General features: G+C 38.8%; 2 protein-coding genes across 2 annotated transcripts; one reads left to right on the top strand and one right to left on the bottom strand.

The window, feature by feature from the left end:
- Positions 1 to 19,223: 19,223 nt before the first annotated feature.
- On the bottom strand, positions 19,224 to 21,264 carry LOC120443284. Its single transcript, XM_039621611.1, has 2 exons — positions 21,169 to 21,264; positions 19,224 to 20,512 (listed from the first exon to the last, which is right to left on the bottom strand). The coding sequence occupies exon 2, from the start codon at positions 20,259 to 20,261 to the stop codon at positions 19,224 to 19,226; it is 1,038 nt and encodes a 345-aa protein (XP_039477545.1). The 5' UTR covers positions 20,262 to 20,512; positions 21,169 to 21,264.
- A 13,681-nt stretch (positions 21,265 to 34,945) lies between these two features.
- LOC120443436 lies at positions 34,946 to 38,087 on the top strand. The gene is made up of 10 exons (XM_039622137.1): positions 34,946 to 35,109; positions 35,306 to 35,626; positions 35,812 to 36,111; positions 36,254 to 36,383; positions 36,497 to 36,591; positions 36,715 to 36,749; positions 36,866 to 36,922; positions 37,045 to 37,095; positions 37,609 to 37,677; positions 37,864 to 38,087. Exons 1-10 carry the CDS (start codon positions 35,037 to 35,039, stop codon positions 37,906 to 37,908), a joined length of 1,176 nt encoding a protein of 391 aa, XP_039478071.1. The 5' UTR covers positions 34,946 to 35,036; the 3' UTR covers positions 37,909 to 38,087.
- Positions 38,088 to 72,089: the final 34,002 nt, after the last annotated feature.

The following is a 72,089-nucleotide window of genomic DNA, read 5'->3' as shown; positions in this document are numbered from 1 at the left end:
AACTGGAAGAACACTTTCTAATCTTTTTGCGAGAATTTTACAGATAATTTTAGTGTCTGTGTTAATTAAGCTTATAGGACGCATATTTTCACACTTGTTATTTAGTTTTCCAGGTTTAGGAAGCAATATTATCAGGGACTCCCTTAATGAGTCAGTAAGATTACCAGTATTAAAACATTCTATATACATATCTAAGAGGGGCTGTGCTAATTTATCTTTGAAGTATTTATAAAGGTCGATTGGCAATCCATCTGGACCAGCTGTTTTACCAGCATTTAAAGAATTTATAACATCAATAATTTCATCTATACTAATTTGCCTGTCAACATTTTCTTTGTCTTTGTCTGAAATTTTGGTATATCAAGTTTATCTAGAAATAAAGATTGAATGCTAGCTGCATTATTGGATTCAGAGTTATATAACGTTTCATAAAACACTTTAAATGCATTATTTATCTCTAATGGGTCTACTATAATATTTCCATTTGAAGTTTCAAGTTTTGTAATTGCCTTTTCAGATTCCTGCTGTTTTATACGCCAAGCCAGGAGTTTGCTGGGTTTTTCACCTTGGTCATAGAATTGTTGCTTTAATCTCAATAAATTTACAGCTGCTTTTTCACTTGTCATTTCATTATATTGCGTTCTCAATAGTAATAATTCTTTTACATTATACTCATTATTTTGGCCTGATTGAAAACTGATCTCTTCTAACAGTAGCGGTTTTAGATACGGGCGACACGGGCAGTTGCCCGGGGCGGCATCGTGGTGGGGGCGGCATCACGGGCATCGGCAAAAAAAAATTTGAAAAATGCTCGTACTCATGCTGCCCCGACGTCAACCAGCGCATATAGGGAATGGCATAGGCACCGATCGGTTTTCTATCGCCCATTTGCTGGGAGTAAGGGCGCCTCCGTTTGCAGCGCCTGCTGCTTGCAGCACAGGGAGGAGAGGGCGGCATCTAATAACCAACCCGCAAGATAAAACAAAATAAAAACAAACCAACAAACTCAAAAAACACCAGACATTATGATACAGACTTATAATTTGCACTGATGTTTTTTCGAAATTCTATATGGGAAAAGTGAGCGCGAGAGCCCTCGGTGCGCCTGCTGCTGAAGTCAAAGTAAACTTTATTGTCATCTCCGCTACATACAGTCCAGTATATAGAGGCGAGGCGAGCGAGGCTCCAGTTACAGCAGTGCAAGTAAACAAACAATATATATAAGAAGAGTAAGAAAATAAATATACACTTTAGGACTCGGGGTAAAGGGATCAATAACAATTTAAAATTTAAAATTTACAGTTTGATGATTTAAAGTCTCAGACACAACACGTCGAAAGAGGAGGGGGGCCGCTGCTTCCAAATAGAGCACATTTCATTCATAATGTTGTAAATCCAATCGCCCGGGGCGCCAAACAGGCTAGGACTGCCACTGTGTGCACATAAGCCAGCTTCAGTCTTGGTTGTTATGTGTATGTCTGGAGGAATGCAGATAGATAAGAACTGTTAGTTACTTTGTAACCTTGTTTCTCTGAGTGAGAGACTATCTTTCCACTCCGTTACATATTCCATGTGGAGTAACTCTTTAAGACACTCCGCGAAGAGACGGCACAACCAAAACCCCAAAGTGTTGAAAACAAACTATTTACAAATATACATAAGTACACGCTGGCCTGGTCAAGGCCCTGCCGCAAGCAAAGGCCGAGCCAGGGGGGCAGCAGGGTTCAGCCTGCCAGACTCAGGACTGGCCGGAGAAAGTCCTGCAAAAGCAAGGACTGCCATGGAGTAGGCTGCTATGGTCGATGGGCCTGGCCTCAAAGCAGATGGTGGAGTGGATCCCACCCGAGGGCCCGGACACTGCGCCATTCACATTCAAATGATTTTCATCACATTTCCACTTAATGCTCAACAGCTTTCCTGTTGGCCGATTATCATCAAGTTGGAACAACAACAGGAAGGGGAAAACACAGGGCTTAAATACACAAGGGAGTAACGAGGGAATGAGACACAGCAGGAGAGCAAAGCTGGGAGTGATCAGACATAACGAGGCGGGGAGGAAGCAAAACTGAAAACATTAACAAAGGACGCGAGACTGTCAAAGTAAAACAGGAAATACAAGACAGGCACGGAGACGCAGACTTAACAAGGGGACACGGCTGACAGGGAAGACAACGAACATGGAGCACAGATACAAGAGTAACTAACAGAGACAGGGACACATGACTAACTGGGGGATACACGAACATAGACAAGAAAACATAACTGATTTGATGTGGCACATAGAACAAACGGGAGGCACAATACAAAACGTAAGATCTAAAAATCACTAAACCAGAAACTAACAGAAACAAACAGTATTACAGTTTTTTCTGAATAGCTAAAACACATTTCCAAAAATCTCATCTCTTTGTCTCAAAACACTAAACACAAACTGTAAAATTAAAGCTACACACACAAAACTTTCGACTTGTCTTGCAAAACCAAACATTTGACCCAAAACTATTTTAACTTTTCTCAAAATCAACCACTACTTTCAAAAACCACACAAAACGAGCCAATGTGCAAACACAACTTAGCAACGATTACACACTACAGAAATAAATACAAAACACTGTGAGACAGCGGGAAAAAAATATTATAGATAGATAGATAGATAGATAGATAGATAGATAGATAGATAGATAGATAGATAGATAGATAGATAGATAGATAGATAGATAGATAGATAGATAGATAGATGATAGATAGATAGATAGATAGATAGATAGATAGATAGATAGACGCCATATATTTGTATATATACAAATTATATATTTTTACAGCATAGTCAGATAATTTATTCGGCCTCAGCATCACACCTCTGTGCTGGGTCAGGCCACAGGACTTCATCCACATCACATGTTATGGTCTCCCTTGCAAGGCAATGAGGAAAGAATCGTTTAGCATGCCGAATCCAGCCCTAGCAAGATTCCAGTCCTATCTCACCACATGCTCCATTCATTGCTTGAAGTAGATTTTCCTGTGTGTAAGGGTTTCGGTCGTATACTTTCCATCTTCATGCTAAGAAAAACTCCTCGATAGGATTCAAAAAGGGAGAGTATGGTGGAAGAAATACATTGACAAAATGCTGCTCATTGTGAAACCAGTTTCCATATTCTTGGACCACAATGAAAGCTCACATTGTCCCAAATGATATGGGATGCTCTGCCTACTCGCGATCTCTCTAATCAAGCAAAGCATCCTGTAGACCATCCAGGAATGTTGCTAGAAGTTCGGTGTTTTATGGCCCAACAGTAACATGACTATGGAGAACCCCATAGCTGCTGATGGCAGCACAGATACTTACATTTCCACCACGCTGGCCAGGCAGTTCAATAATGGCACGTTGACCTATGACATTGCAACCTTTTCTTCTCCTTTTTGCTAGATTCAGAATGTATGTTGTCTTTTATATTCTATATTCATGCAGTCGAATTGCATTATTCTGACAGACCATATCCACAATAAGTGTCTCCTGGTGTTGTGAGCAGATGCGTGTTCTTCCACCCTCGTGTGGCCGTCTTTCAGTTCTAAACAAAATACCATTTAGTTATAAGTATACCTGTATACATAGCACATGTATACATCATACTATTTCATTTAGAGAACTAAAATTAGTTTGTTGTGTACAGAGAATCTTTGAGCTTGACTCAGTGGTTAGGCCTCATGAATACATCTTCGTGGGTGAAGCTGTATTCAATCTAGCAAAAAGCAAAAGAAGAGGTTGCAACATGTGTTTTCAATTTTGAGTGGTAGTGTGTTAATGATGAAAGCAGTGTGTTAGTTGTGTTTCACTTCTGTAGCCTGTGTGTACCGTTGTGGGTACAAGTGCACCACACTGCTAAATGTGTTTTGTGTTTGAGAATGTGTTTAGAGTTTTGGTAAATGGGAGATTCAGAGTTGCAAATGGTGTCCTAACCAGATGAATAGTGTTTAAGATTTTGGCAACTGTGGGATTGATTTGATGAAAGAGTTTTCATAGTTGACAGTTTAGTTTTTACAATGGGATTTAGTGTTTTAGCAATTCAGAAAAACTGTAAGATAATTTATTCGGCCTCAGCCTCATGCCTCTGTGCTGGTTCAGGCCACAGGACTTCATCCACATCACATGCTATGGTCTTCCTTGCAAGGCAACGAGGAAAGAACCGTTTAGCATGCCGAATCCAGCCCTGGCAAGATTCCACTCCTATCTCACCACATGCTCCATTCACTGCTTGAAGTAGATTTTCCTGTGTGTAAGGGTTTCGGTCATATACTTTCCATCTCCATGCTGAGAAAAACTCCTCGATAGGATTAAAAAAGGGAGAGTATGGTGGAAGAAACACACGGATAAAATGCTGCTCATTGTGAAACCAATTACGTATTCTTGGACCACCATGGAAGCTCACATTGTCCCAAATGATATGGGATGCTCTGCCTGCTCGCGATCTCTCTAATCAAGCAAAGCATCCTGTAGACCATCCAGGAATGTTACTACAGTGGAACCCCGGCCTACGAAGACCCCATTTAACGAAAAAATTCAAGTTACAAAGGCACTTAACGGCAATATTTCTGCCCGTGGTATGGCAAAATGCCCGTGTAACGAAATCCGCTGGCTCTGATTGGCTGAGCCCACAATGCCCACAATGCCTTCCGAATCATGTGATAACCCCTTGGCTTTCGTACTTGCGTTTCGCTGTTCCACGTGAAAGAAGTATTGTTGTTGCAGTTATCAATTAGCCTATTCTTCATTCATAATGGGGTCGAAAAAACTTTCAGCAAGTGATTTGAGTGAAAAGAAGAAGCGTATGTACACGTACGAATGTATGCATGCGTACATATACTTTCTTCAGCCTCCACCACATCCGCCACCTCCTCCTCCACCAAGAACTTCATCTTCAGCCAGCATCGCCTCACTCAAAAGGCAATGTAAAAAGGTGCTTCGACTTATGAAAATTTTGACTTACAAAAGACCCTCTGGAACAAATTAATTTCGTAAGTCGGGGTTCAACTGTATAAGTTTGTTGTTGTATGGGCCAACACTAACATGACTGTGGAGGACCAACAGTAATGCTGATGGCAGCACAGATAGTTACATTTCCACCACGCTGACCAGGCAGTTCAATAATGGCACGCTGACCTATGACATTGCGACCTTTTCTTCTCCTTTTTGCTAGATTCAAAATGTATGTTGTCTTCTATAATTCACTGCTGTATTTCATGCAGTCGAATTGCATTATTCTGACAGACCATATCCACAATAAGTGTCTCCTGGTGTTGTGAGCGCATGAATGTTCTTCCAGTATCATGTGGCCATGCTTCAATTCTAAACAAAATGCCATTTAGTTACAAGTATACTTGTATAGATAGTACATCTATGTATACATCATGTATACATATATGTATACATCATACTATTTCATTTAGAGAACTAAAATTAGTTTGTTGTGTACAGAGAATCTTTGAGCTTGACTCAGTGGTTAGGCCTCATGAATACATCTTCGTGGGTGAAGCTGTATTCAATCTAGCAAAAAGCAAAAGAAGAGGTTGCAACATGTGTTTTCAATTTTGAGTGGTAGTGTGTTAATGATGAAAGCAGTGTGTTAGTTGTGTTTCACTTCTGTAGCCTGTGTGTACCGTTGTGGGTACAAGTGCACCACACTGCTAAATGTGTTTTGTGTTTGAGAATGTGTTTAGAGTTTTGGTAAATGGGAGATTCAGAGTTGCAAATGGTGTCCTAACCAGATGAATAGTGTTTAAGATTTTGGCAACTGTGGGATTGATTTGATGAAAGAGTTTTCATAGTTGACAGTTTAGTTTTTAGTAATAATCAAAAAACAAACACTGAGTCACCAGACAGAACCATGACAATTATACAGTCCTGTGCTTCTCTTACAGTGACAGGTGAAACTCTTTATACTATTTTAAATGCACTCAAATGCACTTAATGAGCTCTTCCCTTTGGTGACACACAGATGAAAATAGATTCCCACATTTACAGTTTTTTCTGATGGCTCAAGCACATTTTTTGTAACTACTGGCTATTTTTGCAAAACTCTACACACAAATAAGAAAACCCTTCACCAAATCAGCAAAACATTGTAGTTTTCTTGCAAAAGCTAATAAACCTTGCTTAACTCCCCAAACCTTCGTAAAAATGGTATTTTCGTATCAAACAGTTAACACAAGCCATCACAATAATAAGAACACAATGCACCAACTACACACTGATGGTATGAATAAAAAACACATCTGGCTTTTGCTTTCTCTGTGCACAAGGTAGGCCATGTCAGATTGAGGTCATACTTGTCGTTACTAAAACCGTGATTTTTTGTGAGAATGTCTCATGACAGTGACGTAAGCGAGTGCGACGTTCGTGACAACAGCTGTGTGCAGATCAACAATGGATAATATATCGAGTGCGGGAGAGAGTATGAGCATGCAGCGTTTACAGTTTTTTCTGAATGCTTAAACCCTAACTGTGATTTCCATAGCACAATTTCTAAAACTATTAATACTTATAGCAAAACCACTCACTGAGTTTGCAAAACTAAAAGCACAAACACTGCTTTGCACTCAGTTTGCCATTTTGTAACACACACTTTGCAAAACTGTAGACACAACTCACTGCTTACACTCAATTACCAAATTTCCAACACACTCCTAGCAAAATTATACACATGTATGGCTATCATTAACACTATTTTGCCAACTGTCTGGCACACTTTCACATGTGAAAACTGTCTTAGATAATTAGTCCACTTTGCAATCAGCCTAAGCACTATAAACAGGCCACAGGTAAGCTGTCTATGTGGAGTACAATGGAAGGAGCAGCAAGAGTGAGAAGAGTGAGAATCAGAGGAGGCCGAGGGAGAGGACGTGGAGGTGAAGAAGTTGGAGGAAGAGGACGTGGAGGTGAAGAAGTTGGAGGAAGAGGACGTGGAGGTGAAGAAGTTGGAGGAAGAGGATGTGGAGGAGCAAGAAGAGGACAAGGAGGGGAAAGAGGAAGGGTAAGAAGAGTAAGAAACAGAATAACTGATGACATCAGAGCTACAATAGTGGACCATGTCATCAACCATGGGATGACCCTGAGGGAAGCTGGCCAACGGGTTCAGCCTAAACTGAGCCGCTACACTGTGGCAGGCATCATTAGGACATTTCGAAATGAGAATCGGTAAGTACTTTGTAGCACTGCCATACTCTAATGAGAAACACAACAGTACCATACATGCAAAAATACTGAAATTGTTACTTCACAGAATTGCTAGACATCCAGCTGTTGGGGGCAGAGGCAGAATGTTCACTACAGAGCAAGAGACCCATATAGTGAACATGGTGATTGCCAATAATGCAATAAGACTGCGCAAAATACAGCAGCGCGTAATTGATAATGACACCATCTTTCAAAATATACACAGTGCAAGCATTTCTGCACTAAGTCGTGTACTTGCGCGCCACAGAATAAGAATGAAGCAAATTTACAGAGTTCCTTTCAAGAGAAACACAGAACGTGTAAAGCAACTGCGATATGACTATGTGCAGGTAAGCTAGTGTCATTGGTTCTGAATTTGGAAGTGCATACTGTAGTGCTGTGCATGGGCCTGATGTGTTGCATTTGTTTTGTCTTGTCCAGAGAGTGATGGAACTAGAAGCAGATGCAATGGGACATGAGCTACTTTTTGTGGATGAGGCCGGTTTTAACCTCAGTAAAACCAGGAGACGTGGCAGGAACATTATTGGACACCGTGCCATCATCAATGTCCCAGGACAACGTGGTGGTAACATAACCATGTGTGCAGCTATAAGCCAAAATGGTGTTGTTCACCATCATGCAACCCTGGGCCCATACAACACTGCACACATTATTGCATTCCTGGACACCTTGCATGACATGCTCACTGTTCAGAGACCAGAGCAGACCCGATATGTCATCATATGGGACAATGTTAGTTTCCATAGGGCTGCTTTGGTCCGCAACTGGTTTACAGACCACCCATCCTTCATGGCACTCAACCTCCCTCCATACTCTCCATTCTTAAATCCCATCGAGGAGTTCTTCTCTGCCTGGCGCTGGAAAGTGTACGACCGTCATCCTCATCAACAGGTAGCCCTTTTACAGGCAATGGAGGAGACATGTGGAGATATTGACCAGGCATCATGTCAGGCCTGGATACGGCATTCAAGGAGATATTTTCCCCGGTGCCTTGGACTGGAGGATATCGCATGCGATGTGGACGAAATTTTGTGGCCGGACCCAGAAAGATGACATGATGTAGGCTGATTGTCTTTTTTTTCCTTTTTTTGTGAAATTCCTATTCTGTGTTCTGACTTTGTCTTGGTTTTGATGAGTGTGAATAAACACCAATACTTGAAGTTTGGATCCTTGTATGTTTACATGACACTATGACAAAAGTGTGACCTCAAATTGACATCTGTACACAGAGAAAGCAAAAGCCAGATGTGTTTTGTATTCATACCATCAGTGTGCAGGTGGCACATTGTGTGCTTAGTAGATGATGGCTTGTGTGTACTGTTTGATACGAAAACACCATTTTTACGAAGGTGTGAAGAGTTAATCTAGCTGTGTTCGCTTTTGCAAGAGAACTACAATGTTTTGATAATTGGGTGACAGGTTTTCTTATTTGTGTGTAGAGTTTTGCAAAAATAGCCAATAGTTACAAAAAATGTGCTTAAGCAATCAGAAAAAACTGTAAAGCGTGGAAGTACTGACCTTATTTTGAGTTTGATTCCATAAAAAGTGACAAAAACATTAGTGTCCGTTGTGCGTGGGAAGAAAACTTCTTTTTACAGCGCCAAGCAAGCACCGAGTGCGCTACGACTGTAATGGGAAATTCACAGAGAAACTCGCGGAGTCTTCAACTGACCGCTGCGGCACACCTGCACCAGGGTAAATCTCTGCCTACCCCGGTCTTGCTTTACAGGTGAAAATAGAGCAACTAGTCTTTGACTTTATTTATTTTCTGCTGTGTTTTACTTGCATCTATTTGAAAGAGTGAGTGTAAACACAGAAAAAATATTTTATTTTATGTGCTGGAATGTGCAGAAAATAGGTTTAAATGTAAAACAAATTTCTTCCAGTCAGAGAATGTTGCATATAATTTAATTTTTGCTTGATGCATAAAGTTAAAAGATTAAAACAAGTTTTAAAAAGAGACTTTTCCATTTGATTACATTTTGTATGATGGATTATGCAGAAAAAGTAGAATTGGGCTGAAAGATCTGTCGCTTTATCACCTATTCAGGTTGTAAATTGTGTTTTTAAAAAGTAACTAAGTAACTAAGTAATTAATTACTTTTGAAAATAAGTAATCAGTAAAGTAACGGGATTACTTTTTGGGGGAAGTAATCAGTAATTAGTTACTGATTACTTTTTTCAAGTAACTTGACCAACACTGGTCATGAGCAGTTTTTTGTGGATGAGGCTGGTTTTCACCTCACTAAGACAAGGAGACGTGGCAGGAACATTATTGGACACCGTACCATAATCAATGTCCCAGGACAACGTGGTGGTAACATAACCATGTGTGCAGCTATAAGTCAAAATGGTGTTGTTCACCATCATGCAACCCTGGGCCCATATAACACTGCACACATTATTACATTCCTGGACACCTTACATGACATGCTCACTAATGTTCAGAGACCAGAGCAGACCAGATATGTCATCATATGGGACAATGTTAGTTTCCATAGGGCTGCTTTGGTCCACAACTGGTTTACAGATCACCCACTCTTCACTGTACTCAACCTCCCCCCATACTCTCCATTCTTGAATCCAATTGAAGAGTTCTTCTCTGCCTGGCGCTGGAAGGTCTATGACCGTCATCCCCATCAACGCATAGCCCTTTTACAGGCAATGGAGGAGGCATGTGGGGATATTGACCAGGCATCATGTCAGGCCTGGATATGCCATTCCAGAAGATATTTTCCCCGGTGCCTTGGACTAGAGGACATTGCATGTGATGTAGACGAAATTTTGTGGCCGGACCCAGAGAGATGACACGATGTAGACTGATTTCTTTTTTTTCCTCAGTGAAACTACTATTTTGTTTTGACTTGGAAATAAACACTTGTGTTTGTTTTGATGTATGTGAATAAACACCAGTACTTGAAGTTTGGATCCCTCTATGTTTACGGACCTATGACAAAAGTATGACCTCAAACTGACATAGCCTACCTTGTGCACAGAGAAAGCAAAAGCCAGATGTGTTTTTTATTCATACCATCAGTGTGTAGTTGGTGCATTGTGTTCTTATTATTGTGATGGCTTGTGTTAACTGTTTGATACGAAAATACCATTTTTACGAAGGTTTGGGGAGTTAAGCAAGGTTTATTAGCTTTTGCAAGAAAACTACAATGTTTTGCTGATTTGGTGAAGGGTTTTCTTATTTGTGTGTAGAGATTTGCAAAAATAGCCAACAGTTACAAAAAATGTGCTTAAGCCATCAGAAAAAACTGTAATTATTTATAATCCGACATCCCTTGCAGTTGCTGTACATAACACAGAAAACATTTAAGCACGTGAAGTTTTATTTTTGCATAAACTGAATTTGATCAATTCTTCCAAAAACAATGGGCCAAAATTCCACCAGTGTGATGGAAAAGAGCACTTGCTGTTTATCATAACTGCTTGATTGCAAATGTTGCAGCCAAGGGTGGCACAACCAGTTATTAGGTTTTTCTGACAATTACCTTTCACAAAGGGCCAAGCAGGTTTGGATAGCTCTCTGTACATTCTCAGTCATCCAGGTCATGGTAGTCTAAGAAGCTTGTAAAGAAAGAGACTGGACTGTAATGTCTTTAAAGCATTTATAGAGCCACTTCCTTAGAAGATCAGTTAAACCTGTCCACAGAAGGCCACAGTTCACTAAATAATGCAGAGAAAGACAAAAAATATCTGAGCTGTGTTTTCCCTTTTGAAGTATACTTTCTCCAATAAAAGTGTGGCTAGTATCTACAATAAAAAAGAAATATGGCAGTAATTACTATTGTGAAAGAATGTATCCTAATCTCTCTCTTAGGGTGGCTCCTTATTGTGGTATATTTATGCGGCTAGTAAAAGGTTGATGGTTCAATTACATCTGGAAACACAAATCTTCTTTGAAGTTGTATCAAAGAGGAGATTCAGCATGAAACTCTGTTGAATCAAACATGTGGCGCCATCTGCTGTGGTGACCCGTAGTGACAGATATAAAGCTGAAAGTATCTTCGTTCTCTCTTCTGGGGCTAAAATTTACTAATGTTTGGAAGTTAAAAATAAATCTGGCATAGAATTCAATTTAAATGTTGAATAATGCTTACTGTGTTTTAATATAGATGAACTCCACAATTTAAAAAAATCAACACTCTCAGCAAGATGATGAGGCTCTTTAGGTCTGCATCAGGCACTTTGATAACACTTAATTTAGTTTAGATCAGTGTGTAATAGGATACGTAAAAGGTCTTTTTTTTAGGACAGATACCCTTTAGAAGAACAGTTCTAGCACTGAATACAGCATGTAAATACAAAACATATCTGACCTGTGTTCATTTTCCAGTGTTGTAACTGTTTCAACAACACTATTTTATTTTATTTTATTTTTTTGTTGCAGCTGTTCATGATTTTCCTAGTTGCAGTCAAAGGAAGAGTTACAAAATACTGTTCGTATTGTACAGTAAATGTGATATAAATAACAGCAAATCAATTATATCCCAGTTTTGTGAATGAAATCAACCTAAGTATACATAAACACAAAAGGCTTCTAAAAAGCATTTATCTTACATCTCATCCATATTGTGCATATAAGTCAGCGAGTGTCAGTAAGGACTTGAAAAGGTTAATGTGGTTTAAAACGAGTGCTGATATAACAGCTTTGAGATGCATTCGTAGATATTATTACATGTTACTGTCTTTATGGTGCTAGCTTAAAGTTACTGTGCAAAACTTAGCATATATTGTACTAAACTGGTTACTATTTAAACAATGCTATGACACAGATATTAGCTTATCTCATGGCTAATTGTAATTAAGTTACTAGTTCACTGAAATTATTATTTTCAGCTACATATTCTCAGTAAATATCCTTATGTCATATGCTTCATTTAAACTGTACTCTTATTGAACCAGGGTCAATGTAAAATAAATTCTACCCGTCTGAACAAAGTCTGGCTCCTTTAATCCTGCATGAGAAACCTCAGGATGCAGGTTTTTTGACCCCTCTTTTCTACTGGCACACCTGTTACACGTGAGAGTAAGCTGGACACTTACAGTAACATTTACATCATGCAAAGACTGCCAGACTGGGGAACAGTATAAAATAAAAATAGTATGAACTTTCTTTCTGTGGGTCTGTGCTGATTTATATATTATCAGGTTTAGAGTCAGGCTGTTAGTCAATTGTAAATACCAGTATTTATTCAGGTGTGGGGAAAAATACTTATAAATACACACCCCAGAACCATTAAAATGAAGGTGGTAAGGAGATGTACTGGATGAATCCCCAGACAAAGCTATCGCACTTACAACCAGCCACATCAGCCTTTTGTGAGGTCTGTTTTAAGAGGACTCACTAAAATTTACCCTATGTACTGTAAGCACAGAAACCCATAGTCATGCATAGAGTTGTAGCAATAGATTTGTTACCCTAACTCTCTTAGCTCTGAGACAAACAGATGACCCGTCCAGAGTGTACTCTGCCTATGTCTGCTGGAACAGGCTCTAGCCCCTCCCCCTCCCCCTGTGACCCTCAATTGAATACACAGAAGAGTGAAGAAAAGAAAGAAAATTGTTTGATTTTTTTGTTTTTTAATGTTCAAGAAATCTAAGCTGTCAGTGTGTACTTGGATTTTGTGGCATTACAGAATCCAAGTACAAGTGAAAAGCTAAAACACATTTCCTAAAATCTCATCTCTTTGTGTCAAAACACTAAACACAAACCGTAAAATTAAAGCTACACTCACATAACCTTTAACCCTCCTGAATAGGGTTCAAACAGGGAGAGTATGGTGGAAGAAACATGTAACACACCCCAAGCAAGAGGGTGGTTGACAGATTATGTCTGGTTCTGAAAAGAACAGATAAATCATGAGATGGACGACAGGTAGTGTGTTTCCTCTCTCGCTTCTGCCAGATCTTTATTTAAACACATTCATGTGTTCACACCAGGTTGCAAAAACTTCCTAACATCTCTGTCTCACATTCCCAAAGCCCAAAATCAGAATAAACTAAAATAGTATAAACAAAAATCTAACAGTCATCTCTGTTGTTTGTTACTAAGAGCTATAAATCACACTCTTTTTTCACACATAGTTTGATAAAGCAAACATTCCAATACTTTACCATATACTAATGGCATATCTGTATAGTGGAAATCTCCACATCAACATTGCAGAGCGATCAGAATCATTACTACTTTATTATTACCTTAGACAATAACAGTGACAACACATCAAACTGTCTCTGTGAACACATTAACTCAAATATACAGGAGCCGTGGTGTACTTTCGTTACACGAGGGTGCCTTAAGTTTAGAAAACAACAAAGCCAACGTATACTCCAGCCTGCGGCGAGCTAAGCTAGCTCCTACTCTCGATCGTAACACATTTCAATGAGCAAAACAAACAAATACAGATCTCAGCATAACAAACTGCTGGTTGGGTTTTACCCTTATTTGTCGGGTAAATTATGTGGGCCACATGTGTGGTCTTATTACTTACTAACCTGAAAAGAACAGATAAATCATGAGATGGACGACAGGTAGTGTGTTTCTCTCTCGCTTCTGCCAGATCTGAAGACAAGCAGTAGCGTCACACTAAACCATCTCACTAGGGCGGAAGTGCCCTCCTGTGGCGTAACTAGGGATCACACCACATGTTGGCTCTCCAACAAAATCACAAGATTAAGGCCCTGCCTTAACAAAACTACACCTAAAACTTATACAATATACAAAAATTAAATCACATAATGTGACTACACATTACAGTGTGTCACACGCTCCCTGACAAAATAAGAATGGCTCCTGGCATTCAAACCTCAATTTTTCTCAAAACATTGACACATACACTTATTCAATATAGCAAAGGTGTGTGTATGTAAGGTGTGTAAGCATATGGAAGGTGAGGTGCAAAGCCTGTGGGTGTTGGAATATGATAAGGAACTGTCCATGGTGGCATGTAGGGTGAGGAGAGCGTTGCAACTGTAGGATGAGGCTGGTACGATGGTTCACCCAGTGTTTGGTATGTCAGCATTTGCCTTGGTTTCCTCTCCCTAGTCGACCTTCTCATGTCGCTAGTGGAACATAGTGGAGGGGTGCGTGCAGACAGTTCATCCTCATTTGGAATTGACAGTTCATCATCTGCACTTTCTGATGGGACTGGGTCATGTAGTGAAAGCACCTCTGGAAGGTTGTCTCCTAGACTGACTTGATCTTGGCTGACTGGCCGGCCAATATAGCTTTCCTCTCCTGACAGATACCTTCGCATGACTGTTTCCTTCAGCGGAGGCTGGGTCAGGCTGTTCTGCAGTAGGTATCCTATGGTAAGTCTTTCCTTTGATGGGCTCTCTTTCTTTTACAGGAAGCCTCAACCAGAATTTTCCATTGCTCTCTTCAGAATCTGAGTCACTTGTTTCAGTCTGTTGCCTTCTCCTGCCTCTGTCCCCTGGCAGGTTGTTTGATTTTGTTTGTCTCTTTGGTGTAGGTTCGGGAATCTGCTGTGGAGCCTCAACTGGCAAGTCATTCACAAGTAGTAACAAGTTACGGTGAAGCACTCTGGTCTTATCCTTATCTCCTGCTTCTCGGTAGAGCGACATACACGGGGTTGTCGGCTACTTGTGCTTTGACTACGTAGATACTCTTTTCCCAGTATGACTTGAGTTTTCCAGGCCCACCTCTTTCACCAAGATTTCTAACGAGGACCCTGTCCCCAGGATGCAAGACGACACCCCTGAGTTTTTTGTCATAGTAAGATTTTCCCCGTGCGCTGGACAGTTTACTATTGTCACTGGCTATCTTGTACGCCTCAGTCATCTTTTCTGCCCACTTCTCGGCATAATGTTTGTGAGAGACAGTTTTTTTTCTCCCCAACCAGGCCAAACAGCAAGTCTATTGGGAGACGGGGTGATGCCCATACAACAGAAAGTAAGGGAATACCCGTTGACTCATGCCGCATACAATTGTGGCGTGCACTGTTTGCTGAAGGTGATCTTCCAGCATTGCTTTTCTTTGTCACTGAGTGTCCTAAGCATCTGCAAGAGAGTCCGATTAAATCTCTCGGCGGGATTACATTGGGGTGATACGGTGTGGTCCTTGAGTGTCCAATCCCAGCTTTCTCTCTTAAAGTCCTAAAGAGCTTGTTTTCAAACTCACGACCCTGATCGTGATGCAGCCTGCCGGGATATCCAAAAGCGCTGGATGAAATCACCAAAGATGCGCTCAGCTGCTGTCTTGCCTGACTTATTTTTGGTTGGGTATGCTTGAGCAAACCTTGTAAAATGATCTACTACGACCAGGATATATTCATACCCACCTCGGCTGGGCTCTAGGTGCAGGTAATCTATGCATACAAGATCCAAAGGTGAGTTTGAAGTGATTGTACCCATTGGGGCACGGACATGTCCAACCGGTTTTTGTTTTATGCAGGGACATTTCTTTGTGACGTAGTTTTCAACTTCCTGTTTCATAAATGGCCAGTAGAATCTCTCTCTAGCTAGGGCCAGTACTCGGTCAGTACCAATGTGTCCCATGTCGTCATGGAGGTATTTTAGTACTTTGGCCTTGTAAACTGCTGGGAGGACAAGTTGCTGTCTTTCAGTAGTACGTCGATACAAAAGTCCATTGTCAAGGCACAGTTTGCTCCATTCATGAAGCAGTCTCCTTGCAGCTTTACCTACTGTTTGTCGTATCTCGTTGGTCATTACGGCGTTTGTCTCTTTTAGCCGAACGATTTCTCCCACAGCTGGGTCTTCCCTTTGAGCCTTCACCAACTCCTCACTGCTTATGGTTGGAAGTGAAGTTGGGGGGTCTTGGTTCGTGTTGGCAGTAAGAGCCAGGACGGCGACCCAAGCTACATCCTGTTCCTGGGCTGCTTTGGCCCCACCCCATGTGGTTTGCATAACTTCATGAGAGAGCCCCTCAGTACATGCTGTCACGTACTTCTCAATGTCAAGGGGCATGCGGGACAACGTGTCAGCATCTATATTTACCTTTCCTGGTCTGTATTTTATCTCAAACCGGAAATCTGACAACTCCCCAACCCAGCGATGCCCAACAGCATTAAGCTTAGCGGTGCTCATTATGTAAGTCAGAGGGTTGTTGTCAGTATAGATGGTGAAGTGTGGGGCATAATAGAGATAGTCTCTAAACTTTTCACACACCGCCCATTTAAGCGCCAGAAATTCTAATTTCCCACTATGCAGGCAATAGTTTTTCTCGGCTGGAGACAGCGTTCTGGAGCCATACCCAATAACCCTTAGCTTACCATCTTGCTGCTGATAGAGTACAGCGCCAAGGCCTTGCTCTGAGGCATCTGTGTGTAGCAAGAAAGGCAAGTGGAAGTCTGGGTGAGCCAGGACTGGAGGGTGGGTGAGCATGTCAATGAGTCGCTCCAGTGCCCCTGGTGTTCCCCAGTCCACACCACAGGAGTATTGGAAGACAGCTGACTGCCTTTGGGTTTCCTCTGGTGAGATGGTGCTCATGACATGTCAGACTTGGCTTGGAGAAGCTCATACACAGGCTTTGCGATGCACGTGAGAAGTCCTGAATATAGCTACGGTAATAGCTGAGGAACCCCAGGAGCCGCCTCACATCGCCGACAGTCTGCGGTGTTTTGGCCCTGAGTGACTGCACAGCCTCTAGATCCTTTGGATCAATTTGCACACCCTCTGCTGATACAAGGCGACCCAAATATCTTACTTGTCTGCGAAAGAGTTCGCACTTTTCAGGCCGTAGCTTCACACCGTGATGCTGAAGTGCTTTCAAAACTTTGCGGACGCCCTCAACATGCTCCTCAAAGGTTTTGGCATAGCAGAGGATGTCATCTAGGTAGGGAATGCAACATTCATCCCTAAATGCATCCAGCATCTCCTCCATACTCCTCTGAAAGGCTGCAGGCGCATTGAGAGGCCGAAGGGTATTCTGACCCACTCATACAACCCCAGGGAGTTACAAAGGCTGTGAGATGCCTTGAGCCCTCTGCCATAAATCCCTGGTGGTACGCCTTTCCTTGGTCAAGAATACTGAACCAGCAATGCCCCCCCAGCGTATCGATCAGATCTTGGATACGGGGCAGCGGGTGCCTATCAGAAATGGTTTTCTGGTTCAGTAACCGATAGTCGATGCACAGGCGTAATGTGCCATCCTTTTGCGGACACATACAACAGGGGCAGCATAAGGAGATTTTGATTTGATTATCCAGCCCTTTGCTAAAAGGTCCTGGATGTACTCCTTTACTTCATTGAATAATGGCTTTGGGACTGAGCTGTAGGCTTTTTGCACAGGGATGTCATCTTTAAGATTTAGTGACAGCTCTAGACTTGTAATACAGCCTATATCATTAGCATCCTTTGCAAAAGCAGCTGACTCCTCAAACAGCATTTCCTTACAACTCCCTGCTGCTCCTCTGTGAGGTGATGTACATCAACCGGTGGATGCCACAATAGAGTGGAACAACTTGGAGTAGGTGGTGTAGTGGTAGGACTCTGTATCTCTAGGTCTCTGTTTGGGAGTGAGTCAGTCTCAACAATTTTTTTGATAGGCTGGATACTGCCAATCAAAGCTTTTCGAGGTAGAATAATGTCATGTTTTGTCTGGTTCCCTAAAGGCAAATTCACATGTGGAGTTCTGCCCATCTGAACTTCTAATATGGCCCTCACCCACATCTAGCTGTTGTAACTGTGGGCAATTTTCCTCAGGTTCGAACAGTACTAGAGGGTCACCAGGGTCAAACTGTGGTGGTACTCTACATTTTACCCAGGTTACGCTACCAGCTGGGATGACTTTGTCTTTCGGACCTGTTCTCAGGCGCCCCTGAGCAGAAACAGGTTTTTTTGTCTGCACAAAATGGACAATGGTCTTTGCTGTGTCATCAGGGATGGACATTGCCCCACCTAGGAGGCGACTTAAAGTGGAAGCTAGACTATCTGGTTTTCCTGAATCACTACTTCAACCACATTGAATCCCAAAAGAGGCATTTCTAAGGGCAACGAGCTCACCAGGAAGGGTACACTGACTGATAAATCTGGGTCCTCATTTCCTGGTAAGTTCAGGGTTATGATCACCCAGCCGTCAAAGGGGATTAGTCCTCCATTGACTGCATACACTTCCAGTGTCTTTTTATCCTCCATGAGCTCAATTAGCTCAGTCAGAGGACGAATGTCAAGATCAGGTAAGTACTTGTCTTTCCAATGGCGGTCTATTATGCTGACTTGGGCCCCAGTGTCCAAGAGAGCACTGATTGCGAGGCCATTGAGAATACACTTAGTCAAAGCTTTCCTACCTATTAATTTGGCAACAGGTTCATTGGTAGGTGTCATGTCTTTAGGGGTCAGCAGCAGTTCTCTCACGGCTATGCTTTTTGTTAACAGCAGCTGTTTCAATAGTTGTTTTGAACCTACTGTTCCCCGTCACATTGTGGGTGGTGTCTGTTTCAGCTCCTCTGTCTGTGAATTGGGACTTGGGAAGAACTCCGGTTACTGTTTGTCCCCCACAGCAACCGGTTCACGTTTCCCTGCTGCTTAGGGTTTTTAGGCAACCCACAGCTCTGTGTCCCTGTTCGCCACAAAAGAAGCAGTGTTTACAATCTTGTAACTCCTCCTGCACACACTTTGGACAACCATAACGGCTTCCTCTTCTGGTTGCTTGTGGCTTGGGGGTAGACAGCTGTATGACTGGCTTCTCTCCACTTTCTCTGCTAGTGTGTCTACTAATTTGGTGAGCACATCTATTTTCTCTGCGAGCTTCTGTACTTCATCTGATTTAGCTCTATGCTCTGTCATCTCTTTCTTTGTATTTGCCTGCTTAACCTGTTCTCCTCAACCTGTAGACTATGTGCAGCAGCTTGTTTTGAACGTTGTGTTGACCCCAAACGCCTTTGTCGTTCACTCTCATCACTTGTTACCCTCATGACATGCTTTAGGATTGTCTCATCTGTAACTGTGTTGTCTGAAAGTAAAGGTTTCAGCTCCCGGCGAATATCGTTGTACTTGTGTCCTATTCCTGATACACTGTGTGTAGGAAGACATCTTGTACTGTGTCTGGGCTATACCTGATATCAGTCCCTGGCTGTTTTGACCCAAACAATATTCTTTGCTTCAGTCCAATAACACGGTAGAGGAACTGCTGAGGGGTTTCATGCTCATTTTGTTTGGCACACATTAGTTCTTGGAATAGTTCTGTGCTATTCCTCTCGCCTAAGTGCGACTGGAGGAATCCCTTGAGCTCAGCCACAGTCATGTCTTCTTTATTGACCAGCATGTCCTTGAAATCCCCTGGCTTTATTATTCTTAGCACACCTCTCACGATCTCAGACTCAGTGAAATTGTCCTTTATCCCCTCCTCTATCTGTCTGCAAACACTGTTAAAGCTAATATCAGATGAGTGATCTCCAATTTGGCCTCCTTGAACTTTGAATTCACGGCGATGAATGTAGGACAGATCCTTCAATGACACTACTTGTTCGGGTCCTCTGTGTCTGGAAACGACCATCTGTGCCTCAGAGTGAGGTGGGACTGAGAGTGTAGGTTGTGCTGTGGCTTGTGGTGTGGGAATGTGCATCAGCCTACCAAGCTTTCGGCTCAACTCCTCATAGTCTAACAGCATCTTTTGGACATTCTCTGGTGAAACGTCACAGCTGAGTTCATTAGTTGTCTCAGTGATTAGCTTGGCGCTTGCGGTTACAGGACTGGTTACATTTGTTACATCAGAAAATAGTACATCAGTGTTAGCTGGTTGGGCTGACCCAGTAGGTGGGATTACACTACTTTGGGACTGAACAACCTCATCGACAACATCCTTTAGAGCTAGTAGTTCTCCCATGCCCCTATCCTCAGCATCTAGCAAGTTCTTACTGTACATAAAGGCGTGGATGTACTCGAAACATCCCTCGACGTCTGCACTGGAAAGCTCTGCAGCATCTTTGCCTGGAACAGGGCCGACTGTAGAAGCAATCTGGAAAAGTTCGTTGGATGACAGCGACAGTAGGCTTTTCCTGATGTCCCATACCAGGCTTTTCCTCTCCTGGTCTGCCATGACGACGTCTTTCCCAGTCTCTCGTAGTAGGTTGCTTTTGGGTCCAGCCCTCTTCCTCACTTGGTCTCAGCTTGTCTCACACTGACAGCTCACTTTGGGGCAGCCGGCATAACGCTGTCAGCTTTACCAGCACGAGGTGTTGTAGGTTGTGGGATTAGCTCATGGCAATGTGGAGAGCCAATCCCGGACGAGCCCCCAAGAATCTGTAACACACCCCAAGCAAGAGGGTGGTTGACAGATTATGTCTGGTTCTGAAAAGAACAGATAAATCATGAGATGGACGACAGGTAGTGTGTTTCCTCTCTCGCTTCTGCCAGATCTTTATTTAAACACATTCATGTGTTCACAACAGGTTGCAAAAACTTCCTAACATCTCTGTCTCACATTCCCAAAGCCCAAAATCAGAATAAACTAAAATAGTATAAACAAAAATCTAACAGTCATCTCTGTTGTTTGTTACTAAGAGCTATAAATCACACTCTTTTTTCACACATAGTTTGATAAAGCAAACATTCCAATACTTTACCATATACTAATGGCATATCTGTATAGTGGAAATCTCCACATCAACATTGCAGAGCGATCAGAATCATTACTACTTTATTATTACCTTAGACAATAACAGTGACAACACATCAAACTGTCTCTGTGAACACATTAACTCAAATATACAGGAGCCGTGGTGTACTTTCGTTACACGAGGGTGCCTTAAGTTTAGAAAACAACAAAGCCAACGTATACTCCAGCCTGCGGCGAGCTAAGCTAGCTCCTACTCTCGATCGTAACACATTTCAATGAGCAAAACAAACAAATACAGATCTCAGCATAACAAACTGCTGGTTGGGTTTTACCCTTATTTGTCGGGTAAATTATGTGGGCCACATGTGTGGTCTTATTACTTACTAACCTGAAAAGAACAGATAAATCATGAGATGGACGACAGGTAGTGTGTTTCCTCTCTCGCTTCTGCCAGATCTGAAGACAAGCAGTAGCGTCACACTAAACCATCTCACTAGGGCGGAAGTGCCCCTCCTGTGGCGTAACTAGGGATCACACCACACATGTTGGCTCTCCAACAAAATCACAAGATTAAGGCCCTGCCTTAACAAAACTACACCTAAAACTTATACAATATACAAAAATTAAATCACATAATGTGACTACACATTACAGTGTGTCACAAACACATTGATAAAATGCTGCTCATTGTGAAACCAATTGTGTATTCTTGGACCACGGTGAAAGCTCATATTGTCCCACATGATATGGGATGCTCTGCCTGCTCGCGATCTCTCTAATCAAGCAAAGCATCCTGTAGATCATCCAGGAATGTTGCTGGAAGTTTGTTGTTGTATGGCCCAACAGTAACATGACTGTGGAGAACCCCATAGCTGCTGATGGCAGCACAGATAGTTACATTACCACCAGGTTGGCCAGGCAGTTCAATAATAGCACGCTGACCTATGACACTGTGACCTTCTCTTCTCCTTTTTGCTAGATTCAAAATGTAGGTTGTCTTCTATAATCCCCTGCTGTATTTCATGCAGTCGAATTGCATTATTCTGACAGACCATTTCCACAATAAGTGTCTCCTGGTGTTGTGAGCACATGAATGTTCTTCCACCCTCGTGTGACCGTCTTTCAATTCTAAACAAAATACCATTTAGTTCCAGTTTTTCTCGATTGCTTAAACACATTTCTTGAAACTATGCCTCGTTTTCTCAAAACAGTAAACACAAATCCATAACGTCTCACCCAATTTCCCAAACATCGTATTTTCAGGTCAAAAAGAAGCTCTACACTCAAAACCATTCAGTCTTGCTGAAAAAACAAACTTTGCTCGCAGACATCACACACAAGGCCTCAAAAACACACACACTACAACATAGTCTTACACATTGGTGCAATAAATTAAAAACAATATTTCCCAAAGTGGCAAGTTATGTTGCTTATGGTTCTTCCTCTCAAAAACCTTTCCACATGATGAACACAAAAGACGCAACGAATGTACATACAGTGGCGCATTTTTATTGATGTACCATACAGTTCAACACACACACCAAAAACATTAGTCCACCTCAGCATCCTGTTTTGTGTACTGGGTCAGGCCAGAGAATCTCATCCACATTACAGGCTATATTGGCCCCATGCCTGATCCACCCCTGGCATGCATCTCTGTCGTACACTTTCCACCACCATGCGGAAAATAACTCCTCTATCAAGTTTTGAAAGGGAGAGTATGCAGGCAGAAAGATGCTAGAAAACCTTGGGTTGTTGGTAAACCAGTCATGAACCAGAGCAGCGCGATGGAAGCTGAGGTTATCCCAAACAACAACATAGTGAGGCTGCTCTGGCTGTGCTGGTTCCCTGTAGTAGCTGGAACATATGTTGTTTTAGACCATCAAGAAAAGCAAGGAGAAGCGTTTCATTGTTTCAAACCTGAAAGAGCTGACTTTGGCTGTTTTGTCTATCCATCAAAGTTTCTGATTGGTGTGTGATAAACTTTGACACCTAGTGTTTCCACTTGGTTAATTGTGTGCTAATTGAGCTCAAGCTGTGCTGACTTAAGTTAATCTCATTGAATGCTAGTGCTTTCTAAATGGCCACATGGTGTAAGCTCTGAAAAATGTAGGGATTTGTGTGTAGAGTTTTGCAGTAACGGTTCACCAAATCTGACTCATGTGTTAAAGCAGGAGAATAGTGTTTATAGTTCAGAGAAATGGGTGTGCTTTTTGAAAAATAGCATTATGGTTTTGAAATTTGAGTTCAAAAGACTGGTTATAGTGTTTAAGCAATCGAGAAAAACTGTAACGAGACTGATGCTCTAAAAGAACCATCTTCCCACCTAAAAATAGCGCTGACCAGCCAAAAGCAGCTATATGAGAATAGTGGCTAGGCGCGGAACTTCTGGCCACTTTGTTTTGGCACTAGTGAAGGTTTGTCACATCAGAACAGTCCTGTGGAGAGAACAACGGACAGATGCATCAATCTGTTTTCACCTTTCTGTACCAAAGGTAAGTGCTTCCATTTTCATAGATGGCATCCTCATCATGAGCAGAAAAAGGGAGGCTGGTCAAGTGACCCTGGTGTGAACCCGCAGTCAAGCCAGTTTGTCACTTTTAAATCTACGTGATAATATTCACGTATTTTACATATTAAACTATGTAAAATCTAAAAGCGGCTAGAATCCTTTTTGCCACAGTGTATTGTTATTTAATCGCTTACTTTGAATTTTGTACTCATGAAAATGCATTCTGTAGAGCTTAATCTGATGTAAAACAAATCATACCTCTGAGTTTATGCATCTAAATTATGGCGAGCTGAGGAATCTTAACAACAAAACACCCACACAGTGGTTTAGCTTGTTGTTGTACCTCAAACAGATACAGGGAGCTCTTCATTGAATACATCAGCTGTACTAAACTGTGCATCAGAGGGTCAATAACACTAACTACATGCCTGAACTCACTCATGGTACTATTACATCAACAAGAACTGTCGGTGAATTTATACTGCAGCATCAACAAGAACAGTTAAGATAACAGTTAAGAGACACGTAACCATAAACAATAAACATCTTAAACAGCAACACATATTCCTAACGCATGGTGGGAAATAACGAGCCACTCCCGACACGCTACAGTATTTACACACAGTTAGTCATATTGAACTTTGAATAATCAATGTCAAATTTATTTGTAATTCCTTAAAATTTACTGAAATATTCAAATCCAGCTTCCAACGTCGACAGTCAACATCTGACTTCTTCTCTATCTTTGAAGTGCAGTCATAAACTTGAATAGTCTTGTTCTGTGCGCTCTGGTCAGACACATTCAAGGTGACACACACTGGACCTTTTATTGTCATTCTGGTTTAAAGTTATGTCATATGTGACACTCAAGGTGATGCTGGTGACGTGCAGAGAGACGATGGAAGAAGGGTCATCTTTCATCAAGTTTCATTAGATATTTTAAAAAGCAGACTACTGGAGTATCAGAGAGCTGTTTGGCTGCAAGAAACCTTTTTTAAATCAAATCTCATTTTCTTTTTAGTACTCTTAACTTTTAAATCTATGTAGTGCTATTTGTATTGTGCCCTTATCTGCACTTTGTGAAAGATGTATCCCATTTTTTAAAAGAAACAATTTCTGTTATCAGGTATTTTCCCTCTAAAACTGTTCCAGATCCTGTTGTTTCTCCTGTTTGTACCTTTTTAACTGATATAGTTCAGCATATACGGCCTTCTTCTTACTCCCTAGTCAGTATTCCACCACGTCTCCTCAAGGAGGTTTTTAATATTCTTGAGTCATGTATTGAGGAGCTAATTAATTTATCCCTGATGTCTGGCTGTGTCCCAGGTGCTTTCAAACATGCTGTCATACAGTCCCTCATCAAAAAGGGCAACTTGGGTGCCTCTGTTCTTTCTCAGTTCAGGCCCATTACTAAGCACCTTTTCTGTCAAAGGTTTTAGAGAAGGTAGTTTATACCCAACTTAAAGTCCTACTTGGATTTAAACGCATCTCTGAGAAGCTCCAGTCTGGTTTAAAAACATAGCACAGAAACAACCCTTCTAACCGTCTCTAATGACCTGCTTTTAATTGTTGATGCTGGCAATTCTGCTGTCCTCGTGCTCTTGGACTCAGGGCATTTGATACATAGATCATGGTTTTCTTCTGTCATTCTTCTGAATTATGTGCAGATATTAACGCTACAACCCTTAAATGGTTCCAATCATATCTGTTAAACAGGAGTTTCTCTGTCCATTTAGGAAAGTATTCATCATCTGCATGATGAGGTCACTTGGTGTTCGCTCGCTCTGTGGTATAGTATCACTTCCTGTTCCTGCTCAAACACAGTGGTGTTTCTGAGTAGCTTTTCTGCTTAGCAATTTAATTTAAATCTTTTGATACATCCCTTTTTCATAGTATAATCTTAACGTGCTTCATCTGAATCACCCTTTCTGTGTACTCACTACCTAATTTATAGCCAAAGTATTCACTCACTGTCTCTTTACTGTTTCGCTAGCTTAGCTTAGCTCGTAGCCGACTTGTTAGCACCATGGCTACTTCACCTGTCCCTCCTGCACTTTCCTGCTCATTGTGTCAGATGTTTAGTTACTCCTCGGCCTCCTTTAGCAGTAATGATACCTGTAATAAATGTAGCATATTTGCAGCTCTGGAGGCCAGGATTACTGAATTGGAGACTCGGCGTCGCACCCTTCATTCACCCGTAGCTAGCCAGGCCCCTGTAGCTGGTGCAGCCGAAGATAGCGAGGCCCGCTAGCTGTTCCCCGGCAGACCCCAAGCAGCTGGGGAAAGAGGGCGGCTGGGTGACGGTGAGGAGGAAGCATAGTCTTAAACTGAAGCCCCAGGTACACCACCAACCTGTTCATGTGTCTCAACTGTTTTTCCCCACTCGGCGACACACCGCCGGGGTCAAACTCTGGTAATTGGTGATTCTGTTCTCAGACATGTGAAGCTAGAGACACCGGCAACCATAGTCAATTGTCTTCCAGGGGCCAGAGCAGGCGACATTGAAGGAAATTTAAAACTGCTGGCTAAGGGTAAACGTAAATACAGTAAGATCATAATTCACGTCGGCAGTAATGACACCCAGTTACGCCAATCGGAGGTCACTAAAATCAATATTGAATCGGTGTGTAACTTTGCAAAAACAATGTCGGACTCTGTAGTTTTCTCTGGTCCCCTCCCCAATCAGACCAGGAGTGACATGTTTAGCCGCATGTTCTCCTTAAATTGCTGGCTGTCTGAGTGGTGTCCCAGAAACGATGTGGGCTTCATAGATAATTGGCAAACCTTCTGAGGAAACCTGGTCTTGTTAGGAGAGACGGCATCCATCCCACTTTGGATGGAGCAGCTCTCATTTCTAGAAATATGGACAAATTCATTAAACCCCCAAAATATGACTATCCAGAGTTGGGACCAGGAAGCAGAGTTGCAGTCTTACACGCCTCTCTGCAGCTTCTCTCCTCCTGCTACCCCCAAAACCCATCTCCATTGAGACTGTGTCAGCTCCCAAAAGACAAAAACAAACTAAAAACCAGCAATAAACAACTTAAACATAAAAATCACAAAGAAAGAACAATACAGTATCCACATCTGAACCAAAGAGTAAAACAGTGAAATGTGGATTATTAAATATTAGGTCTCTCTCCTCCAAGTCTCTGTTAGTACATGACTTAATAATTGATCAACAAATCGATTTACTCTGCCTTACAGAAACCTGGCTGCAGCAGGATGAGTATGTTAGTTTAAATGAATCAACACCCCGAGTCATTCTAACTACCAGAAATCCCGAAGCACAGGCCGAGGGGGCGGTGTGGCAGCAATTTTTCACACCAGCCTATTAATTAACGAAAGACCAAGACAGACTTTTAATTCATTTGAAAGCCTGATGCTTAGCCTCGTCCACCCCAGCTGTAAAACTCAGAAACCAGTCTTACTTGTTATCATCTATCGTCCACCTGGGCCTTACACAGAGTTTCTCTCTGATTTCTCAGACTTTTTATCTGATTTAGTGCTCAGCTCAGATAAAATAATTATTGTGGGTGATTTTAACATCCATGTAGATGCTAAAATGACAGCCTCAACATCGCATTTAATCTGTTACTAGACTCAATTGGCTTCTCTCAAAATGTAAAAGAACCCACCCACCACTTTAATCACACTCTAGATCTTGTTTTAACATATGGCATAGAAACTGAATATTTAACAGTGTTTCCTGAAAACCCTCTGCTGTCTGATCATTTCCTGATAACATTTACATTTACAATAATTGATTACACAGCAGCAGAGAGTAGACTTTATCAAAGTAGATGTCTTTCTGAAAGTGCTGTAACTAAGTTTAAGAATATAATCCACCCACTGTTATCATCTTCAATGCCCTGTACCAACATAGAGCAGAGCAGCTATCTGAACGCTACTCCAACAGAGGTCGATTATCTTGTTAATAATTTTACCTCCTCACTACGCACGACTCTGGATACTGTAGCTCCTGTGAAAACTAAGGCCTCAAATCCAAAGTCCCTGACTCCGTGGTATAATTCTCAAACACGTAGCCTAAAGCAGATAACTCGTAAGCTGGAGAGGAAATGGCATGTCACAAATTTAGAGGATCATCATTTAGCCTGGAGAAATAGTTTGCTGCTTTATAAGAAAGCCCTCCGCAAAGCCAGAACATCTTACTATTCGTCACTGATTGAAGAAAATAAGAACAACCCCAGGTTTCTCTTCAGCACTGTAGCCAGGCTGACAAAAAGTCAGAGCTCTACTGAGCCAACCATCCCTTTAACGTTAACTAGTAATGACTTCATGAACTTCTTCACAAATAAAATTTTTATCATTAGAGAAAAAATTACCAATAATCATCCCACAGATGTAATATTATCTACAGCTACTCTTAGTACCATCGATGTTAAGTTAGACTCTTTTCTCCAATTGATCTTTCTGAGTTAACTTCAATAATTAATTCCTCCAAACCATCAACGTGTCTTTTAGACCCCATTCCTACAAAACTGCTCAAAGAAGTCCTGCCATTAATTAATTCTTCGATCTTAAATATGATCAACCTATCTCTAATAATCGGCTATGTACCACAGGCCTTCAAGCTGGCTGTAGTTAAACCTTTACTTAAAAAGCCATCTCTAGACCCAGCTGTCTTAGCTAATTATAGGCCAATCTCCAACCTTCCTTTCATATCAAAAATCCTTGAAAGAGTAGTTGTCAAACAGCTAACAGATCATCTGCAGAGGAATGGCTTATTTGAAGAGTTTCAGTCAGGTTTCAGAGCTCATCACAGCACAGAAACAGCTTTAGTGAAGGTTACAAATGATCTTCTTATGGCCTCTGACAGTGGACTCATCTCTGTGCTTGTCCTGCTAGACCTCAGTGCTGCGTTCGATACTGTTGACCATAATATCCTATTAGAGCGATTAGAACATGCTGTAGGTATTACAGGTACTGCACTGCAGTGGTTTGTATCATATCTATCTAATAGACTCCAGTTTGTACATGTAAATGGAGAGTCCTCTTCAGACACTAAGGTCAATTATGGTGTTCCACAGGGTTCAGTGCTAGGACCAATTCTATTTACATTATACATGCTTCCCTAGGCAACATCATTAGAAGACATAGCATAAATTTTCACTGCTATGCAGATGACACGCAGCTCTATCTATCCATGAAGCCAGGTAACACACACCAATTAGTTAAACTGCAGGAATGTCTTAAAGACATAAAGACCTGGATGGCCGCTAACTTTCTGCTTCTTAATTCAGATAAAACTGAGGTTATTGTACTCGGCCCTGAAAATCTTAGAAATATGGTATCTAAGCAGATTCTTACTCTGGATGGCATTACCTTGGCCTCCAGTAACACTGTGAGAAACCTTGAGTCATTTTTGACCAGGACATGTCCTTCAATGCACATATTAAACAAATATGTAAGACTGCTTTCTTCCATTTGCGCAACATCTCTAAAATTAGAAATATCCTGTCTCAGAGTGATGCTGAAAAACTAGTTCATGCATTTATTACTTCCAGGCTGGACTACTGTAATTCACTATTATCAGGAAGTCCTAAAAACTCGCTGAGAAGCCTTCAGCTAATCCAAAATGCTGCAGCAAGAGTACTGACAGGGACTAGAAAGAGAGAGCATATTTCTCCTGTTTTGGCTTCCCTTCATTGGCTTCCTGTTAAATCCAGAATTGATTTCAAAATCCTGCTCCTCACATACAAGGTCTTAAATAATCAGGCCCCATCTTATCTTAATGACCTTGTAGTACCATATCACCCTATTAGAGCACTTCGCTCTTGCACTGCAGGCCTACTTGTTGTTCCTAGAGTATTTAAAAGTAGAATGGGAGGCAGAGCCTTCAGTTTTCAGGCCCCTCTTCTGTGGAACCAACTTCCAGTTTGGATTCGGGAGACAGACACTATCTCTACTTTCAAGATTAGGCTTAAAACTTTCCTTTTGCTAAAGCATATAGTTAGGGCTGGACCAGGTGACCCTGAATCCTCCCTTAGTTATGCTGCAATAGACGTAGGCTGCCGGGGATTCCCATGATGCATTGAGTTTTTCCCTTCCAGTCACCTTTCTCACTCACTATGTGCTAATAGACCTCTCTGCATCGAATCATATCTGTTATTAATCTCTGTCTCTCTTCCACAGCATGTCTTTCATCCTGTTTTCCTTCTTTCACCCCAACCGGTCGCAGCAGATGGCCGCCCCTCCCTGAGCCTGGTTCTGCCGGAGGTTTCTTCCTGTTAAAGGGAGTTTTTCCTTCCCACTGTCGCCAAAGTGCTTGCTCATAGGGGTCATATGATTGTTGGGTTTTTCTCTGTATTTATTATTGTGCTATCTACTGTACAATATAAAGCGCCTTGAGGCGACTTTTGTTGTGATTTGGCGCTATATAAATAAAATTGAATTGAATTGAATTGAATCTCCACTTAGTTGTGGAGTACCTCAGAGTTCTCTGCTGGGGCCCATTCTCTTCTCTTTATATATGCTTCCCTTGGGGTACATTCTTAAAAAGCAGAAGATCTCCTTTCATTGCTTTGCAGAATATCCTGACTTTTTATGCAATCATAGTTTTATTTGCTTGTTTTATTTTACTTTAAATTTATATTGATTGTTAATTTAGTGATTGTTTGTATTTTGTGTATATTTTGTATAACTTGTAAAGCACTGTGGTCAATGGAAGTGTCACGGTCGTCCAGTCTTTTCTGGTCTTGGATCTCTCTCCCTATTCACTCCTCCCTGCCAGGGCAGCGTCTGGTTCCTAGTCCCTGCCTTGTTCTCCACACCCACTCATCACTTACCTGCTGCTCATCATCTGTGATTCTGCCAGTACTTAAGGCCGTGTTGGAGTGCTGTTCTTTGCTAGATCATTGTACTTACTTCCACCTTCCTGGACCCCTGCCTGTTTCCCGTGGACCCTGTTTGAATGAGTGAGTGAGTTTTCAGCGTGGGACTGGACTGAGTGTGTGTGAGTAACAGACGGTGTGAAGAGGCATGTGAAAGCGTGACCCCTGCCCTGGACCTTTGCCCTGGAATCCCTGGAGTCTCTATCCATTTGTCACTGTGCATATGCATATATTCCACCTGGTGCTGTACATAAACCTCCCTTTAATCGCACAGTTCTGAGTCCTGCATTTGAGTACTGCCTGATACAACGTGACAGGAACTTGTTTAAAAACATACTATATAAATACACTTTGACTTGACTTGACATACAACGTGTTTGCCTTTTTATCTTTTTATCTGTGCAGTATCTATGTATTTGAACTGTCACATTTCTTCTTTTTTTAAAGTTTTAAAAATATATACAGTTTGTTGCACAATTTGTTTTGTTGCTCAGTTTCTGTTTTTCAAGGTCACTGACATGTTCCTTGGCTGTATTGCAATAAGAAGCATTGTAAGCATCGACGTCAACAGATAATCCTGAACTCTATTTTATGACTGTTTACTTGCTTGTTGTTAGGTAAATCAGTCCATGTAGCTTTAAATTGTTGTAGATGGTGATTCTTACACCTGCAGTAGTCTACAGCAAAATATACACATGATCTAATAATTCAAGCATAACATCATACAGGAATTGACAGTAAGCAAGATTTAAGGTGTCACATTTGCAAATTGCAAAAATTCAAATATAGAAGCAGACTTCACATGTGTTTCATGTGCTTTAAATGTACTGACACACAAGCATGGCTGCTCACCTCATCATTCTTCTTCTTGTCTTCGGTACGCTCAAAGGTCAGTTGTTTAAATATCTTATGTTTTAAGGGATAAGCAGCAGACAATAAACAAATGTATCTTTTCTTTTCTTTTCAGTTTTATTTGTCATGTGCAAGTTAGCACAGGGTCAACATTGCAATGAAATGTATTTGACGAGCAGCAGACAGTAACTCAGCAGTGTAGTAAGTAAAAAGTAGTAAGAGCAAAATGTTTATAAAATATAGGGGTGTGTGTGTGTGTGTGTGTGTGTGTGTGATAGATGTCCTGAATGGCAGGAAGCCTCATGCCAGTGATGTGCTCTGCTCCTTTCACCACCCTCTGTAGTGATTTCCGGCTGCTGCCAGAGCAGCTTCCGTACCAAACTGTAATGCAGCTCATCAGCAAGCTCTCGACTGCACACCTGTAGAAATTTGAGGTGATGTTAGCGTTCATGCCAAACTTCCTCAGCCTCCTCAGGAAGTAGAGTCGCCGGCGAGCTTTCCTGATAGCAGTGTCTGTGTTAAGGGTCCAGGAGAAATCCTCGGTGATGTTGACTTGAATTTGAAGTTGCTGACCCTTTCGACCTTGACACCATTGATGTGGATGGGCTGGTGTTCCCTGACTGGTCGTTTCCTGTAGTCCACTATCATTTCTCTAGTTTTGCTGATGTTGAGAGACAGGTTATTTTCCAGGCACCACTCGTACAGTGCCATCACCTCTTCTCTATAGGCCCTCTCATCGTTGTCTGTGATGAGGCCTACAATGGTTGCGTCATCCATAAACTTGATAATGGTGTTGGACTTATGTTTAGCAACACAGTCGTGCGTAAACAGGGAATAAAGAAGGAGGCTAAGCACACAACCCTGTGGCACTCCACCCTTATCCGTCTGAGGACCATGGCCTTATATTTGGATGTGCTGATTCTCATTCCCACCGCTTCACACTCGGCTGCCAACTGTTCCAGTGTGAGCTGGAGGCCATCACCGAATGAAGGCAACAGAACCACATCATCCGTGAAAAGCAGAGATAAGATTCTGAGACCACTGAAGTGAAGGCCTTCCACCACTTGGCTGCGCCTAGAAATTCTGGCAATAAAAATGACAAACAGAATCGGTGACACAGCCCTGGCAGGGCCCATCACCCACCAGGAACAAGTCTTACTTATTGCCGGCTATGCAGACCAAACTCTTGCAACGGTTGTATAAGGATCAAATGGCCCATAGCAATGGGTTAAACACCCTACAGCTGCAATCACAGCATTGTCAGATGGCGAAAGATGTACCCTTAGGCCCCCTCCTGATCCGTATGCATAGGTTTACGTTACACATAGACTTTTAGATGTCCCCCACTACTGATGGAAGTCTCACAGTGTAAGAAGGCTAACCTGCCACTTTTCATATCCTCCCTGGTGAATTTGATGTATCGGTCCACCGAGTTAATGTGATCTGTGACATGTGGTACGTCCTGAGATTTGATTTTCACCCAGGTGTCATACACATACCTGAACCAATGACTTGGTGGTGTTTCAGGGTAGGATAGCAAAGCCCTCTTTTCCACTTCTTCCATGTACAAGTTCTTTCATGTAAACCTATCCATACGGATCAGTATTTAAGGTTTGACTCTCATGATTCACTGGAGCATAAACTGGGTGTCATCAAGAGGCTACAACACAGAGCGAACACCATCTCCACAGACACAGTGGCCAGGGAAGCAGAAGAACATCACATCAAGAAGGCCCTGAGTAAATGTGGTTATCCCAGCTGGACGTTTGTCAAAGCTGGGAAGGCACCTAAAGGAAGCTCCAGCCGATCCAGGAGAGAAGGACAGCTGCTGCCTAAGGAAAAACCCGTAGTGATCCCGTATGTGTCAGAAGTATCGGAACAGCTGAGACGCATTTTTTCGAAACACCGCGTCTCTGTGGCTTTTATATAGCACTTTTTTACTCTCCCAGATTACTCAATGTGCTCTATACAACATGCTACATTCACCCAATCACACACTTTCTCTTAACTGAGTGCTTCCTAACTACATTCATACACATTCACAGTCTTGATATGCAGACTGGAGGAGCCAGGGATCAAACCACTAACCTTCAGTTCAGTACGAATCTGATGAAACACCTGACGACGCATAGCGTTTTGTTAAAAGCCGAGAAATGCGCCGTATTTGATAGCTTGCTGCAAGACCTCACATCGTGCACATCTACTGCGGGTGTGGTGCCTGTTATCGGACCCGGAATTAGCAACATCCCCCAAAAACCCGAAGAGGGGAGTCCTGGTCCCTAGCCCTGTCAGTGTAGCAGAAATGATGACGGATGATGATGGCAGCAGCAGCCGTTCTTCTCTGCGTGAGTAGCTTAAAGTTGTTCGTGTGTAATTTACGTTGAGTAGGCTAACCACATTATTACATTGATGCATGTAAGGTGAACTAGCAAACACCGTCATAGTTACATGCGGCTGTCTTCTTGTTTGATGGCAGATACTCGCTTCACCCTGGCCAAAAAGGCTAAAATGACTAAAGAAAAAGTGGAAAACGGCTAAACATGAGAGGTTTTTGGACAAAGTTTGTTTTTGTCCATTGTTTAAGCACTGCTTCCAGCCAAGAGTGAGACCATATATGCCCTATAGCTGCAGAAAAGGCTAACATTGTTATCTTTTTACAAAAAAAACAGCTGAACATGAGAGGTGTTTGGACCAATTTTGTGTTTTCCGTTATTTAAGCACCGGTTTGAGCACCGTTTAAGCACCGGCACCGTTTCAAAAGTACCGGTTTGGTACTGGTATCGGATAAAACCTAAACGATACCCATCGCTATTCTTTTATTTATATTGCTTTTGATTTGATTTGTTTTATTTAACTATTTTATTACTTTTTATTACTGCATTCAAAGTTTTTATATTTGAGCTGCTGGATTAAAAACTGTACAAACAACTTGGTTCTGGAAGAAGTTTTCTATTGTGCTTGAATATTTTGTGTGTGTGTGTGTGTTGTGCACATTTTTATTTGTCTCATAAAGAGTTTATATTTAAAACACTCTCCATACTCTGGCACAGCATTTCACAGCTTTGAATTGGTGCATCACCTTAAAGGATGTTTTTTTTACTTAACTTTTCCATGAAGCTTCCTGTTCTGATGTCCGAGTTGGTTTTTGAAATGTGGAAGTGAAGATATATGACTCACTGTTCTTTAGTGTGTGCTTGTTAAAAAGTATGCAGACAATATGACAGTGTGAGTGATCATTTGTAAGAACGCAGCAAGTGTTTATTAAGATTAATCTGCCCTTGTGTTCAGTACTTTATTCACATTGGCATCAGTTTGTTTATTTAACCAAAGCAACTTTTAAAACATAATTCTGGACTGTAAAGCAAAATAAGGAAACTTTAAGTTGTCCTGGCTCCTGCTAGAATGATTTCTGTAGCCCTAAATCATGCACAGTTTAAAAAAGAAACTTTTTGCACCCCGTCCTTGCAGATTTGTGAACCTGCAGGAGACAAATGCTCACACAAACTTGCTTCCTGTTTGGAAAAAAAACTGTTAGCAGAGAGGTAGAAATGAAACTGACCCTATAAGAAAACCTGTGTTTGCACTGAAAATATATAAAGTATATACTGGATTTTGGCGCTACTGAAAATTTGACAGTGCAGGACGATCGTTACTGGTTTTATTACAGTTCCTTCCATGAGCATCAACATCGATGGATGATTCTGACCTCTATTTTAAGGATGTTCAGTAAAACTGTTTTTAAAATATTTTTGTTTTGTTTTTTACTTTAATTTACTTTACTGTCAGTGCTATTATATGTTAAGGGAGTACATATTTGTCATTCACTTGTGTTAATGTTAAATGAATAAGTCAGTGTGGCTTTTCAACATTGTAGTTGGTGATTCTTATACCTAGTCTGAAGCAAAATACACCAGTGATGCAATAAATTAAAAATATAACATCACACAGTAGGAGGAACTAACAAGAAGGCAGGGTTGAAGTGCTGTATTTGCATGTTGCATACACTCATAGAAAGAACCAGACTTGACAGTAGCTCATATGTTTGAAGTCTACACACTCACAGGCATGGCTGCTCATCTCATCATTCTTCTTCTCTTCAGTGTGCTCAAAGGTTGGTCACAGGTCACCTCATGTTTCAAAGGCTAATGTCAGCAGATGATCAAATTAATGACTTAATAATTTTTGTAGTATGCAGTTTTATACTTATTTTATATTACAATACTGTAATGTGTCTACATGTACAAAAGAAAAGATTTAAATAATTTTTACGCAAATATAACCATTAAAATACTTTGTTCTTCTTGTAGGACTTCACAGCATAACTACAGTCAGTAAAGTATCAGTGAAAGCTGGAAAATCTATCTCCATCCCATGTCTCTATGAGTCCCAATACAAAAACCATGTGAAGTACTTGTGTGAAGGTTATTATTGGATGTCCTGCAGCTATGCAGTAAAAACAAACAAAGCAGACCCTTCAGGAAAATATTTAATCTCTGATAACAAAAAACTGAAAATTTTTACTGTGACTATAAACCAGCTGGCACATAAAAACACTGATTACTGGTGCGCTGTGGAGATTGATGGAGAGCTGGATGATGGACAGTATTTTCAGCTGTTAGTTTCCAGTGGTACGTGACCATCGTTGTAAACATTTAAAGTGTTTGTCTTTAAAAGTTAAAAAAAAGAAAAGAAATTAAATCTGAATTGCCAGTGATTTAAAAATCTGATTTTTTTTTTATCCTTTTTTCCACCCATTACATTATTTTTTTTTTTTTTTTTTTTTATTGATTCATTTTTTTTTTTGTCCTTGAAGGTACCCCCAGTCTCTATGTGGATCATCAGAGGATTACAGGATGTATTGGAGAAAGCATAACTATTAGATGTAACCACAGTAACTCTGGAGAAATGAAGTGGTGCAGGCTGGGCAGGAACTGTGTGACAGGATCATCTGGATCCACAGATGGTGCAGCAGTGACCACTCATATGAGACACCCAAATGTTGTCACAGTGACCATGAGTGGACTAAGGTCAAAGGACAGTGGCTGGCATTGGTGTGCTAAAGGGGACATTCAGATACCAGTATATTTAAATCTTACTGAGAAACCGATTACTAGTGAGTACTGCAAGATATCGACTAAACTCCATGTATATGAATTCTTTCCCTTTCTACATTTTACTACTGTAAGAGATATAATTGTTCTGATAATTGTTACAATACTCTAGTGATGACTGTTCTTTTTTTTTTTAAATTATAGCCACTCTCCCTACTACTACTATCAGTCGTACTACCTTTACTACTACTACTACTACTATCTCTACTACTATTCATACTTTTGCAACAATGGAACAAGGGAAAAATTCTACAGTAGGAGAAAATAAACACAGGTCAGTTATTTTGTATATTTATTTGTGGTATTTAGAATAACATATTTCTTAAAATATTTTTTACATTAAACATTAAACTAAACTAAGTTATATTTTCAGTCTTCATGTTGCAGAGCTTCATTTGACCCAAGGATCCTCATCATCCTTCTGAGTGTGTTGATCTTGATTGTAATTGTTTTGTTGTTCATCTGGTTTATACTGAGACACGGTAAGTATTACTAAACTTGAATTTATATCCATGGTATTTTTTTCCAGAAATCTTTCAGTTTTCAACTTTTACATTATTACACATTGTTACACAGTGTCAGTAACAGCACTTTTATTTTTCTAGAGCAGAGGAAAGCACACTCATCAGTCACACCAGTGGTAAGTTATGCTGATCTACTTCCTTGAGAGATCAAATAGGAGATCAAAATCACAGCACAAAATTTTCTAATGACCATTTGGCAGATGTTCTAATTGTGTTTTGTTCGTCAATGCAGGCTGAAGAGGAAATAATACACTCTGATGTTAGACCCAAGAAAAGAAGTTTAGCCAAGGTACCTCTAACCTTTATAAACCTGGTATTTTCTCAACACTGACACCATGCACTTAAAATGATCCTGATCCTATAGGGCAGTCATTGAGTGTAAATGCATTATATCATGTTCATGCTACACAGGTGGATACGGAAGTAACATACTTTGAAGTTAGACTCAACGAAAAAGGGAAGGTAAGTTAACCAAGGTAACAAACTACAGCGCTATCAAGAAATTCAGTTTACAATTATCAGTAAACATACTGGTCACATCAGAGTATACTGTATGTGTGATTGACTTGAGTATTAGAAGGTGAGTTCTGATATGTCTGTCTGATAAAATGAATCTTCATACAGTAAACCAGTGTGTATTTTATATAACTTGTAAATTGCAACCACAGTTACAAAGACATTAAAAATGATTCACAAAGCTGTATTTTGATTAGTGTCTGATAAATCAAACATTTACTCCTTGTAGTTCATTTAAGTACTGGTATTTTCTTATAACTGATACCCTACACTTTGAAAAGGAGGAGTACTAGAGCAATAGAAAACTGCCCTCCAGTGTTGGGCATGTGGGTAAAAATCACCACTAACATACAACTATGCATATATATGTAAGAATATACGTAGACTTTAATCTAGGATTTTTTCTTAAGGCACAGCAGAAGTGTAAAGTGCTCAGTCTCTATTTTTGCTCCTGCCCAGAGGTCATTTGCTGAAAGTGAAACGGAAATCTTGTACAGTTCTGTTGTTACGAAACAACGCATGAAAAGGGTAAATATTACAAGACCTGAACCCAACCACACACTGTATCTCACCTCTTTTATGTCCTTCATTTCAAATCATTCTGTTTGTTATCCCAGTGTCATTCTTTCCTTTTAATTCGATCACATTTTTCTTTGCTTTTTCTTCTTAATTTCCTAACAAATGTTCATAAGATTTGTTTCTGTCCTCCAACAGGGTGACCGAAAAGACACAGGAGTTGCATTAGAGCACATTAGCTAATCAGAATTTAAATGATTAAATATTCAGACATTTGCAATTTTATCTATTTTATCTGTACCTATGTTACTGGAGTCTTGTGGGGCAATGTGTTATCTGCTGCCATCAGCTTGTTATTAGTAAATCTTTTCTTCTTCTTGCTAACTTTTTTCCTGCGTAGCTGTAAAATGGCTCAAAGAAGCATTGACCTGTTTGTTTGCTCTTTTTCAGGATCATCAATATTATTCTTGGTTCTTGTACTGTAAGCATCAACAGTAATGTTTAATCTTGACCTTTCAATCTATATTAAACATTTTTGTTTTGTGCTTTAAATTGTTGCGTTATTCATTCTATTATATATTATATAAATGTATTTTTTGTGACTATAGTTTAAAGAAAAAGTGCCTGTCAATAGAAAAGCTCTATGAGCAACAGAGGGGATTTTAAGATGGCAGTGGACTGATATATAGGCAAGTATTGGGCCACACCTATTAATTTTTCAGTTTAAATGTTTACAGTCCATTGCAACAGGTGGATAAAATCATGAACCTAGCCATGCAGTCTGCCTTATTTATCTTTTTGAAAGAATGGGTCATTCAAAAGAGCTCACTAAATTGGTACTGTAGTGGTAAGATGCCACGGTTGCACCATGTCCTTTGTTAAATTCCTCGATATTCCACACATAGTTGTGTTGAAGCATTTAGAAACCACAGCGTCTCAGCCATGAAGTTTCCGACGATGTAATTTTACAGAGCAGGGTTATTGAGTGGCGATGCATATACTACATAAAAGTTACCAACAGAGCTCGAAAAACTCCTATGACATCAACATCAGCACAAAAAACTGTGCCCCCGAGTTTATGGCATGTCTGAGCAGCTCCTGTAGGTGTAATTGTCGGCCCAGTACTTTGTCTGTGCCGTTTATTTCAGTATCTGAATATATGCGTTCAACATGGGTTAAAAAAGTTATTGCTGTCATGTTTTAAGTAATTCAATCCACAAAAAGGAAACGCAGGACTACACTGGATAAATCTTCATTATATTTTATGTTTATATATATTTAATATATAATTATATTATACTTTATGTTCGCTCAGGATTAGTCAAGTGACTTCATTGTCATTTCTACCATGTGCAGTGGTACAGTATACAGTGAAGTGAGACAACGTTCCTCCAAGATCATGGTGCTACATATATCAGACAATCAACACAGGAGTACATAAAGTGCAAGTGTGCAAAAATTACAATGTTTAGATTAGAAAGAGTAGAATGTTATATCATGCTGAGACATTTACACACACATGGCATGACTAAGGTTACAACACGTGTTCCATTAAAATCTAAAATGTAATTTATGGATCAGACTTTGTTTTACTACTACACGTACTTTTTAAGTTAAAATATAAGGAGCATAAACATGTTCTAAAAATGGTGACGATGGAAATAAATTATTGGTTATTCAAAGGTATTTACAGCAGTGTGAAGTATACACATACAATTTTCTATTTGTTTTCAATTAAGGTACAGCCATTTTCTGTGTGAGCCATCAGATATGACAGAATTTGATGAAAGAAACATAAACATCAAATATTACAGTAGAACCTGGAAAAATAAAGTGGTGGCAGCTGAGCAACAAATATGTGGCATCTGAATGATTTGATGGAAATTGTGAAAATTAATTAAAGCATCATCAATGTTTTCATTGTGACCATAAGTGTAATGACCAGCGGCTAGTATTTATGTTTTAAAGGACAGCTACAGATGCCAAAGTACATAACTGTTAATGATACTCTCACAAGCAGTAAGCACACTAAATGTGAATGTAACATATGAGATGTGTGTGCATGAATATTTTTCCTGCACAGTGTTGAACCATATCATCTGCCAGTGAAACTTTTTTTGTTTTTACCACAGTTGGTGAAAAATAATAAAGGTCAGGATAACTGCATCTATACAACTATGGCTAATTTATGATTTTCATACAGTCTTTTTCCATGTTTTAAATGCCAATATTTTAGTGACACTCAGGATTTTTAGGTGGACTACTTCATAGCTGGGCTCCTTTGCTACTCTTTCAAACTATATGTCTTCTTGTTTTTATTCATTACTAATGTGCCAGATCCTTTTTTCACACCTTGGTTCATGTTATTCATACGTGTCCATCCTCAGAGACTGACAGTGAGGTTGATTTATTCTAGTTTACTGTGTAGTTCCATGTATGTTCAAAATATGGAGAAAAGAATAATACTGAAAGATTGTAATAGTGATGTATTAAGGTTTTATAAATGTTATCGGGTAACATGATGGTGTAGTGTTTAGCACTATTGCCTCACAGCAAGAAGGTCCTGGGTTTGAATCCATCGGCATAATAAGTTTGCATGCTTCCCAGTAAAAAGTCGGCATTATTAAGGTAACAATTTTCAATGAATCTGTCACTGACATAAGCACACAAGGGCAGATGAAGAAAACCTACACCTCACCTTACCTGCATTTAGTTTAGATGTAATAATTTGGCACTACTTCTTGTTCATTTGTCTTAATAGTAAAGAAAAACTTTTTTTTTCCTTTCTCAGCCGGCCTGACACACTTCCTGTTTTTCCTGTTAGGAGTATCAAATTGTCTTAAGTCATCATCTTATATAAGACCTTATTTTTGGAGAGAATACATAAAAAAATGTATAAACCACCAACAGAGAAATGTACCTGTTATCATGCTTGCTGTTTGACACACGGTGCTCTTTCTTGCTCTTGAAATTCAACAAAGAGCCCTGACCTCTCGATCCTTTTCAAAACAAATAGATACTGTTAATGATGCCTTTAGGTAAACAGATTAAATGCAAACTACAAAATGAGCGTCCACTCTGAGTCCAGTGCAGACCACAACAAAACCACTGGTGTTGTGGTGTTCAACAGTCTCCCTCATCTTTTCCAGATTTTGACAGGTCTGAATATGTGAAAATTACACATTTACAAAACTTGATTTAAATGATTACAAATGCAGATATCAGTGTCACAGTAAACAGTCCACTGACCTGAAATAAATTTGATTGTGAGGACAAGCTGACACAAAAAGCTAGTCACTTTTTCCACTTCCTCACCTGGCGTGGAAGCTGCTCATATCTTGTTCTCACCTCTCCGTTTGATCTAAAAATAGACTGAATGTAAGGCACTTCCATCCATCCATCCATCCATCCATCCATCCACCCATTCCCTTCTGCTTATCCTTTTCAGGGTCTGGGGCAGGCTGGAGCTTATCCCAGCTGTCTTAGGGCAAGAAGCAATTTACCCTCTGGTGTAATGCACTTGAATCAGCCAATGAAATCTAAAGCTGGAATGGCTGAATTATGCTGAACTTGGTCCTGGTCACCGACAAACAAAAACAAATTTACCTTTTATTTGAGATCATGTCCCTAAGGAAAGGTGAATGAGGTAAGTAAACACATAAAGTTCTGCCTTCCACCCATGTTGAACCAGTAATATTGCTAAAAATTTAACACACAGAAAGAGAGTGATGCAGTGAGAGGAAGTGGAAGAATAAGCCCTTAACAGGTGAAAACAGTATTTTTCAGTGTCCCTTTGGATTGAAGCATGACTAATGACGTCAGACTTAAAGACTGGATAGGAGATCAATTGTTAATCATCTGTCAAAGAAACAGTATTTTGAGTTATTTCTGTGATCATGCTACTTAATACTAAAAGAATAAGAAACGTGATGTTAACGTACTATAACCGTGGTTTTATAATTAACAAGTAGACTTTTAACTTTTAAGACTTTTAAGCAGATTTTTAACAAAGTGCCTCATAATAAAACTATTTAAAATGCTTCAAAGTGTAAAGTGCTCAATTTTTATTTCTATACAAAGGTCATTCAGTGAAAGTGCTGTGAACAGCATCTTCAGTTCTGTTTTTTAACATAACAAAGGACAAATATTAAAAGACCTGAAACCAGCCACACTGTTCCTCATTTCCTGTGTGTCCTGCTCATTTTCCTTCTATGTCATTGTTTCCTTTTACTTTGATCATCTTTCCCTTTGCTTTTCCATCCTATCTGTTGTATTTGTTTCTACAACAGTGTTAAAGGCCACAGAAATTACATACAAAACTTTAACTTCATCTTAATCACCTTCAATGACCTTTAATCACCACTGAAATATTCAAATCCAGCTACCAATGTCGACAGTAAGCGTTTGACGCCTTCTCTATCTTTGAAGTGCAGTCATAAACTTGAATAGTCTTGTTCTGTGCGCTCTGGTCAGACACATTCAAAGTGACACACACTGGACCTTTTATTGTCATTTTGGTTTAAACTTATGTCATTTGTGACACTCATATTTTAAACCATTTTGGCGTTTTATTTATTGTTACTCTGGCTGGCTCTCAAGCTAAAACGCTAAATTCTTTAACAGCATCCATATTTGCATTAGGTTTCAATGACTCTGTGCTTGATAATTGGGATATTTACTTTAAACTTAACTCTGATAAGTTTATAAGGTGATACTGGTGACGTGCAGAGAGCATATGCATATATTCTACCTGGTGCTGTAAATAAACTTCCCTTTAATTGTACAGTTCTCAGTCCTGCATTTGAGTACTATCTGATACAACGTGACAGGAAGTTGTTTAAAAACATGCTATATATATAGACTTTGACTTGACTTGACATACAAGTTGTTTTCCCTTTTATCTTTTTATCTGTGCAGTATCTATGTATTTGAACTGTGTCATTTTTCTTCTTTTTTTAAAGTTTTAAAAAATATATAAAGTTTGTTGCACAATTTGTTTTGTTGCTTAGTTTCTGTTTTTCAAGGTCACTGACACGTTCCTTGGTTTTATTGTCATAAGAAGCATTGTAAGCATCAACCTCAACAGATAATCCTGAACTCTATTTTAGGATGTGTGAGAACACAAAGTGTATATTAAATATTTTTGTTTTTGCACTTTCATTTCTTGTATTATCAGTGTTATTATATGTCATGAGAATACATATGACTGTTTACTTGCTTGCTGTTAGCTAAATCAGTCCATGCAGCTTTAAATTGTTGCAGATGGTGATTCTTACACCTGCAGTAGTCATTAAAATTCAAGAATAGAAGCAGACTTCACATGTGTTTCATGTGCTTTAAATGTACTCACATACAAGCATGGCTGCTCACCTCATTCTTCTTGTCTTCGATGTGCTCAAAGGTCAGTTGTTTAAATATCTTATGTTTTAATGAATAAGCAGCAGACAATAAATAAATGTATCTTAATAGTTTTTGCATTATCCAGGTTTGTACTTAATACCTTATTGTCTACATATAAAATCAACAAGTCATGGACAGGGAGAATGTTTTATGTAAACATAACCATTAAAATACTTTATTTGTTCTTGTTGCAGAAGTTCACAGCATAAGTCAGTAAAGTATCATTTGAAGCTGGACAATCTATCTCCATCCCATCTCTCCATGACTCCCAATACATAAACCATGTGCAGTACTTGTGTGAAGGATATTATTGGATGTATGCAGTGATGCAGTTAAAAACAAACAAACCAGACCCTTCAGGAAAATTTTCAAGCTCTGATGACAAAAATCTTAACATTTTTACTGTAACTATTAACAATCTTACAAATGAAAACACTGATTACTGGTGTGCGGTGGACTTTGATGAAGTGTCAGATGATGCATTTTAAACTGTCAGTTACCAGTGGTAAGTCCCTATCTGTATACACATTTTAAGTCATTACACATTACAAGACATTACATATTACAAGAAAGAAAAATACACCAAGTAACATTTGACGGTTTTGACAAAGACTGATTGCGCTCTTATTTGTCATTCAAAGCCAGTGAGAATATATGTGAAATAGCAATGATCTTTATTTAGCACTTTTTAGCATCTTTCTATTTTTTATTTATTTATTTTACTTTAAGATACCCCCAGTCTCTATGTGGATCATCAGAGAACTACAGGCTATATTGGAGAAAACATAACCATCAGATGTCACCACAGTAACTCTGGAGAAATGAAGTGGTGCAGGCTGGGCAGGAACTGTGTGACAGGATCATCTGGAGCCATAAATGAAACAACAGTGACCGCTCATATGAGGGACCCCAATGTTTTCACAGTGACCGTGAGTGAACTAAAGTCAAATGATACTGGCTGGTATTGGTGTACTGAAGGGGACATTCAGATACCAGTACATTTAAATGTTACTGAGAAACTAATGACTAGTAAGTACTGTAAGTAATCGTAAATTCTACATGTATATAAATTCCATCCTATCGAAATGTTAACACTCAAAGAGATATTAGGATAATAATCATTCTTACTAGTACTCTAGTACTCAGTACTCTGGTGATGATGATGTTCTTTTTTTTTAATTATAGCCTCTACCCACACTGTTGCTGGAAATTGAACATTTACCACATTCGAAAATAACCAGCATAGGTGAGATATTTTTGTATTTATATTTGCTATGTATGCAGTAGTATTATATATAAGTGGTAGAACTTTTCTTGTAAGGGAGTCCGTATACATATTTTTTAGAGACCCTATTATGACATATTAAACTAAACTAAACTAAACTAAACTAAACTGTGTGTTCTCAAAATAGATTTTGTACAGCTTCATTTGACCCTAAGAGCCTCATCTTTTGTCTGAGTTTGTTGGTCTTGATTTTAATTGCGGTGCCGTTCAACTATTTTATATTAATATACAGTAAGTGTTGCTTAACTTTGATTACAATTAAATTCATGTTCACTTTATTGTGAATTGTTGCACAGCATCAGTAAAAGCAGTTTGGTTTTACTAGAGAAGCATAAAGCAGAATCACCAGTGACAGCAATGGTAAGTTGACCTGTTTATCTGTGACTGCTATCTGTGACTGCTATATGATACTAAAAGAATGGCAAAAGTAAGTCACAGGGCAAACCTTTCTAATTTTGTCAGATGTTCTAATTAGGTTATGTTCTTCAATGCAGGCTGAAGAGGAAGTAACATACTCAGAAGTTAGATACCTTAAAACACTTTCAGGCAAGGTAATAAACTGCAGTGCTGTCTAGTTAAAACATTTCAGTGAACATATTCTCCATGTGTGAGTGTGCTGCAGATATAGACTACTTTAGATTAATTACTACTATGTGTGCTTTTATAAAATAAATCCCTAAATCCCTATGGTAAACATGGTGTGTGTTTTCATCAACTGTCAGAAGAAATTAGATCATGAGTCACAAAACTGTATTTTGCTTCTAATCATTCAAAGCTCTATCCCTTCATATGTACTTAAATAGACATATGTTGTCAACACTGTTGGGGGGCACCGTGAAAGTGTAAATCATTGTAAATGTTACACAAAAGAGTTTTGATTAAGGGTGTGCATTCAAATAATTTCACTTTACACCAGGCTGGTACTTTCTTTTAATTACATTTTGCTCATTCTACACAGATGGATGGGGAAGTAACAGACTCCACTGTGAGAAATGTGGGAAGAAAAACACCAAAGGTAACCCTCACATATTACAGCTATACATTTATATTTATGAATACAAGTAGACTTTAATATTTTTTTTCTTAAAACAAAGCAAAATTGTGATCTGTTCAGTTTCTATATTGTTGCCTCTCAAAGACCATTTACTCAGTGTAAAATGAATATCAATGCACAATTATGTGGTTATTTTAAAAAATCAAAATATGAAAAGGGAAAATTTCAAAAACCTCAGAACAGCTGCACACTGTTTCTCTCTTCCTTTATTTCTTTGTTTTTCAAATCATCTTGCTTGTTGTCCTGATATGTGACATTTCATTTTAATTTGTTCACCTTTTTCTCTTCTTTTCCTTCCTCAGTATCTTATTTGTTTCTGTTCTCCAACAAGATAAATGCACAGAAGTTACATACAGCATCCATCCATCCAGTCACCACTGAAATATTTAAAAATTACAACTTTCTGCCTTTTTATTTTTCTTATCCGTAGCTGTATTACTGAAGTCTTTGTCAGAGAAGTGATGCAATGTGTTGAATCTACTGCTCAGCTTGTCCTGTAACTCTTTTCTTTAAGATCTTTAAGCTGTCGCAGTTTATTTTGTAATTCTTGAATGGAGTTCTGGCTGTAAAAGATGAATTAAGGCTCCATCATGTGGTGGGTTTGATATATGGTTGGATTTTTAATGTGAGAGAATATCCATCCATCCATCCACTTCTCACTCTATCTCTAAGGGAGAGGCCAGCTACCCTTCGGAGGAAGCCCATTTCTGCCGCTTGTATCTGCGATCTCGTTCTTTCAGTCACTACCCACAGCTCGTGACCATAGGTGAGGTTAGGGACGTAGATTGACCGGTAAATTGAGAGCTTCACTTTTACGCTCTCTCTTCTCCACGATGGACCGGTACATCACTGCACCCACAGCACCAACCCATCTGTCGATCTCCCGCTCCCTTCTCCCGTCCCTTGTGAACAAGACCCCAAGATATTTCAACTCCTCCACCTGGGCCAGGAACTTGTCCCTGACCCAGAGTGGGCAATCTACCCTTTTCCGTCTGAGGACCAAGGCCTTATATTTGGATGTGCTGATTTTCATTCCCATGGCTTCACACTCAGCTGTCAAATGTTCCAGTGTGAGCTGGAGGCCATCACCGAATGAAGGCAACAGAAGCACATCATCCGTGAAAAGCAGAGATGAGATTCTGAGATGACCCAAGTGAAAGCCTTCCGCTACTTGGCTGTGCCTAGAAATCCTGTCCATAAAAATTACAAACAGAATCAACAACAAAGGGCAGCCCTGGCAGAGCCCATCACCCACTGGGAACGAGTCCGACTTATTGCCGGCTATGTGGACCAAGCTCTTGCAATGGTTGTATAAGGATTAAATGGCCCTTAGCAATGACCCAAACACCCCATACTCATTTTAATGAGTAAATCATTGTGTGGATGCTGGAGGCATCCACACTATTGAGTTCCTGTTTCTCTTTATTCTTTATTGTGTGGATGCTTTATGCATCCACACTATTGAGTTCCTGTTTCTCTTTATTCTTTATACTTTATTGTGTGGATGCCCTAAAAGGGCTTCCACACTATTGAGTTCCTGTTTCTCTTTATTGTGTGGATGCTTTAGGCATCCACACTATTGAGTTCCTGTTTCTCTTTATTGTGTGGATGCTTTATGCATCCACACTATTGAGTTCCTGTTTCTCTTTATTCTTTATACTTTATTATTCTAGTTGCCACTTTTTGTACGTTTTTTGGCACTTAACTACTTTAACAATTTTCAGCCGATTTTCACCGTTCAAATTTTAAACTATTCTGCTATTTCTGCTAATGATGGCTATGACTTTTGGTATTTTATGCTATTATACTTTTTAAAATATTAAGCTTTTTTCCTTTAATTTGTCCCATTGAAATGAATGGGAAACTTCTGCCATTCTGCTAAAACTTGCTTGTTTTTGAAACTTAACTACTTTTTCCTACTTTCACGTAGAACAACCATTCAAACTTTAAAATGTTCTCAAATTATTGGGCTATTCAGGAATAAATCAGCTTTTTCAAATCTTTTATCGTTTTATTTTATGCCTCTTAAAGTTTTGAGTTGCAAAATTGTGATTTTTCACAAAATACATGCGTTGTTATGGTTGCTATGCACTTGGCTTCCAGTGTGCCACTGAAGGTTTTGCAGTCTTCTCTTCATGTCCGAACAACTTCTTGCTACTTACTCAATTTTCACTCAACTTCCACAAATTATACATCAAAACGTAGGTATTTTTGCTGGCTTTCCGAAGATGTCACTATCATGGTTGTCAGATTTATAGAATTTTGGCAAATCTCCTCAGACCAACACAAAAGTCGCAAAACTCTCCATAGAAAGTCAATGGAGAGCTTGTTCAAAATCACCGCTTGATTTCTGTAATGAGAGGCATATTCGAATCGTCATATCTCCTTAACGAAGCAAAGTTAAGAAATAAGGCTTGTCCCCGTATATCTTCAGACACTCCTGACGCTCACAATTCAAGAATTTTTTTCTCACCTATTACCGTTCTGAAATGAGTTAGACTTGTTTGAGGGTAGGAAATTCGTCCTTCGCTCAGATTTCTTCAGATTTCAAACTCTGGAAATGAACCACTTTTTTCTCTCGTCATATCTTTTGATGGATTTCCACAGAGACCTGAAAATTTCCATGACTGTTCACCAAAGCCTGCTTTCTCTTACGGTGAAAAAATGATATTGATACTCCAAATAGATTTAGAGTTAGAAAGCGTTGTTTGAGGGCAAGTCAAGGCAGTTTTTGCTTTGCTCTACTCAGTTATGGTGCATTAGAAGTCAAATATCTTTAATAATTCATATTTTAATGATAAATTGTCAACACTTTAAGATTCCCCATCTCTTCTGAACAAAACGGTGTAAGAATGACTGTTCTAGCCCCTACGGTTAGGAAATTATGGCCATTTGTTTGAGAGGAATCCTCACTATGAGAAATTCACTGCAGAAATCCTGTCTCTGTGCTCTGTGTGTGTAAAAACGGCTGCACCTGTTTTGGCGGAAAAAGTGCACAGGCTCTCTGATTGGTGGATTCAAATTCAGCAGCTCCCAGGCTGCTTGACTGAGCTAGAAACTTACTTCTCTCTGTGTGTGTGTGTGTGTGTGTGTGTGTGTGTGTGTGTGTGTGTGTGAGTGTGTGTGAGTCTGTGTGTGTGTGAGTGTGTGTGTGTGTGTGTGACAGAGAGCGAGAGAGAGAGAGAGAGAAAGCCTTTTTATGGGATGATCTCATTGTAAGATTTAAATTCAATATATTTAGACTGGTTGACTGAATTGGATCTTGTGTGTGTGTGTGTGTGTGTGTTGTGTGTGTGTGTGTGTGTGTGTGTGTGTGTGTGTGTGTGTGAGAGAGAGAGAGAGAGAGAGAGAGAAACCCTTTTATGGGATGATCTCATTGTAAGATTCAAATTCAATATATTTAGACTGGTTGACTGAATTGGACCTGTGTGTGTGTGTGTGTGTGTGTGTGTGAGAGAGAGAGAGAGAGAGAGAGAGAGAGAGAAAGGCTTGTTATGGGATGATATCATTGTAAAATTTAAATTCAACATATTTAGACTGGTTGACTGAATTGGATCTTGTGTGTGTGTGTGTGTGTGTGTGTGTGTGTGAGAGAGAGAGAGAGAGAGAGAGAGAGAGAGAGAGAGAGAGAGAGAAAGGCTTGTTATGGGATGATATCATTGTAAAATTTAAATTCAACATATTTAGACTGGTTGACTGAATTGGACCTTGTGTGTGTGTGTGTGTGTGTGTGTGTGTGTGTGTGTGTGTGTGTGTGTGTGTGTGTGTGTGTGTGTGTGAGAGAGAGAGAGAGAGAGAGAGAGAAAGCTTTTTTATGGGATGATATCATTGTAAAATTTAAATTCAACATATTTAGACTGGTTGACTGAATTGGATCTTGTGTGTGTGTGTGTGTGTGTGTGTGTGTGTGTGTGTGTGTGTGTGTGTGTGTGTGACAGAGAGAGAGAGAGAGAGACAGAGAAAGCCTTTTTATGGGATGATCTCATTGTAAGATTCAAAATCAATATATTTAGACTGGTTGACTGAATTGGATCTTGTTTGTGTGTGTGTGTGTGTGAGAGAGAGAGAGAGAGAGAGAGAGAGAGAGAAAGCCTTTTTATGGGATGATCTCATTGTAAGATTCAAAATCAATATATTTAGACTGGTTGACTGAATTGGATCTTGTGTGTGTGTGTGTGTGTGTGTGTGTGTGTGTGTGTGTGTGTGTGAGAGAGAGAGAGAGACAGAGAGAGAGAGAAAGCCTTTTTATGGGATGATCTCATTGTAAGATTTAAATTCAATATAGTTAGACTGGTTGACTGAATTTGATCCTGTGTGTGTCTGTCTGTGCATGTGTGTTACCATATGTGTACATATTTGTGGTTGTGTGACTGTTATACTTTTTTTTTTGCTGGGTTTTTTTTTTTCATTTAACAATTACATTTGAGGGACCCTTAGCATGTTCAGGATTTTTCAGCTGTCCATTTTGCTTTTCCAATTTTTTCTATTTAGGTTATTACTATTGTGCTAAGTCATAGCATTTCTGCTGCTTTCAGTATTTGTGCTAAATACAGCATTTCTGCTAAATCATACTATTTCTTCTATTTCATCAGATTTGTGCTAAATATAGTGTTTCTGCTACAAAATAGTATTTCTGCCACATATAGTATTTTTGATTAATTATAGTTTTCTACCAAATCATAGTACAGTTTTACTGCTTTTTATATGGCTTCTAAGACAACCAATCATATCCGAGGGCTTGCACATTCAAATTTGCATATTGTTGCCTTCATGGCTTCCCAGCCAGCCAATCATATCTTAGGCCTTGCACATTCAAATTTGCATATTGGGGCAATCATGGCTTCTAAGACAACCAATCATCTATGTCATATATCTATGATATTTCATATTTTTATTTTAAATGGTCAACATTTCAAGATTCTCCCATGTCTTCTGAACACAACGGTCTAAGAATGACCGTTTTAGCCCCTACGGTTAGGAATTTATGGCTGTTTGTTTGAGGGGAGTCCTCACTATGAGAAATAGACTGCAAAATCCTGTCTCTCTCTGTGCTGTAAAAGCCTGCACTTGGTGCACCAGTTTTGGCAGGAAAAAGCACACAGCCCCTCTGATTGGTGGATTCAAATTGAGAATCTCACAGCTGTTTGACTGACCTAGAAACATGCTGTTAACAGCCCCTGTTCACTTGCTGATGCTATGTGTGTGTGTGCGCCTGAGTGTGGGTGTGTGTGTGTGTGTGTGTGTGTGTGTGTGTGTGTGTGTGTGTGTGTGTGTGAGAGAGAGAGAGAGAGAGAGAGAGAGAAAGAAAGACACACAAAGCCCTTTTAGGGCAGCATCTCATTGTTGGATAAAAATATAATATATTCAGACTGGTTGACTGGCATAGACCCTGTGTGTGTGTCTCTCTCTGTACATCTGTGTATCCATATTTGATTTTATGTGTATTTGTTGATTTGTGTATCCATATTTAATTTTGTGTGTATCTGTTGGCTGTTCTTGTTTGTATTTCTAAATGTATTTTTATTTTATTTTTCACAGGTGAACAAAAATTAGTTTTGAGCAAACTTAACCATGTTCCTTTTATTCAGCTTGTCATTTTACCTTTCCAATATTTTCACTTAAGTTATTACTATTCTGCTCAATCATAGTATCTGTTCTAAATCATTGTTATTGAGCTATATTGTAGGATTTCTGCTAAATCATAGTATTTCTACTATATTATATTTTTCTTTCTAAATATATCATTTCTGCTATAGAGTAGTATTTCTGTAATGTTTAAGAATGTTTGGCTAAATATATTCTTTCTGTTATCTTATACTATTTCTCCGAAATTCTTGTATTTTTGGGAAGTTATCGTGTTTCTGGTAAGTTACAATATTTCTGCTAAGTTCTGCTATGCTATTGTATTTCTGCCAAGTATTATGTTTCCTCTAAGATATTGCAGTTCTGCTAAGTTACTACATTTTAGCAACGTTCCTTTGCTTCTGCAAAGTTTTTACAATTTCTGCAACTTTTCAGCTTTTTCAGCTAGTTTCAGCTGACAGCTTCAGCATTCCAGCATCCACACTGCATTTTCGCAGGAAATGCAAATTTTTCTAGTTCTTTATTATTATACTTTATTATTGTGTGGATGCTTTAGGCATCCACACTATTGAGTTCCTGTTTCTCTTTATTCTTTATTATTATACTTTATTATTATTATTCTAGTTGCAACTTTTGTACTTTTTGGCACTTATCTACTTCCACAATTTTCAACCGATTTTTACCGTTCAAATTTTAAACTATTCTGCTATTTCTGCTAATGTGCGCTATGACTTTTGGTATTTTTTACTGTTATACTTTTTAAAATATTACGTTTTTTTCCTTTAATTTGTCCCATTGAAATGAATGGGAAACTTCCACAATTCTGCTAAATCTTGCTTGTTTTTGAAACTTATCTACTTTGTCATACTTTCACCTAGAACAACCATTCAAATTTTAAAATGTTCACAAATTATTGGGCTATTCATGAATGATTCAGCTTTTTCATATCTGTTACCGTTTTCATCTTATCCCTCTTTAAGTTTTGAGTTTCATTTTGTGATTTTTCACAAAATACATGCGTTGTTATGGTTGCTATGCACTTGGCTTTCAGTGTGCCACTGAAAGTTTTGCAGTCTTCTCTTCATGTCCGAACAACTTCTTGCTACTTGCTCAATCTTCACTCCACTTCCACAATTTATACATCAAAACGTAGGTATTTTTGCTGGCTTTCAGAAAATGTTACTATCATTGTTGTGGGATTTATAGAATTTTGGCAAATCTCCTCAGACCAACACAAAGTCTGAAAACTCTCCATAGAAAGTCAATGGAGAGTTTGTTCAAAATCACCGCTGATTTCTGTAATGAGAGGCATATTCGAATCGTCATATCTCCTTAACGAGCGAAGTTAAGACATGAGGCTTGTGCCAATATATCTTCAGACACTCCTGACGCTCACAATTCAAGAATTTTTTTCTCATCTATTACCATTTGGCCATGAATTGGGTTTGTTTGAGGGTAGGAAATTCGTCCTTCGCTCAGATTTCTTCAGATTTCAAACTCTGGAAATGAGGCACTTTTTTCTCTCGTCATATCTTTTTGATGGATTTCCACAGAGACCTGAAAATTTCCATGATTGTTCACCAAAGCCTGCTGTCTCTTACGGTGAAAGAATGATATCAATACTCCAAATAGATTTAGAGTTAGAAAGCGTTGTTTGAGGGCAAGCCAAGGCAGTTTTCGCTTGCCTCTACTCAGTTATGGTGCATTAGAAGTCAAATATCTTTAATAATTCATATTTTAATGATACATTGTCAACACTTTAAGATTCCCCCATCTCTTCTGAACAAAACGGTGTAAGAATGACCGTTCTAGCCCCTATAGTTAGGAAATTATGGTCATTTGTTTGAGGGGAGTCGTCATTATGAGAAATAGACTGCAAAAATCCTGTGTCTCTCTGTGCTGCATGCACCTGTTTTGGCGGGAAAAAGTGCACAGGCTCTCTGATTGGTGGATTCAAATTCAGCAGCTGCCAGGCTGCTTGACTGAGCTAGAAACTTACTTCTCTCTCCCTGTGTGTGTGTGTGTGTGTGTGTGTGTGTGTGTGTGTGTGTGTGTGACAGAGAGAGAGAAAGAGAGGGCGAGACAGAGTTTTTATGGGAGCATCTTATTGTATGATTTAAATTCAATATATTTAGACTGGTTGACTGAATTTGATCCTGTGTGTGTCTCTCTGTGCATGTGTGTTTCCATATGTTTCCATATTTCTGATTGTGTGACTGTTACACTTTTTTTGCTCAGTTTTTTTTCATTTAACAAGTACATTTGAAGGACCCTTAGCATGTTCAGCATTTTTCAGCTGTCCATTTTGCTTTTCCAGTTTTTCTGTTTAAGTTATTACTATTGTGCTGAATCATACTATTTCTGCTATTTTATAGGATTTGTGCTAAATATAGTATTTCTACCCAGTATAGTGTTTCTGATTAATTATAGTTTTCTACCAAATCATATTACAGTATTTTTGCTTTTTATACCCATTTTTATAGGATTTTATATTGCTTAATATAGTATTTCTGCTTTTTATAGGATTTGTGCTTAATATAGTATTTCTGCTTTTTATAGGATTTGTGCTTAATACAGTATTTCTGCTAAATGTAGTATTTATGCTTAATCACACTATTACTATATATTTCTGCCAGCTTCCCAGCCAGCCAATCATATCTGAGGTCTGCAGTTTCTTCTCTCGTCATATCTCAGCGACAGATGTACAAAGAGTAATGAAAATCGCAGTCAAAGTACACCAAAGTCCGCTGATTCACCCAGTACAAGAATTATGCTCCTAGTCCACCTAGTTTTGGAGTTACACGACGTTTTGTAACTCAAAAAAGCTTTGCCTCACACCGCGATCTGATTCTGACTGCTCATCACCCTGTTTCCCAAGAGCACACTGTCTTTCCCAGTGGCGCAGCTGGTAATGACACAGGTCTGCAACCCCAAAGTCGTGGGTTCAACTCCACCTTGGACAACATGTTTTTTGCCCTACAAATTAATACACTATCACAGACCACTAATTCATATTCATCATTTATTACAATTCTCAAAACTTTTTACCAGCTTTTCTAATATGGACCTCACATTCTTCTTAACACTCCATGGCACAAATACTCTTCCCTTTAGGCTCTGTGAATGTGTGTGTGTATCAATATTTCTCCCATTTTAAAGTATTACTCCTCTATAATTGGATTTCTCTTAAATCAAAGTACTTTTACTACATCTTAGTACTTCTGCTCAATCATAGTATTTCTGCTAAATCATGGTTTTTGTGCCAACTCATCAGAATCATGTTTATTGGCCAAGTATATGTGCATACAAATACAAGGAATTTGGTTCCGGTAGATGGTGGCTCTCGAGCACAGCAATGTAAATCTCACACACACACACACACACACACACACACACACACACACACGCGCACACACGCACCCACACACACACACGCGCACACACGCACCCACACACACGTATCTATATATACATTACACATGCATACACATACATACACAAAGCTGTGTAAACCAACTATAAATAACTAATCTAAACGTATATACATAAAATACAGAAATGAAATGAGGTGGAATGAATACTACAGAATGTACATAAGGTGCAGTTGCAGTCTGGCAGTGGGAGCAGTGTGACAGTTCAACTGTTTAGAAGGGAGATGGCGAGGGAAAGAAACTGTTCTGTGTCGGGTGGTCCTGGTCTGCAGGCTTCTGTACCGTCTGCCAGAGGGCAGCAGATCAAAAGTCTGTGTCCAGGGTGTGAGGGGTCTGTGATGATTTTCCCTGCCCGTTTCCTGGTTCTTGAGAGGTACAGATCCTGGATGGAGGGCAGGGGGCGCCGATGATCCTTTCTGCTGCCCGTACAGTCCGCTGCAGTCTGCACCTGTCCTGTTTAGTGGCTGCACCATACCAGACTGTGATGGAGGAGCACAGGACAGACTCAATGACTGCAGTGTAGAACTGGATCAGCAGCTCCTGTGGAAGACTGTACTTCCCCAGTTGTCTCAGGAAGTACATCCTCTGCTGGGTCTTTTTGAGGATGGAGTTGATGTTGGTCTCTCCACTTCAGGTCCTGGGAGATGGTGGTACCCAGCAACTTGAAGATCTCCACAGTCGACACAGGGCTGTCTGATATGATGAGGGGGGCAGAGTTGAGGGATGTCTCCTGAAGTCCACTGTCATCTCTACAGTTTTAAGAGTGTTCAGCTCCAGATTGTGCTGACTGCACCAGAGTACCAGCCGCTCAACTCATCATAACATTTGTGTTATGTTATAGTATTACTACTAAGTGGAGGAATTTCTGTCATGTTACAGTATATGTGCTGATTACAGTATTTCTACCCAGTATAGTGTTTCTGATTAATTATAGTTTTTCTACCAAATCATATTACAGTATTTTTGCTTTTTTATACCATTTTTATAGGATTTTTATATTGCTTAATATAGTATTTCTGCTTTTTATAGGATTTGTGCTTAATATAGTATTTCTGCTTTTTATAGGATTTGTGCTTAATACAGTATTTCTGCTAAATGTAGTATTTATGCTTAATCACACTATTACTATATATTTCTGCCAGCTTCCCAGCCAGCCAATCATATCTGAGGTCTGCAGTTTCTTCTCTCGTCATATCTCAGCGACGGATGTACAAAGAGTAATGAAAATCGCAGTCAAAGTACACCAAAGTCCGCTGATTCACCCAGTACAAGAATTATGCTCCTAGTCCACCTAGTTTTGGAGTTACACGACGTTTTGTAACTCAAAAAGCGGCGCTCTTTGCCTCTCACCGCGATCTAATTCTGACTGCTCATCACCCGTTTCCCAAGAGCTCACTGTCTTTCCCAGTGGCGCAGCTGGTAAGGAAATTATAGCCATTTGTTTGAGAGGAGTCCTCACTATGAAAAATAGACTGCACAAATCCTGTCTCTGTGCTGCGTGTGTAAAAACAGGTGCACCTGTTTTGGCGGGGAAAAAGTACATAGCCTTTCTGATTGGTGGATTCAAATTAAGCAGCTCCAGGCTTTTTGACCCACCTAGAAACATACAGGAAACACTGTATGTACAGCCCCTGTTTGTTCACTTGCTCTGCTGCTGCTGCTTTGTGTGTGTGTGTGTGTGTGTGTGTGTGTGTGTGTGTGTGTGTGTGTGTGTGTGTGTGTGTGTGTGTCTGTATGATGAGAGAGAGAGAGAGAGCGCTTTTTATGGGTGTATCTTATTGTGTGATTTAAAATCAATATATTTACACTGGTTGATTGAATTGGATCCTGTGTGTGTCTCTGTGCATGTGTGTTTCCATATATGGGGGCGATCGTGGCTCAAAAGTTGGGAGTTCGCCTTGTAATCGGAAGGTTACGGTTCGAGGCCTGCTCGGACAGTCTCGGTCGTTGTGTCTTTGGGCAAGACACTTCACTCGTTGTCTACTGGTGGTGGTCAGAGGGCCCGGTGGCGCCAGTGTCCAGCAGCCTCGCCTCTGTCAGTGCGCCCAGGGTGGCTGTGGCTAACGTAGCTTGCCATCACCAGTGTGTGAATGGGTGAATGACTGGATATGTAAAGAGCTTTGGGGTCCTTAGGGACCATAAAAGCGCTATATAAATACAGGCCATTTACCATGTCCATATTTGTAATTGTGCAAGATATTACTATTATGCTAAATTACAGTATTTCTGCTACTTTTCGGTGTTTGTGCTAAATACAGTATTTCTGCTAAATCTTAGTATTATTGCTTAATCATATTATTTGAGCAAAATCATAGTATTTGAGCATATTCTTTCTATTTGTGCCATAGCATAATATATTTGCTGAATTACAGCATTTCTGCTATGTTGTAGTATTTGTCCTAAATCACAGTATTTGTGCAATGTTTAGGTATTTTTGTTTAAATAAAGTATCTATGTAATCTTGTGTACCATGTTTGCTAAAATCCTGTATTTCTGAAAAGTTATCTTGTTTCTGCTAATTTACAATATTTATTCTAATTTCTGCTGCTAAGTTCTGCTATGTTATTGTATTTCTGCCAAGTATTATGTTTTCTTTACGTTATTGCAGTTCTGCTAAGTAATTACATTTTTGCTAAGTTCTTATGCTTCTGCAAAGTTATTACAATTTTTTGCAAAGGTTTTACAATTTCTGCAACTTTTCAGCTTTTTCAGCTAGTTTCAGCTGACAGCTTCAGCTTTACAGCATCCACACTGCATTTTCGCAGGAAATGCAAATTTTTCTAGTTATTATTCTAGTTGCAACTTTTTGTACTTTTTTGGCACTTATCTACTTCCACAATTTTCAACCGATTTTTACCATTCAAATTTTAAACTATTCTGCTATTTCTGCTAATGTGCGCTATGACTTTTGGTATTTTTTACTGTTATACTTTTTAAAATATTACGTTTTTTTCCTTTAATTTGTCCCATTGAAATGAATGGGAAACTTCCACAATTCTGCTAAATCTTGCTTGTTTTTGAAACTTATCTACTTTGTCATACTTTCACCTAGAACAACCATTCAAATTTTAAAATGTTCACAAATTATTGGGCTATTCATGAATGATTCAGCTTTTTCATATCTGTTACCGTTTTCATCTTATCCTCTTTAAGTTTTGAGTTTCATTTTTGTGATTTTTCACAAAATACATGCGTTGTTATGGTTGCTATGCACTTGGCTTTCAGTGTGCCACTGAAAGTTTTGCAGTCTTCTCTTCATGTCCGAACAACTTCTTGCTACTTGCTCAATCTTCACTCCACTTCCACAATTTATACATCAAAACGTAGGTATTTTTGCTGGCTTTCAGAAAATGTTACTATCATTGTTGTGGGATTTATAGAATTTTGGCAAATCTCCTCAGACCAACACAAAGTCTGAAAACTCTCCATAGAAAGTCAATGGAGAGTTTGTTCAAAATCACCGCTGATTTCTGTAATGAGAGGCATATTCGAATCGTCATATCTCCTTAACGAAGCGAAGTTAAGACATGAGGCTTGTGCCAATATATCTTCAGACACTCCTGACGCTCACAATTCAAGAATTTTTTTCTCATCTATTACCATTTGGCCATGAATTGGGTTTGTTTGAGGGTAGGAAATTCGTCCTTCGCTCAGATTTCTTCAGATTTCAAACTCTGGAAATGAGGCACTTTTTCTCTCGTCATATATCTTTTGATGGATTTCCACAGAGACCTGAAAATTTCCATGATTGTTCACCAAAGCCTGCTGTCTCTTACGGTGAAAGAATGATATCAATACTCCAAATAGATTTAGAGTTAGAAAGCGTTGTTTGAGGGCAAGCCAAGGCAGTTTTGCTTGCCTCTACTCAGTTATGGTGCATTAGAAGTCAAATATCTTTAATAATTCATATTTTAATGATACATTGTCAACACTTTAAGATTCCCCATCTCTTCTGAACAAACGGTGTAAGAATGACCGTTCTAGCCCCTATAGTTAGGAAATTATGGTCATTTGTTTGAGGGGAGTCGTCATTACGAGAAATAGACTGCAAAAATCCTGTGTCTCTCTGTGCTGCATGCACCTGTTTTGGCGGGAAAAAGTGCACAGGCTCTCTGATTGGTGGATTCAAATTCAGCAGCTGCCAGGCTGCTTGACTGAGCTAGAAACTTACTTCTCTCTGTGTGTGTGTGTGTGTGTGTGTGTGTGTGTGTGTGTGTGTGACAGAGAGAGAGAGAGAGAGGCGAGACAGAGTTTTTATGGGAGCATCTTATTGTATGATTTAAATTCAATATATTTAGACTGGTTGACTGAATTTGATCCTGTGTGTGTCTCTCTGTGCATGTGTGTTTCCATATGTTTCCATATTTCTGATTGTGTGACTGTTACACTTTTTTTGCTCAGTTTTTTTTTTCATTTAACAAGTACATTTGAAGGACCCTTAGCATGTTCAGCATTTTTCAGCTGTCCATTTTGCTTTTCCAGTTTTTCTGTTTAAGTTATTACTATTGTGCTGAATCATACTATTTCTGCTATTTTATAAGATTTGTGCTAAATATAGTATTTCTACCCAGTATAGTGTTTCTGATTAATTATAGTTTTTCTACCAAATCATATTACAGTATTTTTGCTTTTTATACCATTTTATAGGATTTTTATATTGCTTAATATAGTATTTCTGCTTTTTATAGGATTTGTGCTTAATATAGTATTTCTGCTTTTTATAGGATTTGTGCTTAATACAGTATTTCTGCTAAATGTAGTATTTATGCTTAATCACACTATTACTATATATTTCTGCCAGCTTCCCAGCCAGCCAATCATATCTGAGGTCTGCAGTTTCTTCTCTCGTCATATCTCAGCGACGGATGTACAAAGAGTAATGAAAATCGCAGTCAAAGTACACCAAAGTCCGCTGATTCACCCAGTACAAGAATTATGCTCCTAGTCCACCTAGTTTTGGAGTTACACGACGTTTTGTAACTCCAAAACGGCGCTCTTTGCCTCACACCGCGATCTGATTCTGACTGCTCATCACCCTGTTTCCCAAGTACTCAATGTCTTTCCCAGTGGCGCAGCTGGTAATGACACAGGTCTGCAACCCCAAAGTCGTGGGTTCAACTCCACCTTGGACAACATGTTTTTGCCCTACAAATTAATACACTATCACAGACCACTAATTCATATTCATCATTTATTACAATTCTGAAAACTTTTACCAGCTTTTCTAATATGGACCTCAGATTCTTCTTAACACTCCATGGCACAAATACTCTTCCCTTTAGGCTCTGTGAATGTGTGTGTATCAATATTTCTCCCATTTTAAAGTATTACTCCTCTATAATTGATTTCTCTTAAATCAAAGTACTTTTACTACATCTTAGTACTTCTGCTCAATCATAGTATTTCTGCTAAATCATGGTTTTTGTGCCAACTCATCAGAATCATGTTTATTGGCCAAGTATATGTGCATACAAATACAAGGAATTTGGTTCCGGTAGATGGTGGCTCTCGAGCACAGCAATGTAAATCTCACACACACACACACACACACACACACACACACACACGCACACCCACACACACACGTATCTATATATACATTACACATGCATACACATACATACACAAAGCTGTGTAAACCAACTATAAATAACTAATCTAAACATATATACATAAAATACAGAAATGAAATGAGGTGGAATGAATACTACAGAATGTACATAAGGTGCAGTTGCAGTCTGGCAGTGGGAGCAGTGTGACAGTTCAACTGTTTAGAAGGGAGATGGTGAGGGGAAAGAAACTGTTCCTGTGTCGGGTGGTCCTGGTCTGCAGGCTTCTGTACCGTCTGCCAGAGGGCAGCAGATCAAAAAGTCTGTGTCCAGGGTGTGAGGGGTCTGTGATGATTTTCCTGCCCGTTTCCTGGTTCTTGAGAGGTACAGATCCTGGATGGAGGGCAGGGGGCGCCCGATGATCCTTTCTGCTGCCCGTACAGTCCGCTGCAGTCTGCACCTGTCCTGTTTAGTGGCTGCACCATACCAGACTGTGATGGAGGAGCACAGGACAGACTCAATGACTGCAGTGTAGAACTGGATCAGCAGCTCCTGTGGAAGACTGTACTTCCCCAGTTGTCTCAGGAAGTACATCCTCTGCTGGGTCTTTTTGAGGATGGAGTTGATGTTGGTCTCCCACTTCAGGTCCTGGGAGATGGTGGTACCCAGCAACTTGAAGATCTCCACAGTCGACACAGGGCTGTCTGATATGATGAGGGGGGCAGAGTTGAGGATGTCTCCTGAAGTCCACTGTCATCTCTACAGTTTTAAGAGTGTTCAGCTCCAGATTGTGCTGACTGCACCAGAGTACCAGCCGCTCAACTCATCATAACATTTGTGTTATGTTATAGTATTACTACTAAGTGGAGGAATTTCTGTCATGTTACAGTATATGTGCTGATTACAGTATTTCTACCCAGTATAGTGTTTCTGATTAATTATAGTTTTTCTACCAAATCATATTACAGTATTTTTGCTTTTTATACCATTTTATAGGATTTTTATATTGCTTAATATAGTATTTCTGCTTTTTATAGGATTTGTGCTTAATATAGTATTTCTGCTTTTTATAGGATTTGTGCTTAATACAGTATTTCTGCTAAATGTAGTATTTATGCTTAATCACACTATTACTATATATTTCTGCCAGCTTCCCAGCCAGCCAATCATATCTGAGGTCTGCCGTTTCTTCTCTCGTCATATCTCAGCGACGGATGTACAAAGAGTAATGAAAATCGCAGTCAAAGTACACCAAAGTCCGCTGATTCACCCAGTACAAGAATTATGCTCCTAGTCCACCTAGTTTTGGAGTTACACGACGTTTTGTAACTCCAAAAAACGGCGCTCTTTGCCTCTCACCGCGATCTAATTCTGACTGCTCATCACCCCGTTTCCCAAGAGCTCACTGTCTTTCCCAGTGGCGGCGCAGCTGGTAAGGAAATTATAGCCATTTGTTTGAGAGGAGTCCTCACTATGAAAAATAGACTGCACAAATCCTGTCTCTGTGTTGCGTGTGTAAAAACAGGTGCACCTGTTTTGGCGGGAAAAAGTACATAGCCTTTCTGATTGGTGGATTCAAATTAAGCAGCTCCAGGCTTTTTGACCCACCTAGAAACATACAGGAAACACTGTATGTACAGCCCCTGTTTGTTCACTTGCTTCTGCTGCTGCTGTGTGTGTGTGTGTGTGTGTGTGTGTGTGTGTGTGTGTGTGTGTGTGTGTGTGTGTGTCTGTATGATGAGAGAGAGAGAGAGAGCGCCTTTTATGGGTGTATCTTATTGTGTGATTTAAAATCAATATATTTACACTGGTTGATTGAATTGGATCCTGTGTGTGTCTCTGTGCATGTGTGTTTCTATATATGGGGGCGATCGTGGCTCAAAAGTTGGGAGTTCGCCTTGTAATCAGAAGGTTACCGGTTCGAGGCCTGGCTCGGACAGTCTCGGTCGTTGTGTCTTTGGGCAAGACACTTCACTCGTTGTCTACTGGTGGTGGTCAGAGGGCCGGTGGCGCCAGTGTCCAGCAGCCTCGCCTCTGTCAGTGCGCCCAGGGTGGCTGTGGCTACTAACGTAGCTTGCCATCACCAGTGTGTGAATGGGTGAATGACTGGATATGTAAAGAGCTTTGGGGTCCTTAGGGACCATAAAAGCGCTATATAAATACAGGCCATTTACCATGTCCATATTTGTAATTGTGCAAGATATTACTATTATGCTAAATTACAGTATTTCTGCTACTTTTCGGTGTTTGTGCTAAATACAGTATTTCTGCTAAATCTTAGTATTATTGCTTAATCATATTATTTGAGCAAAATCATAGTATTTGAGCATATTCTTTCTATTTGTGCCATAGCATAATATATTTGCTGAATTACAGCATTTCTGCTATGTTGTAGTATTTGTCCTAAATCACAGTATTTGTGCAATGTTTAGGTATTTTGTTTAAATAAAGTATCTATGTAATCTTGTACCATGTTTGCTAAAATCCTGTATTTCTGAAAAGTTATCTTGTTTCTGCTAATTTACAATATTTATTCTAATTTCTGCTGCTAAGTTCTGCTATGTTATTGTATTTCTGCCAAGTATTATGTTTTCTTTACGTTATTGCAGTTCTGCTAAGTAATTACATTTTGCTAAGTTCTTATGCTTCTGCAAAGTTATTACAATTTTTGCAAAGGTTTTACAACTTCTGCAACTTTTCAGCTTTTTCAGCTAGTTTCAGCTGACAGCTTCAACTTTACAGCATCCACACTGCATTTTCGCAGGAAATGCAAATTTTTCTAGTTCTTTATTTTTCTTTTTCAAGTTGCTTCCGTGACGCTTTTTTTGGACTTTATCTACTCCCTCAGTTTTCAGCCGATTTTCTCCGTTCAAACTCTATACTGTTCTGCTCTTTCTGGAGATGGGTGCTATGACTTTTGGTGTTTATTACTGTTATACTTTTTAAAATATTACACTTTTTTCCTTTAATTTGTCCCATTGAAATGAATGGGAAACTTCCACAATTCTGCTAAAACTTGCTTGTTTTTGAAACTTATCTACTTTGTCATACTTTCACCTAGAAACTCCATTCAAACTTTAAAATGTTCTCAGATTATTGGGCTATTTCTGTGTGATTCAGCTGTTTCAGATCTTCTACCGTTTTAATTTTATGCCTCTTTAAGTTTTCAGTTGCAAAATTGTGATTTTTCAGAAAATACATGCGTTGCTATGGTTGCTATGCAATTAAGTCAGAGTGAGGGCTGGTCTGTTCGGAATTTTCTCTTCATGTCTGAACAACTTCTTGCTACTCGCTCAATTTCCACTCAACCCCACAAATTATACATCAAAACGTAGGTATTTTTGCTGGCTTTCAGAAAATGTCACTATCGTTCTTGTGGGATTTACAGATTTTTGCAAATCTCCTCAGAGCAACACAAGGTCTTAAAACTCTCCATAGAAAGTCAATGGAGAGCTTGTTCAAAATCACCGCTGAATTTTTCTAATGAGAGGCATTTTCAAATCGTCATATCTCCTTAACGAAACAAAGTTGAGACATGACGCTTGTGCCAATATATCTTCAGACTCTCCTGATGCTCACAATTCAAGAGTATTTTCCTCACCTATTACCGTTTGGCCATGAATTACATTTGTTTGAGGATAGGAAATTTGTCTCTCACTCAGATCTCTTCAGATTTCAAACTGTGGAAATGAGGCACTTTTTTCTCTCGTCATATCTTTTTGATGGATTTCAACAGAGCCCTGAAAATTTCCATGACTGTTCACCAAAGCCTGCTGTTTCTTACGGTGAAAGAATGATTTTGAGGCTCCATAGAGATCTAGAGTTACACAACGTTGTTTGAGGGCAAGTCAAGGCAGTTTTGCTTCGCCTCTTCTCAGTTGCAGTGTGTTACAAGTCATATAGCTTTAATAATTTATATTTTATCTCTGAATTATGAAGACCTGGAGATTTCCCCATCTCTTCTGAACAAAACGGTGTCAGAATGAGCGTTCTAGCCCCTACGGTTAGGAAATTATGGCCATTTGTTCGAGGGGAATCCTGAATGTGAGAAATACACTAAAGAAAACTCAGAGCTCTCTCTGTGTCTGTGTGTGTAAGTGCTGATTACAGCAGGTGCAGCTAATTTAGCTGACCTAGATATACCAAGCCCAGACTCTTAACATCCACTGTTCCTTTGCGCTCTGTGTGTGTGTGTGTGTATCAGTATTTCTCCCATGTTAAAGTATTACTCCTCCATAATAGTATTTCTGCTAAATCAAAGTACTTCTACTACATCTTAGTACTTCTGCTCAATCATAGTAATTCTGGGAAATCATAGTATTTATCCCAAATCATAGTATTTATGCAAAATTACAGTATTTCTGCTAAAAAGCAGAAATAGTACCTTTCAGCAGAAATTTCTGTCAAAAGATATTATTTATGTTAAAACATACTATTTCTGCTAAATCATAGTATTTGTGCCAAATCATAGTATTTGTAATTTGCGCCAAATCATGGTATTTTTTGCCAAATCATGTTATTTCTGCCCAATTAAAATTTCTGTTATGTTATAGTATTACTACTAAGTCGTAGAATTTCTGTTATGTTATAGTATATCTGCTGATTATAGTATATGTGCCAAATCATAGTATTTATAGCAAATCATAGTATTTGTGCCCAAACATAGTATTTCTTGCCAAATTGTAGTATTTGTGCAAAACATACTATGTCTGCAAAATCATAGTATATCTGTTATGTTATAGTATTACTACTAAGGCATAGTATTTCTACCAAATCAAAGTATTCCTTCAAAATCATAGTATTACTGCAATTTCATAGTATTTGAGTGAAATCGTAGTATCTGTGCAAAAACATACTATGTCTGCTAAATCACAGTATATCTGTTATGTTAAAGTATTAGTACTAAGTCACAGTATTTCTGCCAATTCGTAGTATTTGTACTAAATCATGGTACTTGTGCCAAATCATAGTATTTTTGCAAATCATAGTATTCGAACCAAAACATAGTAGTATTTGTATGAAGTAATAGTATTTCTTCTAAATCATAGTATTTCACTCAAATCTCAGTAGTTGTGCTGAAACGCAGTATTATTGCCAAATCATAGTATTTGTACTGAAACATAGTATTTGTGCCAATAAGAGTATTTCTACTAAATCATAGTACTTGTGCCAATTCATAGTATTTCTGCCACATTGTGCTAGTTGTGCAAAAACATAGACTGTCTGCAAAATCATAGTATATCTATTATGTTATAGTATTACTACTAAGTCGTAGACTCTCTATTTTGTTAAATTATATCTGCTGAATACAGTATATGTGCCAAACCATAGTATTTATAGCAAACCATAGTATTTGTGCTAAAACATAGTATTTCTGCCAAATTGTAGTATTTGTGCAAAAACATAGAATGTCTGCAAAATCACAGTATATCTGTTATGTTGTAGTATTACTACTAAGGCATAGTATTTCTACCAAATCATAGTATTCCTTCAAAATCATAGTATTACTGCAGTTTCATAGTATTTGAGCAAAATCGTAGTATTTGTGCAAAAACATACTATGTCTGCAAAATCACAGTGTATCTGCTATGTTATAGTATTACTACTAAGGCATAGTATTTCTACCAAATCATAGTATTCCTTCAAAATCATAGTATTACTGCAATTTCATAGTATTTGAGCGAAATCGTAGTATTTGTACTAAATCATGGTACTTGTGTCAAATCATAGTATTTTTTGCAAATCATATTATTTGAACCAAAACATTGTATTTGTACTGAAGTCATAGTATTTCTTCTAAATCATAGTATTTCACCCAAATCTCAGTAGTTGTGCTAAAACCCAGTATTATTGCCAAATTGTAATATTTGTACTGAAACATAGTATTTCTGCCAATACAGTATTTGTACTAAATCATAGTACTTGTGCCAAATCATAGTATTTCTGCCATATTGTGCTAGTTGTGCAAAAACATATACTATGATTTTGCAGAGTCTGTCTATTATGTTATAGTATTACTACTAAGTCGTAGACTTTCTGTTTTGTTATAGTATATCTGCTGAATATAGTATATGTGCCAAATCATAGTATTTGTGCTGAAACATAGTATACTGCCACATTATAGTATTTGTGTAAAACCAGAATGTCTGCAAAATCATCATATATCTGTGATGTTATAGTATTACTACTAAGGCATAGTATTTCTGCAAAATCATAGTATTTTTGCAGAAACATAGTACTCTGGTAAATCATAGTATTTCTACTAAATAATAGTATTTCTGCCAGATCATATTATTTGTTTCAAATCATAGCATTCGAACCAAATCATAGTATTTGTGCCAAAATATTGTATTTGTACAAAGTCATAATATTTCTTCTAAATCATAGTATTTCAATCAAATCTCAGGAGTTGTGCTAAAACGCAGTATTATTGCCAAATCATTGTATTTGTACCCAAACATATCAGTTCAACTTATTTAACTCTTCTCAACAGCCCAACACCTCTTCTTCACCCCGTTTCAGCAGAATTGTGAGTGTTTTCACCCCTTTTCAGCACAAATCCCAGCTTTTTTTCAGGTGTTTTCAACAGAAATCTCTTTTTAGCAGACATTCTGCTGATTCACCTGTTTTCAGTGCAACGTTCTACTTCTTTACCTCTTTTCAGTAGAAATTCTGCTGATTCACCTATTTTAAGCAGAATTTTCAGCCTTTCACCTCTTATCAATACAAATCTCAGTATCTTCTGCTCATTTCAGAGGAAACCTTTTCACCTCTCCTCTTTTCAGTAGAAATTTGAACTTCTGTACCCCTTTGAAGCAGAATCTTTGCCTTTTCACCTCTTTTCAGCAAAAGTTTCTGTTTTTTCACTTGTTTTCAACATAATTTTTCAGTTTCTTTACTGCCATACAATTTTGCAGCAGACAGCTTCAGCGTTCCGGCATCCACACAGCATTTTCAAGAGGAAATGCAAATTTTTTCTAGTTGTGTGGATGCCCTTAAAAACTTCCACACTATTGAGTTCCTGTTTCTCTTTATTCTTTATTATTATTATTCTTCTAGTTGCTTCCGTACACTTTTGGCACTTAACTACTTCCTCAGTTTTCAGCCGATTTTCTCAGTTCAAACTCTATACTGTTCTGCTCTTTCTGCTCTTTCGGCAATGACTTTTGGTGTTTATTACTGTTATACTTTTTAAAATATTACACTTTTTCCTTTAATTTGTCCCATTGAAATGAATGGAAAACTTCCACAATTCTGCTAAAACTTGATTGTTTTTGAAACTTAACTACTTTGTCATACTTTCACCTAGAAACTCCATTCAAACTTTAAAATGTTCTCAGATTATTGGGCTATTCCTGTCTGATTCAGCTTTTTCAGATCTTCTACCGTTTTAATTTTATACCTCTTTAAGTTTTGAGTTGCAAAATTGTGATTTTTCAGAAAATACATGCGTTGTTATGGTTGCTATGCAATTAACTCAGAGTGTACACTCGTCTATTCTGAATTTTCTCTTCATGTCTGAACAATTTCTTGCTACTCGCTCAATTTCCACTTAACTCCCACAAATTATACATCAAAACGTAGGTATTTTTGCTGGCTTTCAGAAAATGTCACTATCATTCTTGTGGGACTTATAGATCTTTTGCAAATCTCCTCAGAGTAACACAAAGTCTGAAAACTCTCCACAGAAACTCAATGGAGAGTTTCTTCAAAATCAGCGCTGGATTTCTCTAATGAGAGGCATTTTCAAATCGTCATATCTCCTTAACGAAACAAAGTTGAGACATAAGGCTTGTGCCAATATATCTTCAGACACTCCTGATGCTCATAATTCAAGAAGTTTTTTCTCAGCTATTACCGTTTGGCCATGAATTATACTTGTTTGAGGATAGGAAATTTGTCCCTCGCTCAGATTTCTTCAGATTTCAGACTCTGGAAATGAGGCACTTTTTCTCTCGTCAGATCTTTTGATGGATTTCCACAGAGACCTGAAAATTTCCATGACTGTTCACCAAAGCGTGCTGTTTCTTACGGTGAAAGAATGATTTTGATGCTCCATAAAGATTCAGAGTTACAAAACGTTGTTTGAGGGCAAGTCAAGGCAGTTTTGCTTCGCCTCTACTCAGTTACAGTGTATTACAAGTCATATATCTTCAATAATTTATATTTTATCTCTGAATTATGAAGACCTCCAGATTCCCCATCTCTTCTGAACAAAAGCGGTGTCAGAATGAGCGTTCTAGCCCCTACGGTTAGGAAATTATGGCCATTTGTTCAAGGGGAATCCTGAATGTGAGAAATACACTGAAGAAAAGCCATAGCGCTCTCTGTGTCTGTGTGTGTAAGGGCTGATTACAGCAGGTGCAGCCAATTTAGCTGACCTAGATATACCAAGCCCAGACTCTTAACAGCCCCTGTACACTTTGCTCTCTGTGTGTGTGTGTGTGTGTGTCTCAATAATTCTCCCATGTTAAAGTATTACTCCTCCATAATAGTACTTGTGCTACATCAAAGTACTTCTACTACATCTTAGTACTTCTGCTCAATCATAGTATTTCTGCTAAATCATAGTATTTTTGAAAATTCATGGTGTTTGTGCCAAATCATGGTTTTGGGGCAAAACCATAATATTTATTTTATGTTATAGTATTACTACTAAGTGGAGGAATGTCTGTTATGTTATAGCATATTTGCTGAACACAGTATATCTGCCAAATCATAGTATTTATCCCAAATCATAGTATTTATGCAAAATTGCAGTATTTCTGCTAAAAAGCAGAAATAGTACCTTTAACAGAAATTTCTGTCAAAAGATATTATTTATGTTAAAACATAGTATTTCTGCTAAATCACAGTATTTGTGCCAAATCATAGTATTTGTACTAAGTCATAGTACTTGTGCCAAATCATAGTATTTATACCCAGTCATAGAATTTCTGCCATATCATCGTATTTGTTCCAAATCATGGTATGTTTTTGCCAAATCATGGTATTTGTGCCAAATCATGTTATTTGTGCCCAAATAAAATTTCTGTTATGTTATAGTATTACTACTAAGTCGTAGAATTTCTGTTATGTTATAGTATATCTGCTGATTATAGTATATGTGCCAAATCATAGTATTTATAGCAAATCATAGTATTTGTGCCCAAACATAGTATTTCTGCCAAATTGTAGTATTTGTGCAAAAACATAGAATGTCTGCAAAATCACAGTATATCTGTTGTGTTATAGTATTACTACTAAGGCATAGTATTTCTACCAAATCATAGTATTCCTTCAAAATCATAGTATTACTGCAATTCCATAGTATTTGAGCAAAATCGTAGTATTCGTTCAAAAACATACTATGTCTGCAAAATCACAGTATATCTGTTATGTTATAGTATTACTACTAAGGCATAGTATTTCTACCAAATCATAGTATTCCTTCAAAATCATAGTATTACTTCAATTTCATAGTATTTGAGCGAATTCGTATTATTCGTGCAAAAACATATTGTCTGTTAAATCACAGTATATGTGTTATGTTATAGTATTACTACTAAGGCATAGTATTTCTACCTAATCATAGCATTCCTTCAAAATCATAGTATTACTGCAATTTCATAGTATTTGAGCAAAATCGTAGTATTTGTGCAAAAACATAGAATGTCTGCAAAATCACAGTATATCTGTTGTGTTATAGTATTAGTACTAAGGCATAGTATTTCTACCAAATCATAGTATTCCTTCAAAATCATAGTATTACTGCAATTCCATAGTATTTGAGCAAAATCGTAGTATTCGTTCAAAAACATACTATGTCTGCAAAATCACAGTATATCTGTTATGTTATAGTATTACTACTAAGGCATAGTATTTCTACCAAATCATAGTATTCCTTCAAAATCATAGTATTACTGCAATTTCATAGTATTTGAGCGAAATCGTATTATTCGTGCAAAAACATATTGTCTGTTAAATCACAGTATATGTGTTATGTTATAGTATTACTACTAAGGCATAGTATTTCTACCTAATCATAGCATTCCTTCAAAATCATAGTATTACTGCAATTTCATAGTATTTGAGCAAAATCGTAGTATATGTGCAAAAACATACTATTTCTGCAAAATCACAGTATATCTGTTCTGTTAAAGTATTAGTACTAAGTCACAGTATTTCTGCCAATTCGTAGTATTTGTACTAAATCATGGTATTTGTGCCAAATCATAGTATTTTTGCAAATCATAGTATTCGAACCAAAACATAGTATTTGTGCGAAGTCATAGTATTTCTTCTAAATCATAGTATTTCAATCAAATCTCAGTAGTTGTGCTGAAATGCAGTATTATTGCCAAATCATAGTATTTGTACTGAAACATAGTATTTGTGACAAAAGAGTATTTCTACTAAACCATGGTACTTGTGCCAAATCATAGTATTTCTGCCACATTGTGCTAGTTGTGCAAAAACATAGACTGTCTGCAAAATCATAGTATATCTATTATGTTATAGTATTATTACTAAGTCGTAGACTCTCTATTTTGTTATAGTATATCTGCTGAATACAATATATGTGCCAAATCATAGTATTTATAGCAAATCATAGTATTTGTGCTAAAACATAGTATTTCTGCCACATTATAGTACTTGTGTAAAACCAGAATGTCTGCAAAATCATCATATATCTGTCATGTTATAGTATTACTACTAAGGCATAATATTTCTGGAAAATCATAGTATTTCAACTAAATAACAGTATTTCTGCCAAATCATAGTATTTGTTTCAAATCATGGCATCTGAACCAAATCATAGTATTTGTGTCAAAACATTGTATTTGTACAAAGTCATAATATCTTTTCTAAATCATAGTATTTCAATCAAATCTCAGTAGTTGTGCTAAAACGCAGTATTATTGCCAAATCATACTATTTCTGCCAAATCATAGTATTTGTACCCAAACATATCAGTTCAACTTATTTAACTCTTCTGAACAGCCCAACACCTCTTCTTCAACCCTTTTCAGCAGAATTGTGAGTTTTTTCACCCCTTTTCAGCACAAATCCCAGATTTTCAGGTGTTTTCAACTGAAATCTCTTTTTAGCAGACATTCTGCTGATTCACCTGTTTTCAGTGCAACTACTTCTTTACCTCTTTCCAGTAGAAATTCTGCTGATTCACGTATTTTAAGCAGAATTTTCAGCCTTTCACCTCTTATCAGTACAAATCTCAGTATCTTCTGCTCATTTCAGAGGAAACCCTTTGACCTCTTTTCAGTACAAATTTGAAATTCTGTACCCCTTTGAAGCAGAATCTTTGCCTTTTCACCTCTTTTCAGCAAAATTTCTGGGGTTTTTTCACTTGTTTTCAGCATAATTTTTCAGTTTCTTTACCGCCATACAATTTTTGCAGCTTTTCATCTTTTTCAGTCATTTTCAGCAGACAGCTTCAGCATTCCGGCATCCACACAGCATTTTCGCAGGAAATGCAAATTTTTCTAGTTATTATTCCCCTAGTTGCTTCCGTACACTTTTTGGCACTTATCTACTCCCTCAGTTTTCAGCCGATTTTCTCCGTTCAAACTCTAAACTGTTCTGCTCTTTCTGCTAATGCCGGCTATGACTTTTGGTGTTTATTACTGTTATACTTTTTAAAATATTACACTTTTTTCCTTTAATTTGTCCCATTGAAATGAATGGGAAACTTCCACAATTCTGCTAAAACTTGCTTGTTTTTGAAACTTAACTACTTTGTCATACTTTCACCTAGAAACTCCATTCAAACTTTAAAATGTTCTCAGACTATTGGGCTATTCCTGAATGATTCAGCTTTTTCAGATCTTCTACCGTTTTAATTTTATACCTCTTTAAGTTTTCAGTTGCAAAATTGTGATTTTTCAGAAAATACATGCGTTGCTATGGTTGCTATGCAATTAAGTCAGAGTGAGTGCTGGTCCGTTCTGAATTTTCTCTTCATGTCTAAACAACTTCTTGCTACTGACTCAATTTCCACTCAACCCCCACAAATTATACATCAAAACGTAGGTATTTTTGCTGGCTTTCAGACAATGCCACTATCTTTATTGTGAGATTTACCGTTTTTTGCAATTTGCCTCGGAGTGACACAAGGTCTCAAT

Source organism: Oreochromis aureus, linkage group 13 (assembly GCF_013358895.1).
Source record: "Oreochromis aureus strain Israel breed Guangdong linkage group 13, ZZ_aureus, whole genome shotgun sequence".
NCBI lineage: Eukaryota > Metazoa > Chordata > Actinopteri > Cichliformes > Cichlidae > Oreochromis > Oreochromis aureus.
The sequence above is the reverse complement of the archived record's forward strand: the minus strand, read 5'-3'. Positions and strand labels throughout refer to the sequence as shown.

Bases quoted from the DNA above. Each gene is read 5' to 3' on its own strand.
- LOC120443284 (XM_039621611.1), bottom strand. From the start codon at position 20,261: ATGGCAGACCAGGAGAGGAAAAGCCTGGTATGGGACATCAGGAAAAGC.
- LOC120443436 (XM_039622137.1), top strand. From the start codon at position 35,037: ATGTTTGAAGTCTACACACTCACAGGCATGGCTGCTCATCTCATCATT. The intron at 36,923-37,044 runs GTACCTCTAACC...CATGCTACACAG, and splicing joins AGAAAAGAAGTTTAGCCAAG to GTGGATACGGAAGTAACATA. The intron at 37,678-37,863 runs GTAAATATTACA...GTCCTCCAACAG, and splicing joins CGAAACAACGCATGAAAAGG to GGTGACCGAAAAGACACAGG.